This window comes from Gymnodraco acuticeps, unplaced genomic scaffold (genome assembly GCF_902827175.1).
Source record: "Gymnodraco acuticeps unplaced genomic scaffold, fGymAcu1.1, whole genome shotgun sequence".
In the NCBI taxonomy this organism is placed as follows: Eukaryota; Metazoa; Chordata; class Actinopteri; order Perciformes; family Bathydraconidae; genus Gymnodraco; species Gymnodraco acuticeps.
The window spans coordinates 4,990,892-5,062,980 of record NW_022990981.1 but is presented as its reverse complement, the minus strand read 5'-3'; the positions used below and the strand labels follow the sequence as shown (position 1 = coordinate 5,062,980).

Sequence of the window (72,089 nt, the reverse complement as noted above, 5' to 3'; positions counted from 1 at the left end):
AAGTAAAGTGTAGCAGCAGCTTGAGTTTCCCTTTTTCTTTGTTAACCGTTTCACATCATGACTTAACAGTTTCAGCCGATTATAGAACAATATCAGTCTTTACATCATAACAATTGAACAGTTTTAAAGTTTCTCTTTCTTTCCCTCTTATATTGCAGTCCCTCTCTCACTTTGTTTTAATTCAGTACGAGAATTGAGCTGGAGCTTGTCCCGCCAGGAGTTTAAAGGGGACCTATCATGCAAAATGCACTTTGTGATGTCTTTTATACATAAATATGTGTCCCCGGTGCGTCGGGGAACTCACGCAGCGTCAGAAAATAAAACCCTCACTCTTTTCCTCCGTACCCAAATCTTTAAAAAAACTGGGGTACAACAAGCGGATACAGATTTGCTGCCGATCTGACGTCAATTTGGCAGCGGACCCACAGAAAGTTGCTATCAGAAACGATGCCTGACGTGTTTTGGACGTCTTTGTTTACATTAGCAAGCCTCGCTAACACTCAGAGCTAACCTGTACTGTGTAGCGCACACAAAAGCAGGAAATAAAAAAAGAACTCACCTTGTGATAAACCTGCAAGTGAAAAAGCATTTGAGCTCCATACTATTTCAGAAATAATCCTTGATGTGGTTTAAACAGGATGGCGTTTTATCACAACCGAATTTAACTTTATCTCCGGTAGAATTCTGATCAGGCATTAGCTCTGCCTCCTCTTATTTATTTGTTTCAAGCTAAGGACCCAAAATCTGCGTTTCTCTAACAGGGCTTCAAAAGAGGGGTATGAGCAGTATGAGGCATGGCTACAATGGGTGATCTGTTTGGTATTTTGAAAAACAAACTTCACAAACATGTTTTATATAGGTATCGCCCTACAATATATATTTCAAATATAGCATGATAGGTCCGATTTAAATCTGGGCTGAAACGGTGTCAGGGCCATTCTCATACACACATGCAGGTGCTCATTGGTTAGCCTCGGTTAGCCTGCCCTGGAACGATATTTAGTTATAGTATATTTTTATCCTGGTCGAGTGATCATATTGGGCTCTGAGACTGCTTATTTGTTGTGACCTCAGTTCTGACTTGAGAGTATATGTATGTATATTATATGTATATTATATGTATATTATATATGTATATATACATATATATATATATATATATATATATATGTAGCCTGCGGTGTTTGAGCAATAAAGTGATTCCACTCAAACAGAGTTGGTACATCACCTTTCACAAGCCTCCTACGGCCATCAAGGGTTTTTGGCTCTATTAGTTGATCCGTAGCGAAGTGACGACTGCAGACCTTGGAGTGAGAGGAGATTGTAAAGTTATCGCGTCGTATTTTTACCAGCCACTGTCTTCGCAGCCATGGAAACTTAGGACGCCGTTGAATTTAGCTGACGCCGTACAAAGTGGGACACAGCAGTGCTCGGAGTAGTTCTTTACTTGTCTTTGCAAATGCTCCGTTTTGAAAATCTTCCGTCGACTCATATTTAAACCACAGATTTAAACAGTAAAACATTTGTGGACGCTCAGCTACGCAGACCGGAAGCAAACCGGAAGCTGCCGAGCCGTATTACGGCTAAGGCCGAAGTACGTCTCAGACCCTAGTGCATGTTAGTGATGGCAGTTTGACACTGAAGCTTCGAACGGAGCGAAGTGATTAGGCACTTCACTGCCAAACATGGAGCTGCTGTGAACCAGGGGAACACACATGGTATGTATTATATTATTATTAACTAGTAACACTAACACAATATGCTATGACTATATTCCATGACTCACAAGTCTGCTTCCTTTGAGTGCAATTTCACATAAATTCTTATTTGCTTTTTTTGGTTTAGTTTTTATTCTTTATGTCTTTATTTCTTTGTCTTAGTGGACCGGAAGCGAGAGCTGGATGGGGCTCTTGTGAATATGGTGGTGAAAGACTCGCAGCCTTTTTCCATCGTGGATGACTGTGGCTTCAAGGAGCTTGTGGCCTTGCTTGATCCTAGATGCACTCTTCCATCCAGACGGGTTCTAAAGGAGATGGTGGTCAAGCGCTATGAGGAGGAGAAGACGAAGGCCAAGGATGTCATGCAGAGGGTAGAGGCTGTGAGCCTGACTGCTGATATGTGGACCTCCATTAATATGGACGCATATCTAGCAGTGACCTGCCATTATGTGGATGACTCTGCGAAGCTGGCCACAGCGCTTTTGGGAGTGCTGCCTTTCCCTGAAGCTCATACAGCGGTTAACATCACTGCTGCAATGAAGTCTCTCATGGAGGAATGGGGCACTGAAGGCAAAGTGACCTCAATTGTGACGGATGCAGGAGCAAATATGGTTGCCTCTGTCAGAAGTTTAAATCTAAGGCATGCACTTTGCTTTGCTCATTCACTAAATGTAGTGGTGAACTAATCTCTGGATGCAACTCCTGGCCTACAAGACCTACGCACAAGGGCTAGAAAAGTAGTCACGTTCTTTCAAACCAGCACAACAGCAAAAGAGAAGCTCAGAGAAGTGCAGGAGCAGATGAATCGCCCTGTGCTGAAGCTTATTCAGGAGGTGGACACCCGCTGGAACAACACCTACCTAATGCTACAACGCCTTTTCAAAGAGAGGCAGTCAGTGGGGGCAGCTCTTGCGACGCTGAAAACTATGAAACAACAGATGCATGCCTGCAATTGCTCTCCCCCTTTTTCCAGGCAACAGTGGAACTCTCCGAGGAGAAGAGAGTCTCAGGATCCAAGATCATCCCAATGACGAAAATGTTAATGCTATACTTGTACGACACAATTGGAAAAACAAGCCACGACACAGCAAAACTACTGGGACAGAACATGGTGTCAAATATGCAAAACAAGTTTGACACCACCGAGAGCCAAACTGCATTGACCCTGTCAACACTGCTGCATCCTAGATTCAAAACTATTGGATTCTACAATCAAGTACAGGCAGCGGCATCAGTTAAACGACTGACAGCATTTTGCACACAACTGAGGAAAAACACACAACCTGACACACCTACAGAAGAACAGCCCTCCACATCAGCTCAACCGGCACCAGCAAGTGTTGACAATCCATCATCCACAGGTAATGTTATAAATAGTTAATTGATCAAATGCAGGACAAAATAAATATAAGTAAAAAAGAATACACATTGAAACCTTTCAGTACTGATGATTACAGTCATGTTTGTCTTTCAGGTCTTAACCTTTGGGAAACTCTGGACAGAGATGCTTCTGAAGCGAGGATGGCAAGGAATGCCACAGCAGATGCTACAGTGGAGGTGCAGCGGGACATGACTGATCCACCGCTGGAAAGATCGAAAGACCCACTGGCATACTGGGTGGACCATCAACATGTGTATCCCAATCTGTTCAAACTGGCGAAACAATTTGTATGCATGCCAGCATCATCGGTTCCATCTGAGCGAGTGTTTTCAAAATGTGGGGAAATTGTAAGCAAGTAAAGAAATCGGCTCAATCCAAAAACTGTTGAAAAAATAATATTCCTGAATAAAAATCTTTGAGTGTTCCCCATCCCACATGAACACCCCCTGCCACAAGCGCACCATAATCTATGCCATATTTTCCCAGAACCCTCTCCTCAATAACACAATACACGCATTCATCCATCTTTATTTGTAAATGATATTCATGATACATACAGTTTATATATATATATTTATATACATATTTATATTAATGCTGTCAAAATTATCGCGTTAACGGCGGTAATTCATTTTTTGAATTAATTGCATTAAAAATATTTAACGCATGTGCAGAATGGCCCGCCCCATACATCCCACCAGTGGCAGCGCCAGAGTATGGCTGGGGTAGGCTACACCCATTCCAAGAAATGGCTTAGCCCCACCATGAAAAATGATGTTAAAGTAAGCTAAATAAAGTCCGCCAACTCGCGCGGAGTAAATTGCACAGACAGCAGTTAGTAAGATTGATTTCAGTAGCCACGTGTCTGGAAATACCGAAGACCAGAAACGGTTTTGAAATCTTTTGTCACGTAGTGATCGTCTTCTCAATAGAACATCTTTGATAATGTCTTCTGGCCAATCAGAATCAAGATAACGGCGTGGTGTTGTTGCAGGAAGTCCCGACGGAGAATACTTTTGCTGTAGTAGGTGCACACAACTGGTACGCAGCCAGGGCCGGACTGGGACAATAAGTCAGGCCGGGAATTATACACCCAGCCAGGCCACTACCAGTTTTTTGTGCCATTTTGCTGGATTTATTTGTCAATATTTACAGCGTTGCTGCCCGTAGTGATAGCCCTCTAAATCTACTACCAAAAAATAAACATATGGACAAGGACATGGGTTACTATTTAAAACAATGTGCAAATCTATTTAGGAACCTATGTGAACATATTTGAAGTGGGGGTGGACCTCAAATCCTATAAGGGGGTCCGGGGGCATGCCCCCCCGGTAAGATTTGTTTTTAAATGTTGGACTTAAATGTATCAATCTGGTGCACTTTGAGGGGGAAATAAAGAGACTACACCCATATGAAACAGAACTGTATACATTTAAATAATCATAAAATCATAAAAACATGGCGATAACCAATAACATACCATATCCAATATGAAAAAACATTGAAACTTGTTTATTTATTTGTTTTTGGTTAATCTATAGTTGTGAGTGTGTCTGTGCTCCTGAACCAGCCTCACCTGTATCCCTCTCCCCCTGCTCCTCTTTGAGGCAGAAGCAAAGACTAGTTTTAGCTCTCAACAAGTTTTAATAGTTTATCTTATCTTTTTTCACCTAGTTAACATTTTTTTTTAAAATTATTATTCATGCATTTTACTAATCACTCCCCCCTCAAATGGAAATATGTGTTTACATAAATGGTGACCAAACCGTTTGAGACCCACAGAGATAACTTAGACTAAGTTAACTATCTAAATACTCAGAGAGTCCTTTACCTCACCTGAGCTGAGGTTATCAGTCTCTCAGTCTGACAGCATAGGACTCTCCCCCCACCTTGTTGTTGAAACAGCTCCTTATATCCGTTAGCGCAGCTAGCACCAGATGCTAACAATAACAATACACGTAACCGGTGCGCGCGCTTTATCTCACTCGCTCACGCCACACATAACACACACCCTCCCGAGCTTGAATGACACACAGACCAATCGAGGGCATTAGTATGATCTGTATGAAAGTGGCCATGTCGGCAGGCCACATCATGTAGACAGCCAGTCACCCTCTGTGAGGCAGAGTCAGACCCACATTTGCGCAGCGTTGCGTTCACAATACATACATAAAAAAAAAATCCTCAACAGGCCACTTAACAGGCCAGGCCATCGGGAAACCTCTCGGTCCTCCCGATGGCCAGTCCGGGCCTGTACGCAGGTTATGTGCGTAATCTGAAATGCGTACCGTCACTTGTGTCACAAAGCGCATTTGCGTACAGGCGGAGGCGGGACCTGCTGCCTCCGAACTGGAAGTAAACAGAGCTAGCTCAAGCTAAGAAGCTAAGCGAACATGAAATACATGCATACCAAGTTACTGCTAACAGTGTAGTTCCCCTATATAAACGTTACATTCATAATCAAATGAGACAATCTGCAAGAGAATTAGCTATATTTTGTTATTCTTAATGCTTGTCATTCACACGTTAAGAAAAGAAGTACTGATACATAGCAGAACAATTGTGGCGATGTTCAGCTTAATACAACCCAGTCTCATGGCATTTCGTGTTCACCAACACGATTTTTAATCTATTGATTCGTGTTCACCAACACGTTTTCCCCCTCTTTTTCTTGTTGTACAGCACGATTTTAAAAGCAATGTATTTCTACTGGTAATGTGTTTCGTGCCTGCAGCACGTCTTTTTATCCGGTCGGGTCGTGGAAGACTTGAAGCTGTGTGGTTCATAAAAACATGTTGCTTTTATTTTAAATCGTATAATTTCGGACTTTTGTTGCCGTCTGTGAGGAAAATAAATGGGGCTCAGAGCCTCAGGATACTGAAATCTGTATTTTTTAAATCTTTTTTTCCTTCTAATTTGTTATTCTTTTCTAAATAACACACTGTTATTTACTCACCAATAACACACAATTATCCTTGCTTTTATTTATTGGTTTAATTCCATAATCTCTGGCTTTTTTGGTGTCCGTCAGGAACTGAATTTCAAAATAAAAATAACCGGAAACAGACGTACTGTAGGCCTCTAGGAGTTTAGGATGGCCGAAGACACTACACTACCCATAATCCCCAGCTATCGTTTAGGACTACAGTCCCCGTGATTAGAACAGCTGTTTGAAATGGAACGAAACCACGCCAGACTATCCAAAACTGGAATCGAACGCCCCCCCCAGAACTACACATGCTGGCTATTGTGTTTCGCAAAATGTTCTATGGGACGTCTCTACTGAACGTTTTCGTCCCACAATTAGAAGTTGCCAGTATTAGACACATTGGTGTTATCAAATGTAAAATAATTAATTAATGGGTGAAAATCGCTTGTGTCCATAATGCGCAGCATTAATATATACCCACATGACAGCTCATTGTTACTTTGTAATTCTACTCCACTACAATTCAGAGGTTAACCTGGTATTTTTACTCCACTACACTTATTTGAGTTACTTTGCAGATTCTGATTAATGATGTGAAATATAAACAACCCTTAAATCAGACTTTAGTTACACCTGAGTAAAATTCAGGTAAGGTGATTGTCAAGTGCCAACAATCGGGAGTGATATTATAGTTGGTGCTTGAGAAGACTAAACATTTATCTGCAATTGACATGAATGGAAACGAGTAATAAAGTATATTCATTACTCGTTATTCTCTACTAATAGTTAATTAAAGACTGTATATTATGGCTATTTTGAACATCCCTTTCAAGATTTCAAGATTTTCAAAGGTTTATTGACATATCATATACACAACTACGGTGTATGCAATGAATGAAAATCTTGGGTCACAGGTTCCTCAACAGCGCATTACAAGACATCTATCAATATGTGTGTACCTCCACCATTAAACTGTCATATTCTGCACATTTCTTATACTATCTACATACATAAGAGTATAATTAATGTGTATAATATCAGTTAAAATAAGTGCTTCAACATAGTTAACATTGCAGGAAAGCAATATATTAGACGTTAAGTACTTTGTCAGGCCTAATATTTATCTGTAGATAGATACCCCCAAAGCTTTTTTCTTATTTAAAAGAAGACCTTAATCTAAAGTATTATTTAATGTTTAAATAAAGGTTAATTCGTTTTTCTGTTTTGCACCTCCTCCTATTAATATCTTTGTACATCCTGCACTAAACTGTTTTATTGTAGAGATCACTTATAGTATCTTCTTGATTTTTATATTATATATTTCTATCACAGACCTTCTACTTTCCCCCTATGAAAGTATGTACTCTTAATATTTTTTTAATCAAATATAACACATAAAAACAATAATTTAATAACGTGCTTTAACCACTAGGCGGTGCACACAAGGTACACACAGTCATAATAACGTTGTATTATTAGTGTAGGACACTTATGTATGTACACCATCTGAAGATGTGTAGTTTTATTCATGCTTTCACATAATTTTACAGCATATTGCTATACTATTTCAGACTCAGTATTTACATTCTTATATTCAAAGAAAATCAGTAATATCTTTAAAAACTGCAAGTCCTTTTATATCAGCTGTGCATCGTTATGGTGTAAATATAACCTATCTACGAATTAGATCAAATGTAAAAGTCATCCTAATTAGTGTTGATACTGCAAGGAGACGTATTGTGTGAAGAGAAATTGAAGATGTTGTTTAATTGTTGATATATTTATGATCCACATCAAGTATTCAGTTTCGGCGGCATTTCTTCCAGTTTTTCCAAAGGTCTTCTCATCAGGGCGTCAGTTAATTTAGCTGGAGAAGAAAGATCAGGGGGGGAGGGGGGGAGAGAGCTGTGTAAATACACAGCTGAGAGCTGCCGTTTAATTCAGACTGTTTAAAAAACTGTAACAACGGACTATTTTTCTTAGCGGATGCATGTCAATTTAAATCAATACAACTATTTTTGAAATCAATAAAAACATTTTCTAAATCCATAAAAGCATTTCAATTAATATTGGGAGTCATGTAGTAACTTTGTTGAAAATGTGGCCATGTAATAAGCGGGATAATTTGCAGCGACTTGTTCCTTATGGGGAAAATAACACCCTTCATGCTGATCAAGATCCCTCCGCTACGCGTCGGGATCCTGATCTGCCGACGAGGCTCCATTAAAATATAAATATATTTAGTGAATTACTGAGTTTAGGCACGTTAATAACGTTTTAATGAAGTTGAATACAGTATATTCATATGTGTCAGTGATTTCATGTCAATTCGGCGAACATAAACATAAATGATCGTGGTGAAGATGATGATTAAATTAGGATTGTTAAATAACAACATGGTGATGTTTTGTAAATTATTACATGTCTCTTATTTAGCACAGAGAATGATATCCGTGACATATGGATCTTAACAAAGTTCCGCTGTACATCCAGCGTACTGTATCTGACTTTATTTCACATGAGCTCCAGTGTGGAACCCCACTGCACCCCCTGATAGATCAATGATCCATTGCAGCTGGCTTCATAATAATTACATTGATTTATCACGGGGGAGGTCTCAAGTCAAGCTGGAGGTTTTCCTTTGAGCGAGGAGAGATCACGTACCAATCACGGCCCTCGCGTTTCAAACTGTCTGAAATGAAGCGCTACATCTGTAAGTTCAAACAAACTAAAACTTACAGCTGATTAATAACGGTATCTAACTTGAGTTTTTATTATATCAAAAACCTGTTGAAATGCTACTGTTATTTTTACTGTCCCCAAAAGCGCGTCGGCAGCCTTCAGGAATGCTTCTTTCACAACTTTGCCGTCTTTGAAAGACTTCATGTGTTTCGCAAGAACGTGACTGACACGATAATATGCTATGGTAGCAGCCTTGCTCTTGTTGTTGGGCTGCTGTGCATTTAGCTGTCCTTTCAGGCCCCTCCCCTTTTGGGAGCGTAGGGCAGAATTAGGAGGGAATTCCATCTCGTAGCGTTTGTGCACTGTTTTGAAATGCCGTTCCTAAATTACCCTTCTTCGATAAAGCCACGCTCGCATTGCAGATGAGACAGATGGACTTGAATTGGAATAGATACAAAAATAATCATTCTCCCACTCGGAGTGAAAATTATATATTTTGGCCTTTTTTGCTTCTGCCATAATTGCTGTCTTGTGTGTGTGCGGACTGTCACTCCTGTTGACACGGCAACGTCAGCGAACTAGTGCACTGCCCACCGGCCACGCCCCGACACATGGGGTCACGCCGGCCAATCACAAAGCTTTGATGCGTTCAAGTGCACTATTCTGGCACAGGAAGATTACGTTATAGGACATTAACGATAAAACTGAATATTGTTGTTCTATTTTTAGACACATCTCGATATCAACTGGGATTCCCAGTCGATCGCGAGATGTGTCTAAAAATCGACTGGTTGGGCACCCCTGGTCTAAGGAATAGATAACCCAGTGGATAGAGCTTTAATGACTGATAAAAGGCCCTCTCCGCCTAAAAACATGTCTAGCACTCTCTAGTCTCTTCTCAATACACACAATTATCAATCTTTAATTGCAAATAGAACATGATATTCAGTCTTAGTGTGTGTGTGCATCGAATATTTTTCAAGGCAAAGATACGTTAAACCCACTGCAGCCTTGCACTTCGCCAGGAGAGGTCGCTGTAACTGAAGCTTCAAGAAATGAACCTATTTCCGACACAATTGTCCAAGTGGTTCGATGCTTCATTCAAAGCTTCATTTTGCCATCACTAGTGCATGTATGTAGTACATATTACTAGCTAGCCGCGGCCGCCTCGTTGATATCAAAATATAACAATCCAGTAGGCTACCATGCTGTTACGTGTACAAATTCACGTGCTTAATGTGAACGAGCATTTTGGGGGGCGTGGTTAAAGTTGCGCATGCTCTTTGAGCGCACATACGGGTACTTCTCAGGCATGACGGGTAATCTGTGACGTTTCGCTCTCTCAAAAGTTGGGCCATTTTATCTTCATGCGCCAATGAGCAACTCTCATAGGAATGAATGAGGCCCCGCCTCCCACGCTGTATCCAGTTCTTATTATACATCCATGGTAGTGACACTCTCAACCCAATGCTTAAAATAACGTGAAGCCGGAAGTGACGTCATGTAACACCGGAATTGTCTTTCAATAAAGCTTTTTAAATATTCAGCAATAATAACATCTCGGCGTCAATAAATGTAGTGTTAAAGTCAGTGTGTTTTACTGTGCAACAACGTGTCATTTTCACCTTAAATTCACTTTCTCAAAAAACGTAACATTAGCCACATGCTAATGCTAACCGGAGATGAAGAATGACATTACGGTAAAGAACCGCTATCCTCTGCCACTCATGTCATCTGCTTTTGAACTGCTTCAGACTACCAAGATATTCAAGAAATGCATATCACTTGGTTAGAATAAGGAAGGGCAACACACTCTCACTCCCTAAGCGTCCAGGAGCGACGTTTGGTCAGTGTCCGTGGCGTCCAGTTGTGACGCTCCTAGGCTCCTTCAGCGTCATAAAGGGACGCAAATAGCTTTCAACTGATTGCAATGTATTCCCATCTGCGGCGGGATTTGACGCTCATGGAAGCACGGCATTCGTTTGTGTCGGCTGCCCTTAAAGGCAATGTGAGCGTCCATTCCCATTGGATAACGGAGAATTGTACACCCGGAAGTAAGTATTCCTCTTACTGTCGATTGATTTTACAGTGATATCTGCACTACTCATTGACTAAAAAACACCAGATTATCCTTGATAATTACACAACATTGATTGGTTTAAATTGTGTGCAATGCTTTTGTATTTTTCCCCTTCGATTCGGAGAAACAAATATTTTTTCGGAGTAAAGGATGGCAGAAGACACTACACTACCCAGAATCCCCAGCTATCGTTTGGACTACACCATGTGCTCTGTTTGACAAACCCCGTTTTTTTCACTATTCATTCCAATGGCTGGCGTCTATGTCACGTGATCTTCAAATTTCTCCCTGCAGAAAAAGAAAACATGGCCGAACTTCGTTTTATTCTCGGTGGAAAATGCCAATTTTAAAGTTAGTTTGGCCATTAAAATGCGCTTTGATGTCATTTGATGCGAGAAATATGAGTTGTTATTTCAGATTATGTGTGCAGTGGATGTCCATGATCTTTAGTTTGCTAGTTATTACGAAGATTACTTCAGGAAATCGCGACGTTTTCATTGTTACCAAGGTGGTTTCTAGGGACGCTGCTATCGATATTATTTCTGTTATGTTGTGTAACTGTTTAATAGTGTTATCTTTATTGCTACCCCCTTCCCCGTCAATGTATAGTGTTGGTCCACAGCGCAAACATATCAGTTTAACAAAATCCGCATCTAAAGATAGCCTACGTTATTTTCCCCTGTGCAATTTCAGTCTCACATCTCACAGCACATCGTCATTAACAAATACCGAAAACAGACCGAAAACTTTTTTAAAAATAAAATAATACTTTATTCCGAGTGTGCTTGCTTTTCTCTTTGAAAGTCATCACATAACGGCATTGTAATACACGGTTCGGCTGCATTAAATATTACATATCTGCCGTAGTTCTGTATTTATAGAGCCCTGATGAGAAGACTTCTAGACAAACATGAGGAACTGAAAACGTGACGTGGATCATAAATATATTTTGTTATTGAATTTCATTATTTTTATTATTAGATATTAATAGGATCCCTATAAAGTTTATTCATTACTCGTTATTCTCTACTAATAGTTAATTAAAGACTGTATATAATGACTATTTTGCACATCCCTTTTCAAGATTTCAACTATGGTGTAGTTATGCATTGAATGAAAAACTTGGGTCACAGGTTCCTCAATAGTGCATTACAAGACATCTATCAATATTTGTGCATACCTCCAGCAATGTTAACTATGTTGAAGCACTTATTTTAACTGATATTATACATATGTATTATACTCTTATAAGATGTAGGCCCTATGTAGATATTTCATCTCCGACCTTGTCAGGTATTGAACAATCAATCAATAAAGAACACAGAATTGTTAAATATAAAACACAGAATTTGTGTCATTATACTAAATGATTTACAAATAAACACCACTGCATATTTACAACTGTTACACATGCTGATGTAACGCAAATGTTCCAACATGGGATCAATAAAGTACATCTTATCTTAAGCTGATCGATGGCTACTGCCATATTTGCAAAATTTGCCTCTGAACCTTGACAAGTGCATGTTTCAGGCTTATCAATTAATGTAATGTAATGTAATGTTATCAATTAACAACAGGGGTCACAAACATAAGACCAGCTGTTAAATAAAGCTCTTCTGACCTTAGCTGGCATGTGTGTATATATATTAATGCTGCCCATTATGGGCACAAGCAATTTTCACCCATTTATTAATTATATGTTTTAAATTTGAGTGTTTCCTATCCCCTAAATGTACACAGTTTAATATCGGCAACTTCTTATTATGGGAAATACGAAAACGTCTTTTAAAACTACAACTCCCAGTAGAGACGTGCCATAGATAGAGAACATGTTGCGAAACAGAATAGCCAGCATGTGTAGTTCTGGGGACGGGGTGGGGAGGGGGGGACGCGGTGGACCCGTTCAAATCCAGTTTTGGACAGTCTGCCTTGGTTCCATCCCATTTCAAGTGCTGTTCGAGAATCGGCGTAACCCTCGGAGCACACTCTCCAATCACAGAGCTTGAGGACTATCACGAGGTTTGTCAAACAGAGCACATGGTGTAGTCCAAACGATAGCTGGGGATTCTGGGTAGTGTAGTGTCTTCTGCCATCCTTTACTCCGAAAAAATATTTGTTTCTCCGAATCGAAGGGGAAAAATACAATAGCATTGCACACAATTTAAACCAATCAATGTTGTGTAATTAACAAGGATAATCTGGTGTTTTTTAGTCGATGAGTAGTGCAGATATCACTGTAAAATCAATCGACAGTAAGAGGAATACTTACTTCCGGGTGTACAATTCTCCGTTATCCAATGGGAATGGACGCTCACATTGCCTTTAAGGGCAGCCGACACAAACAAATACCGTGCTTCCATGAGCGTCAAATCCCGCCGCAGATGGGAATACATTGCAATCAGTTGAAAGCTATTTGCGTCCCTTTATGACGCTGAAGGAGCCTAGGAGCGTCACAACTGGACGCCACGGACACTGACCAAACGTCGCTCCTGGACGCTTAGGGAGTGAGAGTGTGTTGGCTGCTAACGATCAAGCGAGATCAAGTCAAATAACACACATGTTTAAGACCAGATAACTAGCTTCTAAAGAAGAGAACAGCACAGGGCCGTAGTTACAGCAGTAACCATGGCCAGTGCTCACACGGCATATAACCGTAGTTACAGTAGTAACTATGGCCAGTACTTACATGGCTTAGAACCGTAGTAACACTGTACCTAAACAAAATATCAAAGGGAAATCAAGAGAAAAGTGATCATTTGAAGTGCATTTCAGAACACACACACACACACCACACACACCACACACACACACACACACACACACACCACACACACACACACACACACACACACACACACACACACACACACACACTTGTATATATATATATATATATATATATATATCATCAACAAGTATATGAATATGTTAATTATTTTGTATTGTGATGCTTTGGCAACATTGTTTAATTTAACTTTCATGCCAATAAAGCCCCTTTGAATTGAGAGAGAGAGAGAGAGAGAGAAATATCGCAAATCGAATCGCATTCGCAATATTTGTCAGAAAAATCGCAATTAGATTTTTTTTCCCCAAAATCGTGCAGCCCTAGACTACAGTGGCATGACACAACATCATAGGCCAATCTATTATGTCTGTGGGAAAGACACAGGACTCACTGTTGGTACAGATAGCCTAGGGTGTTCCGTCTTTGAAAGGTCCAAGTATGATGACAAGCCAGCACTATCCATGGATGACAAGGCCTTCCTGAGCATCATGGATGAACAGGTTTACCAAGATGACAGAAAGAGCTGGGTGGCACCATTGCCATTCCGCTCTCCCAGACAGCGTCTTCCTAGTTGGAGAACTCTTGAGAAAAAGCCAAAAATGCAAAGTCACTACGTTGAGTTCATGCAGAAGATTTTGGAAAATGAACAAGCTGAGCCTGCTCCACCTCTGCAGGAAGGTAAAGAACATTGGTACCTCCCGACATTCGGTGTGTATCACCCACAAAAACCTGATAAGATAAGAGTTGTGTTTGATTTAAGTGCTGAGTGTAACAGAGTGTCGCTGAACAGTGTGCTCCTCACCGGCCCAGACTTGAACAATACCTTGTTGGGAGTCCTTCTGCGGTTACGAAAATAACCTGTAGACTTGACAGTAGACGTGGAACAAATGTTCTACTGTTTCGTCGTACGAGAAGATCACAGAGATTATCTTCGATACCTCTGGTACGAGGATAATGACATCAACAAGAATGTAGTAGAGTACAGGATGAAGGTCCACGTTTTTTAAAACAGTCCTTCACCCGTGGTAGTGTTGTGCACCGTCAAAAGTGCTAGTCAATCATGTTTCATGTTTATTTTGTATTGTTTTTCACTTCCTGTTTTGTTTTTGTCACGTCTCATTTCAGGTCCCTTGACTCCCTTTCCTCATGTGTTCTCCCGCCCTCATCAGTATCAGCCCCGCCCCTGATTGTGTTCACCTGTGTCTTGTTGTTGAGTGTTTAAATTCCCCATTCTCCCAGCGTTCAGTGTCAGTTCGTCTTGTCCTGTCCTCATGACAGAGCTATGCTCTTCAGCTCATTTTGATTCAAAGCCTATGTTGGCTCCTGAAACTTATTATAAGTTTAGTTCCTCACGTTGTGAGTGATTTTCTGTTTTGCCTTGCTCAAACCTTTTTTGTCATCTCTTAAGAGTGATCTTCTTTTGTTACCTTTTTTGTGCAAATAAAGTATCTTAATTGTACTTTACCTTTGGCTCCCGGGTCGTGCATTTGAGTCCTTATCCTTGTGTAACCAAGTTCATAGCAGAACGAACTGACCACAATGGACTCAGCCGACCCAAAAGCTCTTCACGCCGCCCTGTCAGCCCAAGGCGCGAGGATTTTTTATCACGAGGAACAGCTGGGATTAATCAGCCAAGGAGTGCAGACACTGGTAGGAAACCAGGCCGAACTTCAAGTTTCCGTCTCTGCACATATACAACAGCTGACGAATCAGATGCAACAGTTCATCACTCCGCCGATGACGTCAGTGACAGCTGACCGCCTGCATGTCGCGGATCCTGTTGACGCTGTCAATCCAAGCCAGGCTGTGTCTTCCTCACTACGACTGGCTCTCCCGGAGAGGTTTTCCGGTGATTCCATCAATTGCAGAGCTTTCCTGGTGCAGTGCGACCTGCATTTCCAACACAACCCAGGCGCTTTTTCATCAGACCATGGTAAAGTGGCGTTCATTGTGTCCCATTTAACGGGAAGAGCTGCAGCCTGGGCTACTGCAGAATGGTCCAGAGACACGGAACTATGTTACTCATTACCCGACTTCACAGACACTATGAGTCGTATTTTTTACCATTCATCACCTGCAACAGAAGCCAGCCGAAGACTACTTCAGATGCGGCAGCATAAGCGCCAGGTGGTGGATTATGCTATCGAGTTTCGCACGGCAGCAGCGGGCAGCGGGTGGAATATTCCGGCTCTTTGCGACGCTTTTCTGACTGGATTATCAGATCCAATCAAGGACCAGCTCGCTCCCCTGGAGGTACCCCGGGACCTGGAATCTCTCATCGCCGTTTCCATCCGGATCGACAACCGTCTTCGGGAAAGAGAGAGAGAACGTCGACGCAGCCGTGACGGACATCCCAGTTTCCAGGGCTTTTCTCCACGAGCCTTTCCACCAGAGGAGGTTTTCCAGCCAGCGGATTCGGTCCGTTGGAGGACAGCACCTCCGCCTGATGCAGATAAACCCATGCAGTTGGGAAGGACCAGGCTTTCCATGGAGGAGAGACAGCGCCGGCTATGAGAAGGGTGTTGTTTCTACTGTGGCCAGCCGGGTCACCAACTCGCGTCATGTCCGGGAAAAGAGCAAGCTTACCAGCCAAGAGGAGGGCGCTGGTGAGCAAATTTCCCACAGACTTTCCTCCTCGTCCAGTTACCAAGGTAAACATTTTTATTAATGATCAGGTCATTACCCAAGGAGTGCTAATAGACTCAGGAGCGGACAAAAGTCTTATGGATTGGGGCATAGTCAAACAGCTTGGTATAAAGACTGTTCCTCTATCTTCCCCCATTAACGCCAGTGCTTTAGACGGACGTTTGTTGTTTACAGTCACCCACTGCACAGAACCTATCCAGATCACTGTAAATAATGACCACACTGAAGTTATGCAGTTTCACATTTTTGAATCGGCTCAGCATCCGATTATTTGGGTTTTCCGTGGTTAAAAATCCACAACCCACACATTGACTGGCGCTCAGGAAAGGTTAAGGAGTGGGGAGAGGATTGCATTAACAGGTGTAAACATTCACGCTCTGTTAAAGCACCAACAGACCCTAGTAGGATTGTCATAGATCACCCAGACTATCCTGACCTACAGAAAGTACCGTCATGTTATCATGATCTAAAGGAAGCCTTTAACAAATCAAAAGCCATGTCGTTACCTCCTCACCGACCTTTTGATTGCCCCATTAATCCCTTACCGGGGGCTCCCATTCCCAAGGGAAAACTGTATTCGATCTCAAGGCCAGAGAGAGCGGCAATGGACGACTACATTTCCTCTTCTCTTAAATCAGGGACTATCCGTCCTTCATCTTCCCCAGCTGGAGCGGGGTTTTTCTTCGTAGGAAAAAAGGACGGTTCTCTGAGACCTTGCATAGACTACAGCCCTCTTAATGACATTACGGTGAAAAACCGCTATCCTCTGCCACTCATGTCCTCTGCTTTCGAGCTACTTCAGACTGCCAAGATTTTTACCAAGCTGGACTTAAGAAATGCATATCACTTGGTTAGAATAAGGGAAGGGGATGAGTGGAAAACAGGGTTTAACACTCAGAGCGGTCACTATGAATACCTTGTGATGCCTTTTGGACTGTGTAATGCACCGGCTGTGTTTCAGGGTTTTGTGAATGAGGTTTTGCGGGAATTTTTGAATGTTTCTGTGTTTCTGTACCTTGATGACATTTTGATTTTCTCACCAGAGAAAGTCCCAAGTCCCATGTTCACCATGTCCGTCAGGTTCTGCAGAAACTACTCGAAAATCAATTATATGTCAAGGCAGAGATGTGTGAGTTTCACGTAGAAAAGGTGGCCTTTCTAGGATATAAAATCTCACCAAACCAGATGCAGATGGAACCTGCTAAAGTCAGTGCAGTTTCCAAGTGGCCAACACCAGACTCCAGGAAGAAGGTTCAGCAGTTCTTAGGGTTTGCAAACTTCTACAGAAAGTTTATAAGAAACTTCAGTTCTGTAGCTGCTCCTCTGCATGTTCTGACTTTTTCCAAAGTTCCCTTCAAGTGGACTCCCCAGGCTGACTGCGCTTTCCAGCTCCTCAGGGAGAGGTTCACCACAGCTCCGATTCTCACCATTCCGGATCCCCAGCGCCAGTTTGTGGTTGAGGTCGATGCTTCCAATGAGGGAATTGGAGGCATTTTGTCCCAAAAATCCTTGAAGGACAACAGGATACACCCATGTGCCTTCCTGTCGCGGAAGCTGACAACGGCAGAGAAGAACTACGATGTGGGAAATAAGGAACTGTTAGCTGTAAAAGCTGCTCTTGAGGAATGGAGACACTGGTTGGAGGGGGCAGAACAGCCGTTCTTAGTTTGGACAGACCATAAGAACCTGGAATATATCAGAAAAGCTAAACGCCTCAACTCTCGGCAGGCCAGGTGGACTCTATTTTTCAGTAGGTTCAACTTCACTCTCTCTTTCCGCTCCAGATCTCAGAATCAGAAGCCTGATGCCTTGTCTCGCCTTTTCGAACCAGAACCCTTTTCTGTAGAGCCCAAGACCATCCTTCCATTAAACCGTATGGTCGGAGCTTTTTCCTGGCAACTAGAGTTGGACGTTAAACAGGCTAACACATTAAACCCAGTACCTAGCAAGTGTCCAAACCACCTGCTCTTTGTTCCTGTGTCTCTCCACTCCAAGGTCATCCACTGGGCCCACAAGTCGGTGATCTCGTGCCACCCTGGAGTTAAAAGGACTATGTACAGGATTAAGCAGCGTTTCTGGTGGCCAGCCATGAAGAAGGATGTGCAGGAGTATGTAGCGGCTTGTCCGGTGTGTGCCTGCAATAAAACCTCGTCCCAGGTCAAGATGGGTTTGCTCCAACCAGTGCCGATTCCTCAACGTCCCTGGTCACATATATCTATGGACTTTGTGACAGGTCTCCCCTTGTTCAGAGGCAAAACTACGGTTCTGACAGTGGTGGACCGGTTCTCCAAGATGGTTCATTTCATTCCGCTAACCAAGATCCCCTCTGCCAAGAGTACCGCAGAGGTCATGATGAACCAGATATTCAGGATCCACGGATTTCCAAATGACATTGTTTCCGACAGGGGTCCACAATTCATTTCAGCCTTCTGGAAGGAGTTTTGCAGACTCATAGGCGCTACTGTCAGCTTGTCTTCAGGTTACCACCCTCAATCAAATGGACAGTCGGAGCGCCTGAATCAGGAACTGGAGACTACACTACGCTGTCTCGTTTTCCAGAACCAGACCAACTGGAGCGACCACCTCACTTGGGTGGAGTTTGCCCACAATACTCTTCCCACGGCGGCCACAGGTCTCTCGCCTTTCCATTGTGCCAATGGTTATCAACCGCCGCTGTTCTCAACCGACGAAGGGGAAGTTACGGTACCATCAGCTCACGCCTTGATTAGACGCTGTCGCCGAGTTTGGGCTGGAGCTCGCCAATCTCTGCTTCGAGGTTCGACTCGGATGAAGGCTGTAGCAGACGTCCACCGCAGGGCCGCTCCCATCTACAAACCGGGTCAAAAGGTGTGGCTTTCCACCAAGGACCTACCACTTCAGGTGGCTTCCAAGAAGTTGACTCCAAGGTTTGCGGGGCCTTTTCCGGTGTCAAGAGTCATCAATCCGGTGTCTGTGCGCCTAAGACTTCCCAAACCCATGGGGGTACATCCTACATTCCACGTCAGCAAGATAAAGCCAGTTCATGAGAGCACGCTTATTCCCGCCTCCAAGCCCCCTCCACCACCCCAGTTCTTCGAAGGTGGCCTAACGTACAAGGTCCGCAAGTTGCTGGAGGTCCGCAATAGGGGTCGAGGAAAACAATTCCTGGTGGATTGGGTGGGTTATGGTCTCGAGGCAAGATGCTGGGTCCCTGCGAGGTTTATTGTGGATAAAACCCTGATTCAGGATTTTTATGATCGGCCTGGGCCGTCAGGAGTCGGCCCTAGAGGGGGGGTACTGTTGTGCACCGTCAAAAGTGCTAGTCAATCATGTTTCATGTTTATTTTGTATTGTTTTTCACTTCCTGTTTTGTTTTTGTCACGTCTCATTTCAGGTCCCTTGACTCCCTTTCCTCATGTGTTCTCCCGCCCTCATCAGTATCAGCCCCGCCCCTGATTGTGTTCACCTGTGTCTTGTTGTTGAGTGTTTAAATTCCCCAGTCTCCCAGCGTTCAGTGTCAGTTCGTCTTGTCCTGTCCTCATGACAGAGCTATGCTCTTCAGCTCGTTTTGATTCAAAGCCTATGTTGGCTCCTGAAACTTATTATAAGTTTAGTTCCTCACGTTGTGAGTGATTTTCTGTTTTGCCTTGCTCAAACCTTTTTTGTCATCTCTTAAGAGTGATCTTCTTTTGTTACCTTTTTTGTGCAAATAAAGTATCTTAATTGTACTTTACCTTTGGCTCCCGGGTCGTGCATTTGAGTCCTTATCCTTGTGTAACCAAGTTCATAACAGGTAGCCATCTACTGCATGAGGCGAGTTGCGCATGAAGGTGAGCGAGAACACGGATCTGACGCAAAGCAGTTTGTGGAGACGCAGTTCTATGTTGACGACAGCCTCACCTCGTTCACCACATCTGAAGGAGCCATAGATGTTCTGACAATAACCAGAAAGATGTTGGCAGAGTCCAACTTGAGACTTCACAAGGTAGCATCAAATAGTGGACATGTGATAGAAGCCTTCCCTGCAGAAGATCGTGCAAAGGATCTGAAGGATTTGGACCTTGGAGTTGACCCTCTCCCTCTTCAACGGAGCCTGGGACTCTCCTGGAACCTGGAAACAGACAGCTTCACGTTCCTGGTGTCCAACGAAGAAAAACCATTCACACGGAGAGGTATCTTGTCCATAGTCAACAGTCTGTATGACCCTCTTGGGTTTGTAGCACCCATAACGATGCAAGGAAAAGCATTAGTCAGGGAGCTCTCATCTGAACAGAGTGAGTGGGATTCTCCACTCATCCCTGAAAAATAAACTGAAGGAACACATGGAAGGACTCTCTGAAGGCTCTCAAGACCTAAACATACAGAGGTGCTACATTCCAGTCTCGTTGTCTAGAAGAGAACTTTGCATCTTCTCAGATGCTTCCTCAGTAGCTATAGGAGCTGTTGCCTACTTGAGCTACTGACCAGTGTTAACTTCGTCAACAACCTATTTTACATGACTAAGACGAGACGATGACGAGCTAAAAATAGATTCTTGATAACGAAAACTTTGACGAAATGGATATTTAGTTTCCGTTGACGAGATGGGACTAAGGTGTTAATGGTGGACTATCGGACATTCAAAATGCAGGATATTTCCCCCCAATTGTCCGTCTTGTCTGTCAAAATGCATCTTACGTTTCTAACTTGCAATATCATTATTTCCGATCTCTTCACTCCAGAAGAGCGATCTCCCTGTGTTTCTCTGTGTGCGGGGGGAGGGGCCTAACAGACACGCTGCAGCGGCACACAGAGATCTGCCGGGGACGGAGCGTTCAGAAGTATAGAGACACTCTACAAGGCTCGATGTGGACAAAGCTCGTTTGCCATAGTGTTTTCGCGTTAGCGCGTTGACACGAGTAGAGTAGTCTGTCCAAACAGCCGGCCAAAAGGCGTCATGTTCAGTCGGAGAAATGCACAATTTTCGACTTCCTTAACTCGTAGCTCTGTTGCGCCAATTACGAGTAACGTTATCACATCAGGTGTGCAGAGGTGGGAGAAGTACTCAGATCTTATAGTTAAGTAAACAAATACCATAGTGTAGGAAGAGTTCCTGAAGTAAAAGTATGATCATCAAAATATAGTTAAAGTAGCGACAGTAAAAGTAGTCATTGTGCAGATTGGATTTCAGAATAATATATGATATGTTTTATAATGATTGATCATTAAAGTGTTCTCAAAGCTGGTAAAGGTGCAGCTAGTTTGAATGACTTTGTATACTGCAGGGTAGCTTGTGGATTTAGTCCAGGTGGAACTAAAGTCTGATTTAACACTTGATTATATTTCACATCATTCATCCACATCTGTGAACCCTCCGGTATCATTCGATTGGACTACGCAAATTAGTCATTCGAGACAAAAATGTCCACTGCAAAAGACTTTGATTAAACTTTGACTTTCATTATATTAAAAGGTTTTTTTCACAACTTTTTTGGGTTCAATCTTTAAAGCAACTTCCACCCTAATAGAAAATACCAAAAATGTAATCATTTTCAGGATTGTAACCCTTTAAATGCCATTTTGAATACATGAAACCGCTGTTTTTTTCCATGATGAAAACAGAGAAAATGAGTTACTTTGCAAAAAATACATACTGTATCTGGAGATTGGCTCTTTCTTTTTATATAACAGTCTTGGATATGTCAAAGATTAGCAACAAAATTGATTTTTTTGCATTATTAGTTTTTGCACAAAATCAGATTGAACAAAAAACTCACACATTAGCCACTCGCGGACAAAAATGTCCCATCCACTCCCATTATAACCACATATTTTGATCTCTCCGCCATACCGGTATAAAATCATGCATTTTGTAATGTCAGGGTTTTATATTGGAGGAAAATAGTTACATTTGTCCTTTTTACTGTAAAAACCAGATGTGACATTTTACCATTGAATTACATGCTTGTAATTTCTTGGTTTCTTTGCCTGTTGTATAATGGGGCCCTGCCAGCCATTGGAATACATGTATGCAACTAATATGATGTAGGTGTGTTGGTATGGATGTGGAAGAGTGGTATCAGCTGAGAAATGTGTGTGTGTGTCTGGATGTACAGTGTGTGTGTACAGAGACAACAATATACAGTAGATTTGGTTTACAGCAAGTCGCAGTTTTCACCTCATATCTTTCTTTCTCTCTCTCTCTTTCTCTCACTCCCTCATTCCCAAACTCATGCACACTCTTACATATTAAACCTCCTTATACCTTGTATGTGAGTGATTGTGTGTGAGAATGAGACAGGAGTAAGTGTGCTCTCATGAAATTTTGTTTTTCATTTGTGCTGTTTCATGTGTCTTTGAGGTAAACAGATGTATGATCTTGACCTCGATGTTTTGAATTGCTTGGAACTTCAAAGTCCTTTGATAATGTCTCTTTAGCAAAAAGACATACACAGCGATACATATACTCCTTGAAGTAAATAAAAACACCTGGCTGCAAAGCTTCAAATATGTGTAGTTTGGCTGGATGGTCATTTCATTCCTGTGATACGCAACAAGCAGTAAGATGAAGAGGAGCTTCTCTGTGGGACAAGAGGTCTCATGGAGCCCATAACTTCAGCTGCAGGACTCATCCTCTGAAACAGAAACACCCTGAGAAGGAGAATCTGGTGTGGATCTGCCTGACCTGTGCTTGAAAGGAGTCAGCACAAAGATAAAACACTTTTTTGCCAAACAGTTCATTTATCAGATGGGGGCAGAGAAGAAGGAACAATTCTGCCCCGAATCCCACGTTGATACAGAGGAATCAATGAGGTCCTTTGCTGAGGAGGTTGAGGAGCTGCAGAGGAGCTGCAGAGGAACAACAAGATGGTGATGAGGTTGAGATGTATGAAGGACTACAAAACCATTTAGATGGAAAAAGCCTGATGTTCACTAAAGTGCTTAGTGATCTCCTCCTCAATCACACCACAAAGGGGATGATAGCACCAGAGATTGCCACAGGAGTAACAAGAATATTCGTTGTGAAGCCATGCTTAGAGAAATGATCAGATGCTTGTGGTGGAGTCTGTTCGTTCTTCGTCTGACCCTTCCCCTGAAAGTGGAGAGGACACAGAGGACCCCATCCCGTAGCTGCGCTACATTCCTCTGCATTCCTCTAATTTGAAATTACATTTCACCACAATCTCTAGCAGCCAATCGTAATGATTGCGCTAAAGTCAAACTTTAAATCTGTTCTCCTCTGTCCTGCAGTCAGCTGTGATTTCAGGCGTTAATGATGCATTATGTCCATTGAAATTGCTCTCAAAATCTGCATATTTTATTCCACAACAAAGGAAACAGAACCAAATATTCATGCCTTTATTTTCTTGTCAATCACAGGCTCAACAGACGAACAGGTGATATCAAAAGAGGCAGAGCGACACAGTCAACACACGAAGCACTGTATGCACTGTAAAAATACACTTTATATGATCAAACTAAAGCATCAAATGTGGGGCCGAATGGCATGGGAATGAGCTTTTAACAGAGACAGAACAGTTCCCTTTGTGAACGAGTTAGATTAGCATATCATGAGGAGCAAACACAAAGCGCCTTGAGAGCAGCAGGGATCCGGTGCAGAGCGGTGTGAAAACGACACCACACTCTGGTATAAATAGTGGGGGGGGGGGTTTACAAACCTTATATAGAACATCCTGAAAATCCATGCTTCAATGTGACATACAAAAATCTAATACAAAATCATCCTTGTACAATTAAATAAACTCTTTGTGAAGAAACGTATCTCCAACAAAACTATTGTATAAATGCAGAATGGTCAGAAGCCAATGTTTCCTCGAGCCATGCAGTATCCCAGTTTGTTCTGGTTCCCCAGGAAAGACATGAGGCCCACGTAGGCCTCGATGTGGATGAGCTCGTTCAGGACCATGACGCCGTTGGCCTTCCCAGGAACCGGCTTCACGGCATGGACTTTCTGCGCTGCAGCCCTGAGCTGCTCTTGAAACTTCTGGATCTGTGGGACGTGAGAGGATCAGGAAGATATCAGACAACTCTTGACTTCCTGTTTAAGAACCATCTGCATTACATTTTAAACTTGTTCTAAAGTAACTCTTGATTATTTTTTATCAACAAGAAAACACAACTCATCTGACTGCAAGTCATGGCATTCAGTCATGTGGAGAGGCTCAATAGAAGCCTAAAAAGACAGACTGGATTTCAACACGCCTCGAGACTATCTACAGTATCAATGCATGTGGAGTAGAGTGAGTGATTGAACCATGGCAGAAGTTCAACCATTTGCTCCAAACCTTTTGCCTTGTAGTTCTTTAATACAATAAAAACATGGTGTTAATGATTTGAGCACTAAAGAGGATTGTTTAGCCACATTTGAGCCAGCAACACGGATCTCAGGCTCAGAATCATCAAAGCTGCTCACACTCGTGCCACTTTGCTTTGCACAAGGGAAAAGGCAGAGGTAAATAAGAAAGTGTCTATGAAGATTGAGTAAACTGTAATCACTGGGGGATTAACTCACGTCGCAGAGATCAGAGAAAGAGTCGCTGACGGTACTGACGGGGTGTTGGGTGAACGTGACAAATGGGAAGTCCGTGGCGAAGGGGTTCCACCTGGAGGTGAAGGAGGGCTCTCTCAGCCGGTCCCAGAACACTCGCACCCCCTCCCCATCTCTCCTGAACACATGGAGACAATGGAACACATGAAGACAAAGTGTCTTTCTGTCAGTGACAAGTCAAACATGATTCATATTCCACAGTTCATGTTGTCACCACTTCAATGACACTGCTCACTGCTTTCTACAAACAAGCTATTATTCAGTTTCCCACAGAGAATTATTCACCAAACACTGAATATAAATGCTTCCTTTGCCTCCGGCCACATCCACAATAGCTGCAACTTAAAGGCTGTCATTCATAAGTGACACTTATGTGGATTCAAATTTGTTCTCGCTTAGAGCTTTTATCCCAGGCATCATGAAGGAAAGCCATCAAGTAATTGTAAACAGAGCTACAAAAAGAAAGCAAAGTGCAGCTGTGTTGTAGGTACGCTGCTCAGACTGAGGTCTCTGCATCAGACCTCTCAAAGTAAGTTAGGTGCTTTTACAATTACATGTTTTTAAAATGTAAAAAACACATGAAGTTAAAGTAAGAATGTGCAATTAAAAGATAAAATAAAATTCAAATATTTATATAAACATAAGTTATAGTTAGAATTTTGAATAAGAGATATCAAAATGATTTATTTGCAATGAGCCTGTTATTGCACTGTGTTCCTTTGGTGAGCGGGTACAACCCACGAGGAGGCTATAGATGAAACTCACTGGGTGTTTTCAGTGCGGATATCATGGCAGTTGGATGGAAGAGAACATTGAAGGAGGAAAACAAAGAAGACTTATGCAAACTGTAAATACTGTCCTGCTGTCAGCTGTAGCGCTTTACCTCACGTCTAACGGCAAGGCCGATTCTAGGGTATGTGGGGGCCCTAGGCAAACATTCACTGGGGGCCCCTCGAACCAGCTTTCATCACCATGAAATAATATGACACCAACAAAAAAATGGCTAAATGTAAACCGTTTTTTATTTAACAACTTCGCATTTGTTATATTCAAAGTTAGTTATTAGTTAGTAATATGAATATAAAAGACATACAAAAACGAATAAATCACACATATAAATATAAAGAACAATCAAAACCAGAATAGTTTTCCTTTGTAAATCTACGTGAAGTTTTTTTAGTATTCTGCGGAAAGACTATATCTGTTTCTTGTATTGGTCCTCTTGTTACTAGTGCACACTTTTCACTATCATTTAGAACATTTGGCCATTGTGCAGGGTCGTCTGATGTGATCAAACCCTTTGTAGTCGTGGTAGTGCTGCTGGAGGTAGGGGGTGATGTGTCATCTTCATGATGAGAAGATGTTGCTGTCCCACTGGAGGCAGATGTTGACACCCCACTGGAGGCAGATGTTGACGCCCCACTGGAGGCAGATGTTGACGCCCCACTGGAGGCAGATGTTGACGCCCCACTGGAGGTAGATGTTGACTGAACTGCTATGACCAAAAAAGAAACAGGGAATATCATGTTACAAGGAATCTTTGGAGTGCAATGCACAGTATAATCAATTAAAAGTGGGATACTTAACTTACCATCATCAGCATTTGGAGGGGGCACCTTTTCCGTTGCTGCTGCTGCTGCTGCCAGAAACTTAAGAAAGGATCCTGAGGATAGATAATAAAGTGAAACTTATAACAGTAACATGTTAACAATTCAAAATGCTTTCACTTTATATAATTCAAATTCCTCATATTCAGCTTACACTTGTACAAATGTCTTGCATCTAAATTTCCTAATTTAACATAACTTGACAGTTAGCTCAGTCGGACACAGCTTCATCAGTTAACTAGCCTAGAGAAAAAGTTAGCTGATTTCCCCCTCCAAATTACTCCATTACTGGTGTCCCATTAAACAACGGATTAAACGTTAATGTAGAAATCAGTGGCGAACCGTGTCTATCTCAACTGGACCTTCTGTAGACACACACACCCCCCGCCGCGGCATTATAATGTCCGTCTTTTCACTGAATTGTCGTCTTGAAAAGGGTACTCACAACAATTGCGCAACAACTTCATCTTCACCTGTTGCACTTGTCATTTCAACGTTAAAAACAATAAAACGGCATGAATTGCTTCGTCGCATTCATCTAGATCCTCTGTCTCGAGCCAGTTAACTAGCGGGCCTTCTAGAGTACCCTGGAACCGAGGGAAACTCTGAAGAATACGCCCATTGGCTACAAATCAATATATGATTGGTTGATCAAACTGTCAGTCCAAACGCACGCTCTCATTCAGTGCAACGGCCAGGGCATTCGATCAAGGATGTAGAATACCTTGGTTGAAGGATATTCTACCCAGAGACCCAGAACAAGATCTGATTGGTTGCTTTCTTTTCTAACACAAAACCACTGAAATGCGTAGTGCATGGACCGAGAAGGACAAACAAATCAACGTAACACTGTAATATTACAGATCAACAACACAGATACGATTCTCATTTATTCATTGTATATACATTTTATTACATTGTATTTATATAATTAAATCGATTTTTTGTTTGTTTTATCTGAGTGTTCCTGGGTATTCTCTGAATACCTTGAAGGCCCTGACGGTTTGCCACTGGTAAAAATGGCAGAGACCATGTTTATTTCAGTAACAATGCCAAAAAGATTAATGAAGACGTGTTAATACTGTAATTACTAGCTTTTACGTTCTTTCAGCCGGCTAGCTAAGCTAAGCTAACACGTCAACGGCAACTGTAATTTCTAGCTTCTACGTTCTTTCAGCCAGCTAGCTAAGCTAAATTCTGCTAGGTTAACTCATGTCATGTTAAACGTCAAAGTAAACTAAATAAATCATTTGATTCTAGTGGAAGTTACATGATTCAAGTTTCTCTATCCCACAGTTAAAGTTAGACTAGCAACATTTAGTTATTTAGTATTTCATCGTTATCTACTCAACTTACTTACCACTGTCTTGTTTTTTTCTCTCATCTTCATCTTTTTTCTTCTTCCTTTTTTCGCTTCCAGAAAGATAATTTCTCTTCATTTTTCAGTGCCTTTCCTTGTCATCAGGATTATTTTGTAAACAATCATGCACGCGATTTGCGACACTGACCGGAGTGAGCCTGGATAAGGTGGGGCCCCATTAGGGAGGTCTCCTACTGTCTGTCATTGCAAACGTTGCGCAGTTTAATGGGGCCCCCACTATTGTAGATGAACTGAATTTGATGAAGGCTTATGGCAATGTATGATGTCTGTTTAATTGTATTTTTTGTAGAATTTGTTGTTCTGAAATTTGCATTAAAAAAAAGATGTGTCACCCCTCGGGGGCCCCCTACTGGTCTGGGGCCACTTCCTAAGCGTCCAGGAGCGTCGCTTGGTCAGGGTCCCGTGGCGTGCAGTTGTGACGCGCCGAGGCTCCTTCAGCTTCATAAACGGACGCAAAGAGCTTTCAACTGATTGCAATGTATTCACATCGGTGGCGGGATTTGACGCTCAGGGAAGCACCGCATCCATTTATGTCGGCAGCTCTTAAAGGCAATGTGAGCGTCCATTCCCATTGGATAACGGAGAATTGTACACCCGGAAGTAAGTATTCTCCTTACTGTCGATTGATTTGACAGTGATATCTGCACTACTCATCAACTCAAAAACACCAGATTACCTTTGTTAATTAAACAACATTGATAGGTTTAAATTGTGTACAATGCTTTTGTGTTTTTCCCCTTCAGAATTTTTCTTCCACACTTGCCCCTGCTAACATCTCAGTAAATGAGCTAGTAGATCATTTTAATTCAAAAATTAAAAATGTTATAGATGCCATTGCTCCAACTAAGGTAAAGGAAGTGTCTGGCAAGAAAATATCTCCATGGAGAAAGGCCATGACCGTGAGAACAGAAACAAGAGTGTCGAAAAGCTGAACGTAGGTGGCGAAAATCAAATCTCCAGGTTCACTTTGAAATCTATAAAGAGAGACTTGGCCTTTATAATTTGGAATTGAAAAACGCAAGACAATCGTTCTTCTCTGACATCATTACCAAAAACAAAAACAACGCACGTGCCTTGTTTGCTACCGTCGACAGACTAACTAACCCCCCAGTGTCAGTAGCCTCTGAATTTCTATCCACCACGGCGTGCAATGATTTTGCCTCCTTCTTCACTGACAACATTCAGAAAATCAGACAAGCAGTCAGTGCCTCTGCATCAGGTACAGCGAATGTGTTGTCTCTGTGTCCACTTAAAATCAATTCAAACACCATGACACAATTCCATCAGATTAATGATAAAAACCTAGAAGACATTATTCAACTTCTGAAATCCTCCTCCTGTTGCCTTGATATTATTCCAACAGGATTTTTCAAAGATGTTTTGCCTTGCATGGCCTCAGATCTACTTCATATAGTAAACACATCTCTTCACTCAGGTATTTTTCCACAGGCCCTGAAAACTGCAGTCATTAAACCGCTCTTAAAAAAGAATAATCTAGATGCTTCAGTAATGAACAATTACAGGCCCATATCAAACCTCCCATTTCTAGGTAAAATCATTGAAAAAGTTGTTTTTCAACAGTTGAGTAATTTCTTGCATTTAAATAACTGTTTCGATGTGTTCCAGTCAGGCTTTCATCCAAACCACAGCACTGAGTCTGCTCTTGTAAAGGTCTTCAATGACATCCACTTAAACACAGACAGTGGCAGAACTTCAGTGTTAGTATTATTAGATCTCAGTGCTGCGTTTGACACTGTTGACCACAACATATTACTAGACCGACTGGAAAACTGGGTGGGACTTTCGGAAACAGTTCTAAATTGGTTTGAATCCTACTTAAAGGACAGAAACAACTTTGTTTCTATAGGTAAATACACATCTGAGTTGACAAATATGACATGTGGGGTACCTCAAGGCTCCATCTTGGGGCCTCTTCTCTTTAACGTCTACATGCTACCACTGGCTCAGATAATGAAAAACAACAACATAAGTTACCATAGCTATGCAGATGACAGACACATTTACGTAACAATTTCACCAGGAGACTATGCTCCAATTCAAACACTGAGTAAGTGCATTGCACAAATCAATGACTGGATGTGTCAGAACTTTCTCCAATTATACAAAGATAAAACTGAGGTAATGGTTTTTGGAGCCAAGGCAGAACGTATACAAGTTAGCGCTGAGCTTCAGTCTGCAATGTTCAAAACAACAGATAAAGCCAGCAATCTAGGTGTAGTCATGGACTCTGACCTGAGTTTCAACAGTCACATTAAAACAGTTACTAAATCAGCCTACTATCACCTAAAGAATATATCTAGGATTAAAAGACTAATGTCACAGCAGGATTTGGAAAAACTTGTCCATGCTTTTATCTTCAGTAGACTCGACTACTGTAATGGTGTCTTCACAGGTCTCACTAAAAAATCTATTAGAAAGCTGCAGCTGATTCAGAACGCTGCTGCTCGAGTCCTCACTAACACTAAGAAAGTGGATCACATCACTCCTGTTCTGAAGTCTTTACACTGGCTTCCTGTGTGTCAAAGAATATATTTCAAAATACTGCTGCTGGTTTATAAAGCACTGAATGGTTTAGGCCCAAAATACATTTCTGACCTACTGCTAAATTATGAACCATCCAGATCTCTCAGGTCTTCAGGGACGGGTCAGCTTTCTGTCCCCAGAGTCAGAACTAAACATGGTAAAGCAGCGTTCAGTTATTATGCTCCAAATATCTGGAACAAACTCCCAGAAACCTGCAGGTCCGCTGAAACTCTGACTATTTTTAAATCCAGGCTGAAGACTTTTCTTTTTGTCGCTGCTTTTAATTTAACTATTCATATCTTAGACTGTAACCTTTATCTATGTATTTTTTCTTTTAATGTTTATTTTATTAGCTTTTCTTTTTAATGACTTATTTTAAATGCCATTTTCTTAATGTCTTTCATTTTTTGTAAAGCACTTTGAATTGCCTTGTGTTGAAAAGTGCTATATAAATAAACTTGCCTTGCCTTCAATTCTGAGAAACAACTTGTTTTCTCTGAAATGTGGAGCGCCAAAGAGACTACACTACCCACAATACCCAGCTATTGTTGTGACGACGCCTGTCCGCTTTGACAAACCTCGTGATAAGTCATCAAGCTCTGTGATTGGATGAAACATAAATTCATACAAAAAAAGTGACGTAGATTTTACTCTCATCTATTATTCAAAACCATTCTATTTATTCTAACGTAAATTACATGCCAGTGTTTTATCTTTTTATTACTTATATTTTTATATTTGATTTGCTATGAGTTATATCTGAAGCAAATTATGTTTCTGAAGATGTGTAGTCAATTCCACCCTTCAATGTAACATAAATGTGAACTCTCATTACAGGAACAATACCGGAAACAGACGTAGGAAAGATCCTCAGCTCGCTGATTGGATGTTTTAGCCGCAATGCACGTTTTTAAAGATATTACTGATTTTCTTTGAATATAAGAATGTAAATACTGAGTTGAGAGAATAGTCAGGGGATTTGGGTGATGGGAGACACATCTATGGAATCAAAATTTCAATAGCTTACCTTTAAATGACGGATATACCTTTCTGTCTGTGATGTTTAACAAATCAGATATTAATGTGTAGAAGTAAAGCATGAGAAATAGTATAGCAATGTCCTGTAAAATTATGTAAAAACATGAATAAAACTAAATATCTTCAGATGTTAGACATACATAAGTGTCCTACACTAATAATACAAAGTTATTATTAGTATGCTGTGTGTACCTTGTGTGCACCGCCTAGTGGTTAAAGCACGTTATTGAATTATTTTTGTTGAATAATGTTATTTGATGAAAAAAATATTAAGAGTACATAGTACAATGATAATTTACCTTGGTGCTTTGTACCAGTTTCAGGAGAAGTCTCCTATATCCCCTGACTGGATATGGACATTATTTTAGTTTAGTGGCTCTACTGATTGTGCCTTTGTGATCCACTGGATCCATCAGAATAGGGACATATAGATACATTTAATAATTGCCTGACATCCACACCGACCTCAATGTCATACTGAAAAGCAAATCCAGTCATATTTATAACTGGCCCTCATATTCATGTAGCAAATATACAAGTAGAGCTAAACCATCACGTCCACTCACTGCACTGCACAACATAAAAATAATCAGCCACTATTTTGAAAATCTATGAATTAATAATCATCGGAGATAAGGAACTGGCACAGGGGTCTAACTCCACAGCGCCAGATTATTTCTGTATTATTACATGTGATCATCAACACCAACAGACACTTACTCAAATCACATCACTTAAGGACATTTACCAGAAGTCCTAAAGCTCACACAAATTGGCAACTTAATACAATTGCCTTGTATGACAAATGTTCAAAATGACACACTATCGTTGAAGACCGTTAATAGGGTTTTAAAACTATTATGTTTTTAAACAAAGTAAACATACTTTATAATAAAGGGACATTGTGCTGATTTTACAGATAAAGTTCAGTTTACTTTATCAAGAAGTACTATACTCAGCTTTTCTAAAAATATGTGTGATGTCTCTGAAAGATATTATTGAGTTGCATTATGGGATATTTAGGATCTAAAGTTTGTCCAAACCATATATAAGAAGAGTATGGGGTGTGTCTCCTTCAGCAGATTACTGAGCAGGGGTTGAGATGTGACACGCTGTGTAACCCCGTAAAGTGAATCTCACAGTAAGACAAACTTCTCTAAGAAACCTTTGCAACTATTTAATGAATGTGAATACCCAGCAGAGCTGCCATCCCACTGACCTGGGAGCTCACCCAAATACTGGAGAACCGCCTACTTCCATTTACGCAACATTGCAAAAATCAGGCATATCTTGCCTCAAAACGATGCAGAGAAACTAGTCCATGCATTTGTTACTTCAAGGCTGGATTATTGTAACTCTTTATTATCAGGGTGTACCAAGAAGTCAGTTAAGTCGCTTCAGCTGATTCAAAATGCTGCAGCTCGTGTACTAACTAGGGTTGCCAGAAACTGACCATGATCAAAATCGATTATTCGGCAGCCCTGGCGAATAATAATCGATTAATCGACAATGTATTTATTGCAATGCTGCCATTATTAAATACAGGCTACAGCTTGTATTAATAATAGCAGCATTGCAATAAATATTATTATAGCAATTTATTTATTGCAATGCTATTATTAATACAGGCTGTAGCCTGTATTATTAATAATAGCAGCATTGCAATAAATAAATTGTGCGCGCATCGCGCATCTTCAAATAAAGGCAATGGCAGGCACTTTAGACAATAACAACAAATAAACCACCATCATGTAGCCTGTATTAATAATAGCAGCATTGAAATACATTCAATAATTAGCCTATTGCTCCACGAGGAGGAACTCTTTTTACCTGCCGCTTTGTTCATCTTTAGTCGCACGTGTGAGGGAGGGTGGGGGTGGGGGCGGTGTGTAGCGTGCTGCAGCAGCAGTCTGCTCTGCACGCAGGCTTCCTCCAAGTTTACAGTAAAACAAACTGGTGGTGTGACCAATGGCCATTTACAATTGTTAATACTATTACTATTATTAGCATTAGTCTATATTTTGGTTGAAACTAAGCCAGAAAAAAAAACAAAAAACATAAATAATAAAAAAAAAAAATATAAATAAAATCGATTTTTAAAAATAATATTCGATTATGGAGACTGTAACGATTAATCGAATAATCGAATAATCGCTGGCATCCCTAGTACTAACTAGAGTTAGGAAAAGGGACCACATTACTCCAGTTCTGGCTGCCTTACACTGGCTCCCAATAGAACACAGGATATAATTTAAAATGCTTCTTCTCGCCTATAAAGCCCTTATTGGGCAGGCGCCATCTTACCTTAAAGAACTCTACTGTCCTATTAGGGCATTGCGTTCCAAGAATGCAGGGTTGTTGGTTGTTCCTAGAGTCTCTAAAAGTACAATGGGAGCCAGAGCCTTTTCTTATCAAGCTCCACATTTGTGGAATCAGCTTCCAGTTTGTGTTCGGGCGGCAGACACCCTATCCGTTTTTAAGAGTGCGCTTAAGACCTTCCTTTTTGATAAAGCTTATAGTTAGGGCTGATTAGATTCAGCCCCTAGTTTTGCTGATATAGGCTTAGTTTGTTGGGGGACACTTTACTTCTTCCTTCTGTCTGTCTGTACCCGTGTACTCTCATGTTCCGATTAACCCAGCTTCCCCACATTTCTTTTTGGTGTCTATCTACGCCGGGATCCTGAGTTGTGGCTGATCCTGTTGCTGCGGTCCTTGATCATGAGTCCTGGATGGATATCCTCGTGGATTCATCTTCTTATTATAGACACATGCATTTCCAAACATTTGGAATACCTATGTTGTAAATGTATTATCTTTTCAATTTACACACAGTATCTATTGCACATCTGTCCGTCCTGGGAGAGGGATCCCTCCTCTGTTGCTCTCCCCGAGGTTTCTCCCATTTTCCCCTTTAAACTTTGGGTTTTCTCCGGAAGTTTTTCCTTGTACGATGTGAGGGTCTAAGGACAGAGGGTGTCGTATTGTCATACTGATATTCTGTACAAACTGTGAAGCCCACTGAGACAAATGTAACATTTGTGATATTGGGCTATATAAATAAACATTGATTGACATAGATTGATTGGACTCTATGGGTACTACCTTATCATGCAAGCATTCACCTACTGAGATTTCTATAGACGTAGCCGGCCCCGGGTGGGCCTACCTGAATGCGCGCGCATTTCACCTCCGTATAAAAGGAGGCCTCGCTTCCTGACCGCCATCCCTTTCTCTTTAGCGAGCGGAAGTGACACTTAGCTGTAAGACGTATGAGAGAAAGTAAAGAAGTTATTGAAAGAATGGAACCACTCCTGGAGCACCGAACCTGCCCATCGTGCCCTGGCCTGATTGCGGGGGCTGACCCGCACCGCCAGTGCTTCCAGTGCCTGGGGCCGAACCATGCCGAGCAGGGCCTGGGCCAGACACCGGCCTGCATTGTCTGTCGCTCGATTCCACAGCTAGACTGCCGGCATCGTGTCGAGCACTTCCGGAGGAAGCTCGGCCCGCAGGTACAGGTGGAGGATCCGGACCTCGAGGTGGTAAACATGGACGATCTGGACGACGTGCCGTTTGAGTTCACCCTCCCGAGGGACAGGGTGGTCGACTTCGCGGAGGGGGAGGATGACGAGGATGCCTCGTTATCCGACACCTTCTGTTCCGGTGGCCAGGAGGGCCCAGCACTCAGGTCTGCGCGGCTGGACTTCTTCCTTACAGGGCTGGAGGGCTCACCTCACCTGCCTGGGGGCAGGAGGGGGAGAGCCCTCCACACTATAGTCTGTACACACTCTGCACGGGGTCAGTGTCTGAGTGTGGGGGACATGGGGGCACTTGCGCTCTCCCCGTGCTCCTTAGAGACTCGGGAGAGGTGGTGCATAGTGAACCCATACATGGCTGCGGACTTTCTCTGTCTGCCTATAAGTGGACGGGGGGAGCCCTCAGCACTGTTTTCGAGCACACTTTTCGCGATGTAAGCGCGTCAAGGTGTGCTCTTTCAGCCGCAGCCCGGACTTCTCCACGGTTACAACCGAGGGAGAGGTGAGTGAGGCGCAGCGGCTGCTAAAGCCAGTCAGGGACAGTGAGGTGGAACGGTGTGCTGGACGACAGTGCGTGTATACATCGGGGCTCCGCCCACTGTACCCATAGAGTCCAGTAGAGGGCGGAGCCTGTGAGAGATATAACGGGGGGTTATATAACAAGGTTACCCTTGTTATATAAGCACAGACGGAGCCCTCTACTCAGGGGCACTGTCTGTCCTATACCGCTCGCTGAAGAGAGGTGTAGGATGGCGGTCAGGAGGCGAGGCCTCCTTTTATATGGAGGTGAGATGCGCGCGCATTCAGGTAGGCCCGCCCCGGGGCCAGCTACGTCTATAGAGATCTCAGTAGGTGAATGCTTGCATGATAAGGTAGTACCCATAGTCCAGTAGAGGGCTCCGCCTGTGCTTATATAACAAGGGTTACAATACATAAACCCCCGTATCATCACACAGGCCATAAGACTGTTAAACAGCATCCATAACATTCATCCGGCTGCTACTTACAAATTATTTATCTAGTATATCATATTCCAATCACTTGTATATAGACTCTTATTGCACTATTTCACAATTTTGACATTTATTTTTTCTGTGACCTAAAATGTTCATCGTCATAACTACACTGTAGCTACACTGTAGCACAGGGGCCCCGCCGCCCCTGTGTACGCATGATCAATAAAAGCCTTGAACCTTGAAGACACAGCTCCAGAGGGGGCAGCAGGTGGACACAACCAGACAATCAGACAGGAGGGAAACTAAAGACAGGAAGTAAAACTAGACAAGACAGGAAGTAACAGACATAACATTTGGGGTGAACACTTTTCAAAATAAGACAGATCATGACAGGACAAAATAAAACAGGGAAAATTAATACGGATCACAACAAGGCGAAACAGAAAGCAGCAGGTGGAAAGAATCCAACAATCACAAAGGCGGGAAAACACAAAGACAGGAAGTGAAAAAGAACGATTTTCTAAATAAAACAGGAAACCTTGACAGATTATGACAGATAGCAGCTGAATAAAGTTCACATTCTGACTTCTCCTACTTTTCTCTCACACTGCCTTTTTGAAGTGATATGCACTGTTACAGCGGCGAGGGGGATGCGTTATATAACCATGAACTCTCCTGCATATCACTTTCTGTACAAAATTAGACAGAATGACCGAGACGCACAAAAGGAGACACTTCCTGAGGGAGAGACAGAGAGGAGGAGGAGATGAAGACAGGGAGAGGAAATGTTTGACTCTTTCTCATTTGAATCCGTCTCTTCACTGTTGGGACTCCCGGGTGGCTTTCACAAGCGTTTTATGTATAATTCAGCGTAATGTGCAGAGATAAAGCCTCCAATAAAGGCCGAGCTCTCTAAGCTCTTCACAGCGCATTACGTTTTATTCATCAAATTAGTTTTAGTTGGTTTGGTATCCCTTGAGCCGTCTTTAAAAGGTTTGGATGAAAGGACTACATTCATTTTGCCACTAATCAGTTAAGCGACAGCTCCAAGTGACAGCTATGCACTACTTACCCCCAAAATACGTGTTCCGCTGCCGTGCCTTTTTCAGGCTGTTCCATGTATCCCCAGTTAACTCCCCCCCCCAGCGCCGCATGTGTCCCTGCACAGCGCTGCCCTCAGCATCGTGTCACTGTTAGCCCTGACAACACCAATCACTGTCAATACTGTGAAGTAAACCATGCATACTTTATGCATCATTTTAACCAAGTCATTAAAAAGACTGCATGTTACAGTCCTCATTACACATTTACCTCTTCCAAAAACCCTGCGTATGCGTTGATACCTTTCTTTAGAATAGTTATGAAGCAATAACATACTAACAGGCGATTAAACAGCTTTTGTGTTAGAGCTGAATGGGATTTTTAAAAGGGATTTCTCCTTTTATGAAGCAAATGTGGGCACAGCGCAGAAAATTGGGATAACATTTGTAATTATGAGAGATTTTTCTAATAAAACTTAACAGTTCCATGAAAATAACTTGCCAGCAGTTACTCAAAATCAGACGGGACACCAGAGATCTAAAGGTTTCACTAGAACACAATATCAATGTCAATGAACATGTCTCTAAGTGTTTAAGTGTTTCCTGGTAAACACCACACATTACAGGACAATACTAACCTGTGAGGGTAAAGCTAATGGGGGGGGGACTTACTGCAGCAGGGAGTGCTTTGGGAAGCTGAATTTGCCGCAGGAGATGCGGTCCACAAAGTTGAGCGCGATCCTCTGGATTTGCTCACAGTTGAACATGACAAAGTCGTACTTGAAGACAAGGAGAGAGTTGTCTGTGATGAGGACAAGACGCTCTTTTTCATTGTTCCAGTGATCCACCCTGAAACACCAAAAGAGACAGAGTTTGTTAGATCTAGGGGGGGAAATCATGTAATCATATATTGTAATGTTAATCCAAACATGTTATTTGGCTCTCACATTTCTTAAGCATGCTTTACGTGTAGAGGTTTTAACACTGTTTATTGTTTAACCCTCTGAGACCCTTTAAACTGTTGTCACTCTGAAACGGTTTGAGACAGGCAGGTAGTTCCTCTTAAACTACAGAGCCATAAATGAACACACATTCTTGTAAAATATGAGTATACTCTCTTTCTAAAGCTATCCATATGCATATTGATACATTTTCATCCAACATCGTTGTTGTTGATGTTCTCAATCAAACATTTCTGTTGGCTGTTAATATACACAGCTGACAACAACAGAGAGGAAACGGGCGAGAATGAAAGACGTGAAAGCTGAGGCTTTGGACATTACTTTCCAAGGCGGAGAGACAGTGATGGGATGGGCTTATATCACCTATTTATATATACTAGGCTTGTTTGAGACAAGCGAGACTTGCGCAGTTGCGATCAACGTCTTGCTAGTGCGTTGCATGATGGTTAGTCATTTACTTACCGTTTTCATACTTTATAGATCTTAGCATATTCATACACACTGTTCATACTGCTCACAGGCTGCTGTGTATATCTAGTGTATTCATACCCCTCACTGTTTATTCATCATTCAATTCATTCTATATTTTATTCTGTCTATTGTGTACATTACTTTTCACTTTACTGCTTGTTGCACCTGGCTAGAAGCTAAACTGCATTTCGTTGTCTCAGTACCTGTAATATGTGCAATAACAATAAAGTTGATATACTTTATTCATCCCCGTGGGGAAATTGTTTCTCTGCATTTGACCCATCCTAGTGTTAGGAGCAGTGTGCTGCCATTTTGAACGGCGCCCGGGGAGCAGTGTAGGGAACGGTGCCTTGCTCAGGGACACCTCGGTAACACTTGGTCTTGCTGGGACTTGAACTGGTGTCTTTCCAGTTGCCAAGCCAAGTCGCTATCGACTTCGCCACTACCGCCCCAAATTTAATCTAATCTTGAGCAGGAACAAATGTATTTACTTAGTACATATCTGACAATAACGATTAAACACATTTGTGCATTCTTTATAAATGCAAACCGAGTCAAGCCGACTCCGGAGATGGCGGTATGCACCTTAAAGTTGTTTGCAATCCGCCAAAAAACCGAGAGAAGAAGAAGAAGAAGACGAAGCCGACTCCGAGCTGTCCGACTTCAGGCGAGCTTTTTGAGACCTCCCCCGGCTGCGATTGGCTATTCTCGTCTACTTTCGAGGCGAGCCGCAACGCGTCTCAAACAAGCCTAATGTATTGAGGGAGCTATACACTACCTCAAGAGTAGTTTGATTTTACTGCAAGAAATCAGAATTGTATAAAAGTGAAAATGTCTTGATGTGGATCTCAGAGGGTTAATTGAGGACATTTATTTACTAGAAGGATGTGAGTGGAGCTGAGGATGGCTCAACAAAACAAAAGGAATAGGAAATGCTGACCTATTGACCTCAGATTATACATGTGACTCGTTGTGTCTTCTAGTGTGGTGCTAGCATTCTGCAGGAGGTGATTTGATGTTAAAGCAAAAAAAACATGTTTAACAAGCAGCACTACGCTGTGCACAGTACACATATCTAGGGTCAGTCTGTGGGTGATCTGAAGAGCTGCTGGCAATTGGCTTGACACAACAACACAATGGGCTGTGCCGGGCTGAGCTCACTGGCTCTTCTGAAGATTCATATTAAGCATACAATATTTTCCTAGGCCAATACCTTTGTCCCAGTTTATCACCTTGTACTCCCCACGCTGAGCACAGGCCTGTGACTTTAGGCTGCTGCGCTCTCTCTGAGACAGCAGCTTTGTCACCTTGTTATTCCTAGTTAAGGGTCGAGCCCAAGTTGACACAAGATAGTTTGCTGTCTAGGGACATCGGTTAGTCGATTTTATCTGGTGCTGTCTCCCCTTTGGCATATATTCTTAGCTAGGGACAGAATGTGATTTCTCTCTCAGAGCTAAGTACATGGGACTGAGGGACATACAGTTGCAAGAAAAAGTATGTGAACCCTTTGAAATTACCTGGATTTCTGCATAAGTTGGTCATAAAATGTGTTCTGATCTTCATCTAATACACAACAATAGACAAACACAGTCTGCTTAAACTAATACCACACAAACAATTATATGTTGTCATGTTTTTATTGAACACACCATGTAAACATTCACAGTGCAGGGTGGAAAAAGTATGTGAACCCCTAGGCTAAAGACTTCTTCAAGAGCTAATTGGAGTCAGGAGTCAGCCAACCTGGAGTCCAATCAATGAGACGAGATTGGAGGTGTTGGTTAAAGCTGCCCTGCCCTATACAAAATACACACCAGTTTTGAATTTGCTATTCTTAAGAAGCATTGCCAGATGTGAACCATGCCTCGCACAAAAGAGCTCTCAGAAGACCTACCATTAAGAATTGTTGACTTGCATAAAGCTGGAAAGGGATACAAAAGTATCTCTGAAAGCCTTGATGTTCATCAGTCCACGGTAAGACAAGTTGTCTATAAATGGAGAAAGTTCAGCACTGTTGCTACTCTCCCTAGGAGTGGCCGTCCTGTAAAGATGACTGCAAGAGCACAGCGCAGAATGCTCAATGAGGTGAAGAAGAATCCTAGAGTGTCAGCTAGAGACTTAAAGAAATCTCTGGCACATGCTAACATCTCTGTTGACGAATCTACGATACGTAAAACACTGAACAAGAATGGAGTTCATGGGAGGACACCACGGAGGAAGCCACTGCTGTCCAGAAAAAACATTGCTGCACGTTTGAAGTTTGCAAAAGAGCACCTGGATGTTCCACAGCACTACTGGCAAAATATTCTGTGGACAGATGAAACCAAAGTTGAGTTGTTTGGAAGGAACACACAACGCTATGTGTGGAGAATCCAAAGGGTTCACATACTTTTTCTTGCAACTGTATCTTCAGAATTGAGGCAGGAGCTGTGTCACCTCACGGCTGCAGCAAATGTCTTTGTCAATTCTCCGGCCGTAACTGTCAATAAATTATTCAGTGTCTGCCATCAAGTTCCAGTTATTCTGTGTCTCATTGTGTTTCAAGTCCGTGCTCCAGAAGTTTCCATTACAGTGTAAATATGAAATAACTGTCAGCAAGAAAGTGATTTATCGTTTTCCCTGATTATTCCGTCCAATGACCTAGACCAGTGTTTCTCAAACTTTTTCATACCAAGGACCACTTAACCAATAAAAAAAGATTTGCGGACCACCTAACTCCCCAAATATCCAAAAACAATAGGCCTGCTTACCACTCCAACAGTATAACAAAGTACAGCCTAATAATAACTACAGCTGAACTTCTCTATATCGCCTCGTTCACACATTAAATCAACAATACAACTACAGATTATATAAGCATTTAGTTCAAATGCGATTTGAAATGCTCACAGGTTTTACACCTCATATGAAATGTAAACAACATTTATTACGGAGTTTATGTCCAAGCCAACAGACTCACAGATCGTTGGCTACAGAGAGAAATGCAAAATGCATGTAGTACGACACAAACCTCCACTGTGGATTTTCAAAACTAAATACAGTAAAACTATGGTCGCAGGCCCAAGTTTAACTCTCTGAGGTCTAAGCCCTTTTTTCACATGTCGGGACGTTGTGAATCGCGCTGAGCTCCGTGGAGGTGTGGTTTCCTTGTTTAGCGATACACAGCGAAACTCATCCTGAGCACACACAAACTCACAGCCGAAGTAAAAACAATAAGTGTGGCTTGATATTGAGTAAGAAAAAGGTTGATAAACGCTGTGAGAATGGGTCTGCAGAGAGAATTTCGCCGCGATCCCAACTGTCTGTTATCAGCCTGCACAGGGAGGAGAAATCAGAAGAGCTGCCTGCACTGAGTGTGTGTGTGAGGAAGTCTGTGGATTGTTCAATTTGGACCAATCAGCGGGAGCTTAATGTAACGGCTCCGCGGATGAAACGTAACGGCTCCACGGATTGGTCCATTTGGTTCTGGGTACCGCATGACATTAAGCCGTACCCGGAAGAAACATTGGACAATGACGTGTCAGTGACGAATCTTCAACGAGGCGTTTTGTGGAGGTATTTTCTGTGTTACCCCTAGATTCCACCGGGTCCGCCTGCGTCGCGTTACGGCCGCGGCGTTCGCAAAGATCGCGGCCACTCTAGTCAATGGGTGCTATTCCACCACACGCGGCGCGTTACGGCTCGGGGCAACTCTAAAATTAGGATGAATCCTATTTTTGATGCGACGCAGCCGTAAGGTAATGTCGGGCAGGCAGGAAGTGGAACGTTCAGAGCATATATAGCATATATATACACACACACAAACAAATTTTGCAGGCCCTATCCCTCCGTAGTCTTTCAAGTAGGAGCAGAAATGCCAGCGTTCTCCTCCGGTTTACAGGCACTGTGTAAATTATATATATAAAATAATTATGATGATGACTACATTTTTTTACCACTAAAATACAGCAACACATCTTTGATTCATGTCGTTTATAACTGGAAAATTATTATTATTATTAACTTTGTCTGCCCAAATCAACAAAAACTGCGAGCCGGCAGGCAAGACGCTCCGCTGCTGAAATGCGCCCGGTGGTTTATGACGCTAGAGGAAGTGGGACCAAAACCGCGGCGCTGCCGTACCGCGGCGCAGACGGACCCGGTGGAAACTAGGGGTTAGAGTTTTACTCGCTACAGGGTGTACTTTGAGGGTTTTTGACTCTGCAGACCGTTTACATGCATAAAAACCTTCATAACACACAAGGGGACGGGTAATAACTGGAAAAGCATGACCTGGGCCCTTTAAAACATGAACCTTGGTGACCATTGGGCTGGCCTGCATGGTCTGCCTACACAACAAAAATAAAAAAACGTTTTTGCAGCCCCAACAACAGCTTCTGATCATCAACAGACTTCATGTAATGCTTCATTGGATGCATACATTAGATAATAATCTCTATCTCACTCCTAAAACATCAAAATCTACTTTCAGCATGGAGACATGTTCATAAAAGACATCCATTGTTTATTTTATACGCTTCTTGAAATCTAAAAAAAACCACATCGTTTTTCTAGAACAGATTACAAATCGCCTGAGAATGGTACAAACAAGTGGCAACATGTGTGACGAAGGTTTTGCGCAGGGCTATATCATGCAATCAAAACTTAAGCTCGCTCCATTGCGGAGATATTCCTGAGAGAGTGCGGAAAACTTTAATGAATTCATTAATTTCAAATGTGAAATGTTATCAATATACTCACGGACCATTAGGGGGCGCTCACGGACCAGCAGTGGTCCGCGGACCACACTTTGAGAAGCACTGATCTAGACCAGGGTTATTCAATTAGTTTGGAATGTGGGCCGGTTGATGAAAATGATCCAAAACAAGGGGCCGGGAAAAAGATGGCTTGAAATATGAGCAATCATATTAAGAGCTTCAGATACAGTAAATACTACAACAGCATAGTGGAGTGCATATATTAGGCGCTTTCACACCGGGGTACTTTCCCCCGTACTTCTCCCGTTTAGTTCAGATAGTTCCTGGGATTTTGCGTTCACACCAAAAAGAGAACTTAGTTCATGAGAACATTTACCCCTTTTTTTAGTGCCTGCTAGAGAGGTGGCACTTTCCTGGGGAGAAAAAGGTTCCAATTTCTGATTGGCTGGGCGAATTGCAAACCACGCCCCGTAAAACTCTGAAATGTTTGTGAAGCCGCCATTATATTTCCTCGCAATATTAGCCCACTGCACCAACGGAGAGAGTAGTTTGTTGTGAAAGCAGTTATGTCAACACTCCTCCGAGCGGTGGAGTGATGAGGAGGTGTCGGCGCTTCTGGCGATTTAGTCTGAGGACGCGACCCAGCGGCTTCTACTGAAGGCAGTTCCCAACTCCAAAATGTTCGAGCGTTGTTCGGGAAAGTTACATGACCTGGGAATCTTCCACAACGCAAACGCATGCCGGGTCAAAATAAAGAAACTACAAAAAAGGACTACAAAAAAATAAAAGACCACAATAACAAGAGCGGTAACGACTGGAAGACCAGCAAATGGTACGAGCACTTGGATGCTCTGCTCGGCCACAGACCTTCATTTTCCGGCACAGCATCAACCATTGATTCGGGCATGCTGGTGTGGGAGGCCGCTGAACGGCGGATTCAGTGGCCTGTGAACAGTTCAACGACGAAGACGAAGGTCAAATAAACTACATGCACTGGGGTTTTAAACTGCACTATACTGATCTCAGATGTACTTTTATTTGCTCAGTAGATCGAGCTAGCCATGCTAGGCTGAACTGGCTAACACTGTTAGCAGGCCAGCCCTGAGCTGGCTAATAACATCTAGCTAGCTAGCTAGCTATTCTCGGCCGCTATGAAAACGTTTTGACTTTGACTCATGGCACTAATCGTGTGTTTCAGGTGAGGCGGGACAACTCTCTGGATAAGAAACGAGTGAGCTTTCCCCTCCAGATCGCAACAGCAGCCCTTGCTCGTCTCCCTTTCCACCAAACAAACGCACACACACTAACTTGGTCTTGAGAGAACGTTACGCATCGAATAGCACAATCACGTTTATTTCCTTCTTGGTACAATTATTAAACACTGTGAAAACGTGTTCGCCTAGGCCGGCGTTTACACTTTTAGCGCCCTTTTTACTCTCTCACAAACATTGTAAACATCCGGGCTAGAGGTCACATGACTTCCGGTAAGAAAACTTGTAATTTTTTAACAATGTTCAAGCATACACATTCAAAAATACAAAACAATAAATAAGGGCACTTTGAGTGCGACAGGCGACACACACACACACACACACACACACACACACACACACACACACACACACACACACACACACACACACACACACACACACACACACACACACACACACACACACACACACACACAGTGTATATATATATTTTTTATGCTATTTGATCCGATATTATCTTCTACTATACACCTGAATTTTGTTGTACACTGTCTCTGCCTGCACCCTGTCCAATGTTGTCTCCGTTGACAACCTACTAGTAAACACATTTCTAGTATGTTGTAAAACTATATGGCGATTAAACAGATATTGTATCTTGCTTATTTTTCCTCTTAGGAAAGTGGGCACGGGATGAGAACTTCCTTGACACCGTTGCGGCGATGGAGGACCGGCGTGCCATGGTGAGCAGGCGATGCACGAGGATCAGATGGTGCTTTTACATAAGGCCCAGGAAACGGAGGACAAGGTGCTCATGATGATGGAGCACCGGGATGAAGTGTTGACGCGGCAGATGGAGCACCGGGATGAAGTGTTGACGCGGCCGATGGAGCACCGGGATGAAGTGTTGACGCGGCAGATGGAGCACCGGGATGAAGTGTTGGAGCGGCAGATGGAGCGCCAGGATGAAGTGTTGGTGCAGCAGATGGAGCAACAAAACACTTTTCAGAATGGGTTTCTGGGAGTGCTTTCCGAGCAAGTGAAAGCCAACAGGCCTTCCTCCCTGTAGTATATTGCCACTGTTTTTAATACTGACACTTAACTTTGCACTAAGGTGTGTCTGCTGCTGAGCCTATCCCTACACCTGGGACAGTTTATTTTGTACTGTTATTATATTGTTTTGATACTACTGACCCTTTATTTTATATTTAAAACTTTAACTTCTATTATATTTACAATGCCTACGACACACCTGGGACAGCGTGATGCCGTTATTGTTATATCTTGACTGTGCAATAAAAGAGAACCTACATGGCGAGTGCCAGCCTTTGCGGTTGAAATACTCATTGTGGTATTCCTCTGGTCTCAGAATGGGGATGTGTGATCCATCTACAGCACCTACACCCATCTGCGCTAAAAAAATAACGCCATCTCCTCTAACTTCTCAGAGTTTGGCCATGGCATAAACTCAGGAAGGAGTAGGCTCACAACAGGAGTGGAGTGCACCAACTGGGCGTAAGCTGGGCGTAACTCTACGTCCGACGTAGAACCGAAGGTTAAGACCAAACTAAAGTTATGACTAGTTAACCACTTAGACTTAAGCCCTGAATGCGTTGCGCCCGGGTGTAACTTTTACGCCTAGTATGGAGCAGGCGTAAATCGGAAAGAGAGACTAGTATCCATAGTAACGTAAAACAGGCAAGAAGGAAAATAACTATGGCAGTGCGTCTTGTTTACATGTTGTAACAACAAAAGGGCATTAAGAAGAGAAATAGTCGTCCGTGATCGAACAAAACCACTGGACATCTATTCAGTGAGCTGACAGAGAGGTTTCGTTTCGGCAGACAAGCCTTTTTTTGATTTAATCGAGGAGATCTCCCCTCAACAGCAGAACGGATCGGACAGAAACACTGCGCTCTCCCCAACCTTGCAGGTGCTGATTGCGCTCAGATTTTACTTTAATACTGTGGGAGACATGATTAATGTTCATCGCACAACTGCATGTCGGGCTATTAGACAAGTTTCCTTGGCTCTCTAGCACCGCCTTAGGAATTATATTCACTTACCAACACAAGAAGAAGCAGCAAAATCCTCCTGGCATCCGTGAAGATATCGGTGGACGACTTAACCGCAATCACATAATAAACAACATAGCCCTGTATATTTGTAATATGAACACTGTTTTTTTGCAATTGCATTTCAATAAGCTCCCATTGTGACCACATATTTTCATTAGGCCGTTTTATAGCCTATTTTATTCAAAAAACACACACAAGAACATTAGATAACAACATTTGGAGAACTATTAACATGAAATTGAGAAAAAAACAAGTACAACAAATATGATTAGAGAATGGTGAATGACAAATTGTCTTCTTCAGTGATTCTTTGCTGATTCTTAAGAATTATAATTTTGAGTCTTAATTTCTCCTTCTCCCACTCAATTTTGTCATGTTCCGCTCTCAGTTTTGCGGTCTCCACCTCCACATGAACAATCTCTTTCTCCACCAGTTCATGCTGTAACTCTGTAAAATCCCACTTTCTTTTTCAGGGTGTGGGCGTCATTTTTCTCTTCTTTTGGTTTCCGTTATCCATGACTTTGTTATCCAAGTCTTAGCTTGCTCTGAATGGAGGAGTTTGAGTGTTAAATTATGTAGAAGTGTGTTGCTTGGCAACAATTACTGTTTTGCGTGTATTCACGTGGACGCGCATCTTAAGACCAGGCGCAGCTACGACCAAGACTAGTCAGTCTTGGTGCACTCGGTGTAAATTCAAATCACTAAATCGGACGTAGCTAAGCCGGACGTTAGACTTAAGACCTACTTTATTACGCCCAGCTGGTGCACTCCACTCCAGAGGAGCAGAATTCGTGCACACAGCAACACACCGTAGCGATGCCGACACCAAACAAATGAGAGATGGTCCTGTACTCAGAGTTGGTCGCAAGTTTCCAAAGTGCTATGGCGATTTTTTTTACGCTCAGGTACACACTCCCGGTAGTTTGTGTCGCGTCTCCCCAACGTTGCTTCCAGGCGACAACAGAGGTATTGAAAAGCTTGGACATTCGGAAATCTTTAATCCACTGCAAATCGGTGTACTTTGGCACCACCGTCTCCCACGAGGCCGATGTTCTATTGTTCACCCAGAGAGAGCGCGGGATAGGACACGTTCCGTAGCATTCGCATATCTGGAACACACACAAAGGCACAAATTAGCTCTACATAACTCCACAAATCCTACATTAGATAGTATTCATGTGATTTACTGAACTTACCATTGCTGTTCTTAGGGCGTGAAAACGCTCATCGTCCTCAGCCATCCTACGGCGAAACATGGCCATAGTGCGTGCTTTTCGTCGTCCAATCCTTTTCTTAAGGCTTTTTAACCGCCTTCGATTCTGAACAAGCATTGCAATTGCATTCGACGGGTGGCTCCGCATTTGTGTGAAATCCCTAGTTGGCTGTATAACATGAGCACAAAAACCATAACTTCAGTCAACTCCATCTCCATCATGTCTGAGGTCGGAGGGTAAACAGACGCCTCATGTACAGCGGGGTGGGTGGGCGTGGCAGTATACGCCGTGAAGTTCTTCTCTCGGTTTTTTGGCGGATTGCAAACAACTTTAAGGTGCATACCGCTACTGTACTCGCCGTGAAGTGGTTTGTGGCCTGCCAGTAAACCCAAAGCAGAAGAAGAAGTGACGTCAGTGGCTTCATTTGCGTAATCTTCCCTCAGGGAACTTATTCTGGTGTGGACGCGATCGGCTTTTAGTTCCAACTCAACTAAACAAGCCGGTGTCTTGTAATAAAGTAAAAAAGTATCCTTTATGATAAACACAATCACGGAAAAATATTTAAAGTGATAACCCAGCTAGAAATCTTTGATTCTAAAAACATTCTCTCAGAATGTTTTCAGCGGGAAGTTTTCTTTTGGTTCCCAGAATGTTCTTCTGAAAGATAAGGTTCTCTAAAAACATTCTTAAAATGTTTTTGATAACATCGTTAGAACATTATGCCCTACTATTCTTAAAACCTTTTCAGCGAGAAGTTTTAGTTTGGTTCACAGAATGTTCTTCTGAAAGGTAGGATAACGTTCTCTAAAAACCTTCTTAAAATGTTTTTGATAACATTGTTAGAACATTATGCCCTACTGTTCTTAAAACGTTTTCAGCTGCAAGTTAGATTTGTTGATGTTGCCAGGATAACGTGCTTTACGTTATGCAAATGTTCTGTGGTAACAATTTACAAAAATATTTTGTAATAATTAACATTATTAGAACATAAAGACATAATATTCCTGTAATTTTTCAACCCAAAATTCCTGGGTAAGTGGACTGGTCACTAGGATGATTTTGATAGTTTGATAGCAGCCAGATGAATGTATGGATGTTGTCACAGGAACATTTATAAAAAAGAATAGCCTCCTGAAAACATTTTCCGAATGTTGCTTGGAGAATGCTCTTCTTTTGTTATCATGTAACATTGAGGTAAAGTTTTATAAATAACATCTTTAACCTGTTCAAACTGTGTTTTTTGTCACGAAACTGTGTCTCAGGGCTTCTTAACATTTAAAAACCTATTAAATGTGTCATACCCACTTAACGGGAAGAAACTCAGCTAACTGACGATGCGAACCATTTTTACCGAAACAAAACACAAGTCTCACAATAAGCATCTAAATGAGCCCAGAGCGAACAAATGCTAACACACTTAGCACAGAATTCTAGGTATAAATACCCTTATTACATATCGGATCTGCACAAACAAGATATTGATTATCAAGCTGAGATTCCACAGATTCTAGGGGTATAAGTATCATCTCTGAGCGACAACACAACACGGAGCAAAAACGGGACATTGTCTTACCTATGCTGTTGTTCTGATCAAAAGTTGTGTTCAATGGCATTAAAACGATAAAAACGCTGCTGAAGGTTAATCCATACGTTAATCCAATGTGTCTGAAATGATGACTGATAATCCATCTTCATATTTATGTCAAAAACAGAGTTTTCATATATAGTTGCTATGAGAGCTACCAGAGTGTATGACAGCTTCCGGTTTTGGGCATTCTGGCTATGCATCACTCATTCACCAATGGGTAATGTTTAGATGGATTTTAGGAACTTTCCCTCGGTTCTATTGGCTCTAACGGTTAAAAAGAGATGTCAATCATCAACATCGACCGAGGCGGGCCAGAGATATGGAAAATGAAACCAAATGACCCCAGAGGTGTTTTTTTTTTGCTAAACCTCTCTAAAAAGGTTAAATGTCACTTGTTTTGCATCAATCTTGATACAGGGCAGGGGCGGACTGGCCATCTGTAGAATCTGGAGAACCACAGAACGGCCGGTCCTCAAGGGCCGTTGACGGCCGGCGCTTTCAAAACAATTGTTTAACGTCATCATTTAAGTTGCGCTGACGGCCGACAGAGGGCGACAGCAGCCGCTAATGCAGTTGTGTGGTTCTTATTTGTCAAATAATCACACACGAAGAAGAAAAAAGACCGGCCACACGAAGAGAAGGGATTAGACGCCACGGCAGACAGGGAGAATGAAAACACATGGATACAAATCAAAGAAAACGAAAAGAAAAAGGTGGGGCCGAGAAGGCAAGAGAAAAAAAGGTGAAGTCACTGGCAGGTGAAGCATATACATGTCGCAAATTGACAGACCTTTTTGGCAGCAGCGCTGCTACAAGCACTATCAGCAGCATCTTAAAACAAGTGCAAGATGATGAAGAGAATGATGAAGGCGCGAGTTCAGATATACAGCCAGCCTCCTGCGTTCATGATGAGGGACAGAGTTGAGCTGGTGGAAGAACCATCTCAACTGGCACATACAAGTGCAGGGCAAGATTAAGAGGTGGGTGAGAAGAACCACTAACTGTTATTCTACGCACGAAAAGTTTATTATTATTATTCCGCCGGTATTTTGCCGGTCTTCTCCTCCCACATTGAACATCGCAGAAACTCCGTTCAAACATCAAAACGTTCTGCTCGGTCGGGAATCGATGGATAATACTTTTCTCATTTATAATTTTCATAACTCCAGAGATACATCCCATAATACATCACATTTTTAACATTGAAGTCAATGGAGGAAATCTTCAGACTTCAACAAATCTTCATGCGACTTCAACTGCTAACTGTTCATTCATACTTTCACTCAGAAACCTCATTCCAACTTTAAAATGTTACACATCTTTCTGACATTATTTGTGTAAAACAACTATTAAATCTGATTCTTACTTTTAGAGATATTAAACATTGTTCAGACCTTGTTTTAGAGGTTTTCTTCACATTAACTAGGGTGCGTGATGTCACAGCTAGAGGGTAGAAAATCTTGAAATGTACCTTCATATATTTTTTTAAAACTGCCATAATTCCCAAACCCTACATTCCTGAGACATAATTTATCATGACAAACGTAGGAAAACATCTCGTAGCTTGAAAAATGACAAATAATTAAGCAAAAATAATTCAACAAAATGCCTCTTGAGGGCATGAAGTGACAAAAACGTTCAACATTCATCCATTAAAGCCCATTGTAATTTCAGGCTGATATTTCCTCACGGCAGCAGCCGCACGCCTTTAGTTAAACTGCCAAAAAGGCCACATTATTAACCCGAAACTACACCAAAAATTACACTTCAGATACTCAACTTCCTTGACATGCTTCACGCTTTGAAATGTCACCGATATCTGTTACGGTTCTTCCACAAAACGTTCACATGTAAGAGGTTCATCTCTCATTCAGAACAATGGAAACCTGTGATCTCTACAGAGCTCGTTAGCTCACATATAAACACCTGTGTAATGGAACACGATGATGTCATCGCTCCAACTGACATGCTCAGAGCAGCAGACTTCAGATAAAGGTTAAAGGTGGGGTAGGTAAGTTTGAGAAACCGGCTCGAGATACACTTTTTGTTATATTCCATGGAATGCTCTTAACATCCCGATAGCAATGAATATCTTAAGTGCTTTGACAAAAAATCCATAAAAAAGTGTCATTTGTGGAAGCCGTGGTACTGTAAAAAGCACGACCAATCATTTTAGCCGGCCCGGCTAAAATAACTGGATGGCCTACCTGCCTGTCAGCCTTCCATTTGTGCACAAACTTATCTCGTGCCCTCATGGGTCATGTGCGCGTTCGTGTGTGTTGGAGGAGGGGCTCTGTAAGGAAGTGGCAGATTTTTTCCAGCTGTGTATTTTCAAATTCTAGCGCACTCGAGCTGGTTTCTCCAAAATGAAACCTTTAAAATGACCTTTAATGGTCCTGCCCTCAACAGCTCTACGTCAATTATGGGGTGTCATCATCATATGCCGAAGAGAGAGAGAAGAGGGAGAGGGCGATCAAGAGAAGAGAGAGAGTAATGTAATAAAACACGGTTCTCATAACTTCAGTGAAAATACTCCAAACAGCCCAAAACTTCACAGGTTTGGTGACGATGCAGCCATCAACGCATCTAAGCGTATTATGGGGTGTCATCAAATGCCGTTGCCATGGCGACATACAACTCACCATGAAACAGGATGTCGCTGTAAGTCCAATCGACACGGTCCAATCGTCCCCCAATCTTCACTTGTATATCAGCGGTCCATGCCTCAACAGCTCTACGCCAAATCTGAGATCTCACCATATGCCGTTTCCATGGAAACGCATCCCTCGCCATAAAACATGATGTCGCTTTAACTCCTATGAAATGTTTTCAAAAGTGCTCAAACTTCACTTTTGTGCTAACAGTCCAGCCGTGAAGACATCTACGGGACAGTTTTGAGATTTATTCAAATGCTGTTGCCATGGCAACACAATGCTCGCCATGAAACACGGTTTTCTCATAACTTAAGTGAAACTGCTCCAAACGCCGCAAAACTTCCCAGGTTTGGTAACGATGCAGACATCAACGCATCTAAACGTATTATGGGGTGTCATCAAAAATGCCGTTGCCATGGCGACAGATCATTCACCATCAAGTTAGTTCAGAAGTTTGCAGTTCAAATATTCTGCTGCTTTTCCAAGCCTTTTTACTTTCTTTTCTTCTCTCATCACACATTCAAGCCCCCAGTGTTCATGTATCATTTCAATCTAAATTCTTCTTACACATTTAATTTCAATCTAAATTATTCACTTTCTTCTTACACATTTCATTTTAATCTAAATGATTCACTTTTTTCTTACACATTACATTTCAGCATAGCAGTTTAGCGTCAGCTTTTCAGCATAAAGCATTGCCACTAGCAATTTCTTCAGGAATTGCATTCTCTAGTTATCCCTTGAACTCAGTGGCGTTTTCTCCTGGAGGCCAAGGGAAGCCAGTTTTCCCCTGTTTTTTTGGATTGTAGTTATAATTTTAATAAATAAATAAAAACACTTTGTTTAGTTTCGGTAATTATTCTGCCGGCCCATCTCTCCCCCATTCTCATTGAGTATTTTACAAAGAGTCAAACAGCGCCACTCTAGATGTTATGGTGAAACAGTAGATTGCACTCTTTTTTGCGAGAGGAGGCTAGCCGAAATTGGCTTCCCTTGGTGAAAAAAATGGAGGGTTCTATTTCGTCCCTACTGACCGCCAGAGGCGGTGCTTTAGCACTGGATATGTCCATCGGACGCATGCGCAGTTCGAGTACCTAATAACAACAAAGTCACCTGTGACCCACGTGACTACGGCTACATAGGCCGGCGTCATTAGCAGATCGGCTCCTTTTCATCTTCTCGCTTCGCGAGAGTACCGCGGCTACATTCTTGTAGCCTACAGCGTTCAGGTTTGAACGTTTGATCTGAGGGATTTCTCTGCAAGCAGCTGGCCGCGTGCAGCTTCGCGACTGACAGTCGGAGCTACGGGTTGTTAACGCGTCCTCCAGGAGCTGTGGCGGGCTGTGCGCTGTGCAGAGCCTTGACGGACAGGTTTGTGTCAACTTGTTGCTGGTGATGGCTGTGTCCCTGCACCCTCTCCCAGCCAAGTTGTCCTGATTGCTGTCTTATTTATTGTTTGGCTTAGACTTTCTGGTGACGACAGTGTTCCCGCTTCCTCTCCCTTAAAGTTGCCCTTATTATGCTCTTTTGAAAGTTCTGCTTGTGGCGTTGTGCCCGAGCAATCATTAGCATTTGAGTCCCAGCTTTAGCTGCGTCTCTCATTCAATTTAGTATGGAAAGCCCAGTGTGCCATATTTTGCCCGTTTTTTGTTTAGATGCAGAGAGTAAGGGAAGTACTGGCCATAGTTACTACTGTAACTACGGTCCTAGGCCATGTAAGCACTGGCCATGGTTACTACTGTGACCATGGCCTACGGTTTTATGCGGGCTGTTCTATTCCATAGAAGCTAATTATCGGATCTTAACATTGTGTTTTGACTTGGTTGCTTGATTGTTAGCAGCAGCCGCTTGGCTAACACCTTGCATGTACTGTTAAGCTTCATTATTTAACTCAGTCGGTGAGGGCAGTGCTCTCGCTCCCGGTAACGTATGGTTTTGATTGCAGTAGTAGTAGTATCGTGGTATTTACTGCTCCTAGTACTAGACTGTAGCACTAGGATGATATGCAGAGAACAATCTTCACTGTGTGTGCTGTGTGCTCTGCATGTGTGGCCATTAAAGAGGATTTCATCCTCCCAATATTATATTATCTAGTGTGCAGCCGTTTGGCTGACTTTTTTAGCCACCGGCCACAGTTACTACTGTAACTACGGTTCTAAGCCGTGTAAGTACTGGCCATAGTTACTACTGTAACTACGGTTCTAAGTTGTGTAAGTACTGGCCATAGTTACTACTGTAACTACGGTTCCAAGCCGTGTAAGTACTGGCCATAGTTACTACTGTAACTACGGTTCTATGCCGTGTAAGTACTGGCCATAGTTACTACTGTAACTACGGTTCTATGCCGTGTAAGTACTGGCCATGGTTACTGCTGTAACTACGGCTCTGTGCTGTTCTCTTCTTTAGAAGCTAGTTAGCTGGTCTTAAACATTTGTGTTTGACTTGATCTCGCTTGATTGTTAGCAGCAGCCGCTTGGCTAACGTCTTGCATGTACTGTTAAGCTTCATTATTTAACTCCGCTGGTGAAGGCAGTGCTCTCGCTCCCGCTCCCGGTAAACGTATTGTTTTGATTGTTAGCAGCAGCCGCTTGGCTGACGTCTTTCGTGTACTGTTAAGCTTCATTATTTAACTCAGCTGGTGAGGGCAGTGCTCCCGCTCCCAGTAACGTATTGTTTTGATTTTTAGCAGCAGCCGCTTGGCTAACATCTTGCATTTTTTGTTAAAGCTTCATTATTTAATTCAGCTGGTGAAGGCAGCCCAGCTAGCGGGGAACGTTCTCACAACTTTGGCTAACGTTACCTATTGGTTCTAATAAGGTTTTAAAGAAACATTTTAATCTGATGTTCAAAGAACCTTTTTAGGATGTTTATTTTTTCAAATAATGTTCCTATATGGTTTAAGGTTAACTAAGACATAACGTTTTAACTGCAACATTCAGAGGATGTTTTGAGGATGTTATTGAGGCCTAAGATGATATAAAGTTTATTTATAAAATGTTCCTTTAATGTGATATGTTAACAAATGTGGAAGGTTTTCCTTGCAACATTCTAAGGATGTGTTTTGGACATTGTTGGGTAACACATTAAAGATGTTCTTTATAAAACGTTCCCTCAATGTTACATGATAACAAATGAAGGACATTTTCAATGTAACATTCTGAAAATGTTTTCAGGATGTTATTGAGGCCTGAGATTACATAAAGTTTATTTATAAAACGTTCCTTTAATGTGATATGTTAACAAAAGTGGAACGTTTTGCATGCAACATTCTAAGGATGTGTTTTGGACGTTGTTGGGTAACACATTAAACATGTTCTTTATAAAACGGTCCCTCAATGTTACATGATAACCAAAGAAGAACATTTTGAAAGCAACATTTGGATAATGTTTTCAGGAGGTTATTATCTTTTTATAAAATGTTCCTGTGTTGCGAAATATTAACAGGGTCATGGTCAACGTCAGATTTATTTGTAGTGCGCTTTAAAGAACAAACTTGCTGCATTTGTTTGAAAAGGATGTTTAAAAGAAATCTGATGTCACCACATTTTCGTTTTTAGAAAAAAACAAGCACGTAATTCATGATATTGCACGTTTGCGTAGGCATGTCTGAGTTCCCAGCTAGACATTGTTGGTTCTAAAAACATTCTGAGAATGTTACCATTCATTGTTCTAGGAATGGTTTCATCGAGAAGTTTTATTTTGGTTCCTAGAATGTACTTCTGAAAGGTAGGATAACGTTCTCTAAAAACATTCTTAAAATGTTTGGTGATAACATTGTTCGAACATTATACCCCAAGTGTTTTTGTTGTTTATGCACATATCTCTATGGTCATATGGATCGAATAACACTTAGAAAACCAAAGACAGACATATAGAAGAATGGACCGACTATCACTGCCCGTCCCTGAATTCCCTGTTAGTGGGTTAGTGCCCCCCCACCTGCCTGCTGGTCTGCTCTACACGGCTGGGAGCAATCTCCAATCAACCACACCTGCAACCTGCTCATCAGCCACACTATGAAAGCCTGCAGCCTGCACTCATTCCCTGCCGGATTGTTGCCGTGTACGGTTTGTTGCGTGCCGCTCTACCTTTTTACCAGCATATTCTTTGACAACTTTGCCTGCTTTTGCCTCACACTCATTTGTATGTCCCTCCCAGGAGAAATCCAAGGCCTTCCACACTCCCAAGACCAGCCAGGCCTCTCCACCCACCCTGGAACAACTGTTTCCCACTGCTGCCATAACCAACCTCCACTCCCAGCTCCCCTTTTCTGATAAACAAATGTTACTTTCACCAGCTGATTCCGAGTCATCCTTTTACATGTGTTAATAGTCAAATTCCAATAGTTAAGTACACTATCATAATCATCCTAATGACCACAGTGGTCAGTCCACTTACCCAGGAATTTTGAGTTGAACAATTACAGGAATATTAAGTCTTTATTTTCTAATAATGTAAACATATTTTAGTAAATTGTTACCACAGAACATTTGCATACTTTTTAACATAAACCATGTTATCCTTCTCTAAAATAATAACATTCTGGCAACATAAACAAATCTAACTTGCAGCTGAAAATGTTTTAAGAACATTAGGGCATAATGTTATCAAAAACATTTTAGGAAGGTTTTTAGAGAACGTTATCCTACCTTTCAGAAGAACGTTCTGGGAACCAAACAAAAACTTCCCGCTGAAAACCTTCTTAGAACAATGACTGTAACATTCTCAGAATGTTTTTAGAACCAAACATTTCTAGCTGGGAGTGCTCTCGCTCCCGCTCCATGTAACGTATTGCTCTGACTGTTAGCAGCGGCCGCTTGGCTGACGTCTTGCATGTTGTGTTGAGCTTCATTGGTTAACTCATCCAGTGAAGGCAGTGTTTTTCGCCCCCGCTCCTGGTAGACGTGCTGCTTGATTCTTGGCAGCAGTCGCCTGGCTAAGCTGCCCCGTTAAGCTTCTTTATTAAATCCAGCTAGGTGAAGGCAGTGCTCTCGCTCCCGCTCCCTCTGCTAGTAACGTGGGTGTAGGTCATTCACATCCCTCTCTGTGTTCGGCGAGTAGGAGCATTGCTCTACTCTTTCCGTTCAGCAGGTAGCCGGTTAGCTGTCGTCATGGAGCAGACGAAGTCGCTCCTGTTGGCCCTTCAGCCAGGGGCCGGTGTGGGGGCTACTAGCTTGTCGCCCTGCTCTCCTTCGGTTGCCACACCTCTGCTTGAGGATGCCATGTCGCTAGCGGCTCTGGATAAACCTCTTCTATGAAGGGGGGGGGGGCCCCGCTCACCTCCAAGGAGGCTTCCCACTCCTCTGCTCAGAGGACACGGAGGACGCCTCCATGACGGCCATTATTCGTGCGGCCCTGGTACGCTTAGAGCTTCAGGTTCCGCAGGCCGACTCGGCTCAGGCTAGCGCCTTCTTCAGGCATAACCCTGCCCTCTTTTCACTCCCACTGTTCCTCCTTCAGAGGAGTACCTGAGGGAGCTCCATGCATGCTGGAGAGACACCAGGGCCCTCTCCCACTCTGCTGCCATGCAGGATCCGGCGAGGGTGGGGCGGGGTTGCTTGCCATCCATTGAGCCTGCCATCGCCTCCCCGATTCTGGCTCTTGATGCCAGGTGCCCTCGGCCTCAGTGCAGGGTCAAAAACGAGCTGCTCTGTAGGGCCTACAACACAGTGACACGGGAACTCCCTCTCCCATCTGATACTGGCTGTCTCTACCTCTCTGCAGCAGGCTCCGGCTGAGCCTTATTTGCTGGGCCTCAGTGATGCATCACTGTAAGCCTTTGCCCTAATGCCTAGGGCAGGGGTGCCCAACCAGTTGATCGTGATCGACCGGTCGATCGCGGGGAGGTTCCCAGTCGATCGCGAGATGTGTCTAAAAATACAACAACAATATTCTGTTTTATCGTTAATGTCCTATAACATAATTTTCCTGTGCCAGAATAATGCGCTTGAACGCATCAAAGCTTTGTGATTGGCCGGCGTGACCCCATGTGTCGGGGCGTGGCTGGTGGGCAGTGGGCACTATTTCGCTGACATTGTCCGTGTCAACACTCAACAGGAGTGACAGTCCGCACACACACAAGACCGCAATTATGGCAGAAGCAAAAAAGCCCAAAATATATAATTTTCACTCCGAGTGGGAGGATGATTATTTCTGTATCTATTCCAATTCAAAGTCCATCCGTCTCATCTGCAATGCGAGCGTGGCTTTATCGAAGAAGGGTCATTTAGGAGCGGCATTTCAAGACGGTGCACAAACGCTACGAGACGGAATTCCCTCCTAATTCTGCCCTACGCTCCCAAAAGGGGAGGGGCCTGAAAGGACCGCTAAATGCACAGCAGTGCATTTTCACCAGGCCCAACAACAAGAGCAAGGCTGCTACTATAGCATCTTATCGTGTCAGTCACGTTCTTGCGAAACACATGAAGTCTTTCAAAGACGGCGAAGTTGTGAAAGAAGCTTTCCTGGAGGCTGCCGACGTGCTTTTTGGGGACAGTAAACAATAGCATTTCAACAGGTTTTTGATATAATAAAAACTCAAGTTAGATACCGTTATTAATCAGCTGTAAGTTTTAGTTTGTTTGAACTTATTCATTATAATTATTGTACAAGAATGCAAACTTAAATTGATTATAGTCTATTATCAATTCAGGTTAAGAAACTAGTGTTGCTTGCATCCTATTTTAAAAGGCATTTATTTTTATACTCTACTAAAATGCAACAAAAAAAAGGTTTGATTCTATTAATTTTGACTTTTTTATTGCACTTTGGCAGCAGATTCCTGTGTAGCTTCAGATCTGAGTTGTCTTATTAGTAAGCCTCATTTATACTTTTGTAGCAACACTATTTGTATATAATGGCAAAGAAAGGGTCTTTTCTTTCTGTGTCATATGTGGCAGCACTGTTCAATGTTTCTTGAAAACATTACCCACTGTAGTGACGTGTGAATAAACTCCAACTCTGTGTCAACAACACTGTTGTGTAACTTCAGTTAAATACTTGTATGTGTGTAGATTAGAAAGAGGTAAAATAAAGGATCTGCAGTATTTTATGAAGTATTAATCGTACAAAGGTCAGTTTTATACAAGTAGAAGTGTGTATTTACCAGGTAGTAGGCTGTCAGTAACTACGCCTCTCTATTTGGACTGGTAGATCTTGAAAGACTGGCATCTTTAAAAGTAGCTCTCGGTTCAAAAAAGGTTGGGCACCCCTGGCCTAGGGAATAGGGACGAGTTATGTCCTTATTGGTTCAGACTCGTCGCCAGGTTTGGTCTGCTCAGTCACCACTGTCGGAGACATGTCCTCCGTAGTGTGCCAGTCGAGCCAGGGGAGCTGTTTGGGGCAGCTGCCCTGTAGGCACTGGAGGGTTCTGCCCAAGCTAGGCAGACCAGGCAGCAGCTCTCGGGTCTTCATAGGCCTGTGCCCGCTCCCAGCAGGCCCAGGGGCCCCTCTATCAGCCGCTCTCAGCCACCAGCTTACAGTGGTGGTCTGCGCAGGTCCCAGCGGCCCACTCATCCACCTCCCGGGGGCTTTCGTGCCGCCGGCCTTCTAGGCGGCCTCGTGCCAGGGGGCGCCGGGGGGTTAGGCCCCGAGACTTTCATTCCCAGCAGCAGCTCAGTTACTGGGCTGTCTGTACTTCCGGCCCTTGGGTGGTTTTCACCTTAACCCAGGGGTACGAACCGCAGTTCCGGCCCCTAGCCTTCGGCCGGGCCAAAATGACAGTCGTCAGCGATCCGGCAGAGGCCCTAGCTCTGGCCCAAGAGTTGTCCGTCCTTCTGTCCAAGGACGCAATCGAGCCAGTAGACCCTCTGCTTAGCCCAGGGGGTTCTACTCGGCGTACTTTCTCGTGAGCAAGAAAGTCGGCGGATTTCGCCTGATCTTGGACCTCAGAGGAATCAACAGATTCCTGAAGGTGCTGCCATTCTATATGCTGACCACAGCACATGCACAGGCGGAGTGGTTCTCAACCGTGGACCTGAGGGATGCCTACTTCCACGTGGGCCGGGCAACATGGTGCCTTATATTCAGTTCCTCCGGCCCTTGGGCAGACTGATGGCTGCTTCGGCCGTTGGGCCCTTAGGCCCGCTGTCGTTGCGCCCCATTCAGATGTGGCTGAACAGCCTTCACTTGGACGCCAAGTGGCACAGGCACAGGAAAGTCAGGGCGTCGCAGCGTTGCCTCCACTCTCTGTCACACTGGAGGGGCAGGGCGTGCCCATGATGGGCGTGCCCATCCCGCCAGGAGACCGTCACCATAGGTGCAGGTCTCTCGGGGTGGGGTGCACTACGGCAGGTCAGGGTTGTTCAGGGTCAGTGGTCTGCCCAGGAGGGTGCATGCCATGTCAACGTGCTAGAGCTTTGGACTGTGCAGCTTGCACTCACGCACTTTCTACCCCAACTGGGGGGCATGTACGCAGACAGTAGTCCCTTCTAGATAGTGGGCGTTCTCACTCCATTCTGAATTTATGTGGCTGCTAATTCTGCTCGACATATTCGGGTCGACGGCGCCACGACGGAGTGCCACAGGTCGGTGTCTCTCTTCCTGAGAGGGGCTTTACGGCAGCATCCCCCTAGCACCCCTTGGGCTCCGGCTTGGGACCTGCCCCTGCTGCCGGATGCCCTATCATCTCCTCCCTTCGAGCCCCTGGCCCAGGTAGAGCTTAAGTGGCTGTCCTTAAAGGCAGCATTTCTGCTTGCCATGACCTCAGGGAAACGAGTTGGAGAGCTACATGCCCTCTCCGTGAGCGATACATGCCTGAGGTGGAACTCCGATGGCTCGGGTGTTGCCCTCTGGCCGAACGTGGCGTTCCTGCCCAAGGTGCTTCCACTAGCCCACTCCAATCGGCCTATCCAGCTGGCGCGCTTTAACGTCCCACAGGAGAACGGCACGCCTGAGTTGCTGTGCCCTGTGCGTGCCCTAGAGGCGTATATTGGTGCTACGGCCCATATACGACAGTCAGAGCAGCTCTTCATTTGCCATGGCGGCACGAGAAGGGGCTGTGCTCTCTCCAAGCAGCGGCTGTCCCACTGGGTTGTGGATACAATCTCACCTGCCTATGGGGCCAGTGGCCGGCCCCCGCCGTCAGGGGTGAGACGTCACTCTACAAGGAGCATCTCAACGTCTTGGGCTGCCCTGAGAGGGGTGTCCCTGGAGACCATCTGCGCCGCGGCGTCGTGGGCATCGTTTGGCACATTCTCCACGTTCTACCGGGTCAATGTCGCCACTCCCCATCATTTGGGCGTGGTCCTGTTACCGAGCTCCGCTGCTTCCAGTAGTGAGAAAGGGCTTGGATTCTTCATGACAGGGTTGGTATAGGTCAGGGATCACCAACTACATTTGTCCAAGGGCCAAAATGTATCCAATAGACAATATCGCGGGCCAGCGATTTTTATATAGCCCAGAATTTTGAAGTTGTTGACCGGGGGGGGGGGGGGGGACACCCCGCATAAAGCTTAGCAGACTCTTCACGCTAACGAAGGATCACTTCTCGGCAGGGTTACTTTGTAAATGTAATCAGTTACTGAATACAGAATACATGCTCTGAAAGTAATCAGAATACAGTTACGTGTCTTAAAAAAACGTATTCAGATTACTTTTAGAATACTTTCTTTTTCCATAACAGATGGGTATGTTTTGGTGAACAGGAGACACTTGTTTTATTGTTTTAATGGCTTATCGAGAACTCAAACACAACATCTTGGTGTCATTGTGGACAGCTCCCTCTCATCTGCACCACACATAAAAAACATCACCCGGACTGCATTCTTTGTACTGTCTTAAAACCTTTCCTTGGAATATGTTATGAATTGTAAGGTGTCCTTGGGTGCTTTGAAAGGCGCCCCTAAATAGAATGAATTATCAATATTATTTATTATCTGAAATGATGTAATAACTTGTTCCAGTCACTTGCCATTCATTCAGCAGCAGCAGGCCATTCACTTTGATTTGATCCCGTTATGAAATGTCATCATTTCGACAATAAATAAATGCTACATAAACGTAAAAGAGATCTCTCTCTCTCTCATCTGCGTGCGGGGGCGGGGCCTCACAGACACGCTGCATCTCTCTGGCTCACAGACATGCTGCAGCGCTGTGCGCACACCAGTGGCGGCGCTAGGGGGTGACTACTTGGGCTCAAGCCCCGGATGTTTTCTGAACAGCCCCGGATGTTTCACTTAAAAAAATTAAAAAAAATGTAAAAGATTTTTTTTTTTTCTGAAAATGTCTCGGGAGTAATGTGCAGTACCGGAGTCCACCAGCGAGGCAGCCGCTGCGGGACATTAGCCTGCATACTGCGTAGCCTTCCCTGCCCTGAAGAAGAAGTGATCCTTCCTAGCGCCTGACGAGTTTTAAGCTAATAGCCTATAAAGTTATGGATATTAGAAAGTTATTTTCATCGAAGCAGGCGCCACAAGCTGCAGCAGCAGCAGCAGCTGACAACAATGCAGCAGTGTCCCGCAGCTCCTGCCTCTCTGTTGGACTCTGTCGCAGCGGGGCTACTGCTGTGGTGCGGAGCGCACAAAACACAACTCTTCACAACGAAGGATCACTTCTTCTTCAAGGCAGGGAAGGTTTCGCAGTACGCAGTCTACTGTCCCGGAGCTGCTGCCTCTCTGTTGGACTCCGATACTGCACACAGTGGTTACTGCTCCGCCAACCCCGTCGTGCGGGCCGGATGAGAATGTCTGGCGGGCCGGATGTGGCCCGCGGGCCGCCAGTTGGTGGTCACTGGTATAGGTCATCCAGTGCTAAAGCACTGCCTCTGGCGGTCAGTAGGGACGAAATACAACGATAGTTACGGCTGTAACTACGGTTCTATGAGTCCCGGATGACCGCCAGAGTTTCCGGTCACTCAGAATTCTTGTGTGCTCGCGAGAAGATTCTGGGAACCGATCCAATAGTGACACCGGCCTATGTAGCCGTAGTCACGTGGGTCACAGGTGACTTTGTTGTTATTAGGTACTCGAACTGCGCATGCGGGCGATGGACATATCCAGTGCTAAAGCACCGCCTCTGGCGGTCTTCCGGGACTCATAGAACCGTAGTTACAGTCGTAACTATCGATTTACAATCAGATGAGACTCACGTCATGCCTCACAATCCAATCAAATCGCATCAAATTCAGTTCGTACTGTAACTGTCATCACTGCCCTTAAAAAGTAGCAAGCAAGTGCAATTATGGAGGGTGGAGATTTGGAGTATTTCATCGAAAATAATTGTACTAAACTTCCGCTACAGCAGCAACTAAAAATGAAATCTGATGACAGGCCAATGCCCAAACTGGAGCTGTGTACAGAGAGGAAAAAAGGAGCAAATCGGACGTAAAACTTTAAATAATAAACAGCGGATTTCTAGCATTTGACATTTCATGTGGCCGGACTGGGACAGTTTCCAGGGCTGAATTTTAGTCCCAGTCCGCCCCTGATACAGGGTACTTATTATATGTTATAGTTTGGATTCCTAAATCTTTTAGTCTACTTTCCCATCATTCAAGGGTGGTTTTCACTATAAGCAATGTCTTTTTTTTTGACGGATACTATAATTTACATGTTATAACAGATCAATTCACATCATCTTGCTCTTTCTAAAGTCAGCAGCAGTCACCAGCAAAACCACGAAGATTTCCTTGTGCTTTCCTGACATCAGCCATCCTGCGGCTGCCTCTGTGGCAACAGTGACTGCTACCAAATGTAGGACAAACTTTAAGGTGAGTTGGACGGAGCTGCATAAACGGGATGTATTATTCATCCTCACATGGCCAGCCTTTTAAATGTTTCCTGAAAGCTTGTGCAGGAGTGATACAATCCGACATCTGTAAGTGCACTTGGTAAATGTCCTGTAGTCACTTCAACTTGCTCTGCATTCGAGGCAGAGGGTTCACTTCCTCTGCTTTGACTTATATAATATTCTTAGGATTTTAGAGTTTATAAAAACATTGATATTAAGCTTAATTAATGAGAAAGCCTCATCATCATGCTGGACAAAATGGCCTGTAAAATCACATATGTGAAGATTTTAAGAAGAAGGGACCACTCTCCTTATGTGCAGGAGGGTTTCCACAGTTATATAGTAGATATATTAATGATGGATTATGGATGAGCAACATATGATACAAACTGTGAAATTATGGTCATCACTCATGTGAAAACCTTGTAACTCCGGTTAGGTAATCGCATTTTATTTTTTTAAGCTGAATGATCCCAGATTTGTAAGGTTTTTTGAACAGTTCAATACAAATAAATGTATGTTACCACTGCCCCCATTTGTATAGGCAGTTGATGAAGATCAATAAAGGATTATTACCATTTTTGACAATTAATGTCACAGAATCAATTATGATTTGAATATTTTTTGTACAATTATACGTTATCTAAAACTCAAACGATTAGTTGATCGGAAAAAATGAAATTTCAATTAATTTGATAATGGTGTAATACGAATTTCTACAAGGATAAAATGCTAAAAACTCACTCTGCCATCAGCCAGACGCCACGAACACTACCATCCACCGTGCCATCCACCAGAGCTTCCACGTCTCTCACGGCCTGACTCAGAGTTCCAGGCTGAGGAGACAAATGCACGGTGTCACTGTCTAAATTTCCATTGTGACAATAACAATCATTGCACAGAACGCTTAAGGGGCAATCTTTGAGGCAGAAACACAGATGGAACTCGTACTCCAACAAAATGTCAGCACGTCAAAAAACAAAGCCTCTGCTGCATATGAAAATGATTGCAAATGAAGAAAGCTGAGTGTGCAGCTCCTGTGTATAAATCTGAGAAACTCCTGAAGAAGAGAAAGCTTCTGTACATAATACATTACACATCCAATTGTCAGCTTTGAGCATTTCTGTTTTCTAATGCAATCCACACTCAAACTGTCATTTAAGATTCTATCTTTGCACGTTTTATTATTTCAATGGCAAGTTAAAGATATTAGGAGTCCATAAGGGCCGCTGACAGTTCAACAGCAATGTGAGCATGGAGCTGAGTCGGAACACGGGACCCCAAAACCACCGGCCGTCAACTAACATACTGTGAGCTGCTGATATTATTCCATTTGTTAATGATGTGTCATATTTTTGTTTATTAATCACTATGGATATGTTGGTCTATATCTAACTATATTATGTAATATAGAGGTTTATCTCTTTAGACATTACAGTCTGCATAAATCCAGGTGTAGTGCTAGGTAACTTGATTTGAAGGAAAGGGAAGTTGTAAAACATTTGCATAGACATTTGCATTGTAGTCTACAGTATTTTGCCAATGTTTTATCAAGGTTTTCGAAATAAACAATGGGCAATTCCTGCGGGAAAAGTTAAATCTTTCTGTCTTTGAATATATAAAATGCAATGTAGGTTTATTTTAAAGAGCAATCACTTAGGATTTGACACAGTGGTGAAGGAAGTATTTTTCAGACAAATGAGCGTGTGTGTGTGTGTGCGTGCGTGCGTGCACTTCAGATAAAACATTAGCTTTAAGCTAGCTCCGGTACAGTATATCGTGACGTTGCTTAGCTTTAGTAATATTCTTCTAGACTTTTCACACATGTCAGCTGCACGTGATGGGACATTTCTAAAACTTGTTTAATTTCACCAACAAGACCATACAGCAGAAGTGTTTACCCTCAACACGAAGAACTTTCTGATCCGGAACTGGTCCAGAGGGGGCTCCGCAGAGGTGTGCTGGGGGCGGGCCGTTGCCTGCTCCTCTGCCCGCTCCTCCGCGCCCTCTGTGGGGGCAGCGGGCAGACTGGGCTCCGGGCCCACGGGAGAACAGCTCAGCGGGGGCTGCTCCTCCTCACCGGGTGCTCCTTCCTCCGCGACTGCTGGCATGGTGGGTTTAAAGACCCCAACAGCACTGTAACAGACGGCTCACTTCTTTCAGAACACTTGACTGAATAGCAGGCAGGATTTAAAGACCTGTCAAGTTCCTCCTGTGACGTCCCTAGTATCGAAACGTCAGTCGTTCCACATGTATTGAATCTCTCAATCCCTTTGAGTAAAAATAGTTCAAACGTATTGTAATACAAAGTATTTACTTACAACAAATGATCGATGTGGCAGAAGGTGTTGAAAGCTAGATTTAAAGGAAGCAGTGACAAGTAGCATTAACTTCCTGTTCCGACTCCAACGTTTGTTTAATGGGCGTGTTCATCTCAATGAAGCACACAGCTGCTATTACCCTGACATACAGTCTGTGTTGTTACTACCTTTTATATATTATTACCCTTATAGTCTATGTCAGGGGTTCCCAACCTTTGCCATCCCAAGGTCCCCATATTATAGCATTATCCTCTGGCGGGGACCCCCCTGTTGCCATTTTTGTTATTACATTATGATGGAAAATATGACATTCATCATACAGCTTAATACATTTTCTTAATATATATTTGTATTAATAATTAATAATCAGTTATTCTTCTAAACATTTTTCGTATTTATCTTTTGTTTGTCATTCATTACATTAATTGTGTCTTCTGTTATAAACATTCTTAACACAATATTATCAAATCAAGTTTTATTATGGTACGTTTATAACGATTTTTGGTCGAGCCAAAGTGCTGTACATATAATCAAAATAGCCTACAGTAGAGACACTTTACAGCAAATACAACAGCACAGATGGTTCAGAATATCAGTATGAGAAAAAACGACACCCTCTATCCTTATATTAAATAGTAATGTAAACATATTTTTAAAGCATTTTTAAAGTGATTTCTGTCTTTATAATATTAAATAATTTTGAACAGTAATATGGTGGGAGGGGTGGGCTTGGTGGCTCCTATACAGTTTATCAATCCTAGGTTTTAGGTTTGTCATTGTCCACTTGCAAACGTCCTCTGCGCTTTGTTTTCAATACCTTCAATGTAGAAAAGCCAGACTCGCTGAGGTATGTGGTGGCAAATGGAAGAAAGGATTTGAGAGCCGAGCCCTCTCGGGATAGTCTTTTTTGAAATACAGCCAGTAGTGATGGGAATTATGGCTCTTTGAAGGGAGCCGGATCTTATGGCTCCGTTCCTTTCAAAAGAGCCGTTTTTTTTTAAAAGGGGGCGGGGTCTATAGGTTTATCTGCGAAATAATCACCAGGATAATGATTGACTGTATTGCCAGACCTAATGTCAATAATCTGCATTGTAAACATGACACAAGGTGGCGCCATATCCATCTCATCATGTCAGTGAATGTACTACTTTGAATGTACCCTCTGTGTGTGTTAAGTAAATAAAGTTGCCTTGCCTTGAATGAAATTCATGCAACTCTTAATATTAGATAGGCTACTGTGTTTTTAAGTGGCGATGGAGATTATTTGTTGACCCTGCTTTAAAGGGTATTTTGCCTTTACAAATGGTGCGCTTTATCACTGCCTGGGTTTTGGTTGAAGTGCATCCAAGTTCTGCTGCGTTTTCGCGTTTGGCTCATTTTCCATCCAAAAAACACGTCGTCTACCTGTCCTGTAGCCTACCACTTGTTATGACTTATCTCTCTCGCGTATTCCATTAAAACCAGTGGTGTAGTCTACGTGATATGCTGGTATACCCACTAGAAAATTCCAGTGATTTCCGTATACCCTCTTAAAAATGAGCGATGATACGTAACATCATTTTGTGACTGCGCTTTCACACTTTCGCCTCTTCTGTGTTAATACTTTTGGACGTCTGGGGCTTCCGTCGCCTGTGGCCTGTTGCGAAGCAACAGCAACACACTTTGTTCGGCTCTGACAAACCCCACGTTTCTCTAACGTTATCAGAATTTGATCCGTCCACCGTTCGCGGAGCGCTAAACAGGAAGCAAACATGAAACGAAAACAGACGACAATATTTCAATGTTTTCCGAAGTTTTCCCCTATTACCACTACAGAAGAAGAGCCAGGTCCTAAAGGCAGGGCCGCCCCTCCCTACAGGCCAATCACGCAGGCTGCATGGGGCCCCGCCTTGCGCAGGGGGCCCCGCCCAGAGGGCCTCAGCTGCTGTGCGCAGTTCTCCGCTCACCCCCCGCGAGAGTGAGAGGTGAGAAGGGGAGCACGTCTGTAACCCGACACCGTTGCAATGAATCGACATCTGACCAATCACGGCTTTGATACGGCCACTAGTGCAGGTGAAGAGATGTCGGTGAAATTATTGTATGAGTCAAATGTACAACTTGCGAATGTTGTATAAGTCAAATTGCCAATTGCCATATTAAAACATCAGCTGCATTTCATGACATGAAGAAGGCAGTCTCTGCATAGCATATAGGCTAATGGAGATGCAGTTATTTCCAGCATTCTTTATTTAACATTCAAGTATGTTATGCCTTTTATCTGCTAATGTACAGGAGGAAGAGTGATACACTGTCTGTCTAGTTGGCTTACATAACAGTTAAAGTTTACAGCTTAAAAAACATGGAGCATTTTTCCCCCTTTTATTCATTTTTATGTCAATTTGCACATTTCTGGTGATGCTCAGCCTCTCCCCTTAACTCCTAACAGTCATCATGTCAACCACAACACAGAGAAATACTGAGAGAAATGTGTGTGTAGTTGTTGATACATTGCTGACACAGAGGGAACTACATTTGAATACAGATTTAAGAAATATCAGTTTTTGAGCATGTTTTGTCTTGACTATATGACAACTATATTATAATAAAATAATATAGTATTTATATTATTGAATTGATTATGATTATGATTATTATTATTAGTAGAAGTAGTTTATTTGCATTCATTATATTTTAATCTTTTTAAGGCTAGTATTTGGCAGGAAATACAGACGTACATGCACATTTAGCATTTACCTCACTGTATACAAAAGTAACTGTGTTGATACTAATAATAAACAGGAATTATATTTGCAAAGTAGCCTACTTTGTTTCCAAAAAAATGTCTTTCACTCCTGTCGGTAGCAGGGGGGGGCCTCATCTCACAATGTCGCTTGGGGCCCCAAGTTGGCCAGGGGCGGCCCTGCCTAAAGGTGACAGAGAACGAGCCCGGCGCTACCGCAAATGTACCCGGTAACTGAAATTAGCATGGTTATCATTAACGTAACGGTAGCTAACTTGATCAACGTTAGTGTGGTGGATCAATGGAAGAGAAAGGGAGCGAGAGTGTGTGTGTGTGTGTGTGTGTGTGTGTGTGTGTGTGTGTGTGTGTGTGTGTGTGTGTGTGTGTGTGTGTGTGTGTGTGTGTGTGTGTGTGTGTGTGTGTGTGTGTGTGTGTGTGTGTGTGTGTGTGTGTGTGTGTGTGTGTGTGTGGTGGACTGAAAGTCAGGTGATGGAATTTAAGAACAGGCATCCTTGGTTAGAGTGGAGGGACAGAAAGTTAGGTAAATGTCAGCACACATGCAAAGGAAAGCTGATCTAAACAACAGAAATTCATAAAGTCAATGACTATGCAAATGAGTTAATTCATGGTCATGTTAAAAGTGCATTTAAAACATTTGCACCATTACATTACTATATGTTAGTTATCAGTAGTTGTCAAATAATTAGCTATTGAAAAGTGGAACATCCTTTTATCTGATTTTCATGCATTTGTTAGCCATGATCTAAATATTGTAAGCAGTTTATTAAATACTTTTGAGTAAATCTTGGCTCTTTTCTGCAGATGTTATTGGTAAAAACGTGTATATGCTAATTAGTCATGGTTTTGTTTATTTCCAGGTTGTGCTCTTTGCAGCGCTACAAAATCAACCGGTGTCCTCACAGAACAACGAGTGTCTGTCTGAGGAGTGGGTGCACTTTGAGATCCAGTCCTCAGATTCAAGCAGATCAACATCTCTGGCCTCTTTGAGAAACAAGATTAGACAACCCAGGAGCTCACGGAGAAGGGTGGACAGGATTTAGTTGGAAATCTGGTGAGAGCTGTGTCAGAGACTGTGTTTGCAGAGACAGATTCTGTATTCAGAACAGCATAATATCTTGCGAAGATGAACCAACCTTTTACTGACCATGATAGTCTCATTGAGCTTCAGGAAAAAAAGGGTGCCAACATGGGCACTAGTCTGCACTCAAGGTTCAGTTCCACAAAAATTGTAGAACACATAGCAAAAGAGATGCAGAAAAAAATAGTTCACAGTATTGTGACGTCTTCAAGCAAGTTGTCTGTTCTCATTGACGAGGCTACATCTGCAGGGCTTGTGGACTAACACAGTGAACCCAGTATGGACATGTTGAGTGCTTTTTCAACCCTCATTTATTGAGGTGAAGCTTATTTGTTCATTTGTTTCTTGTTTGAAGCTAATTTGTCTTGTAGCACTTCAAGGATGTTTGCTTGTTCATTTAAGCTGATACAGTACATAGTTTGACATTGATTTATGGAAGATAATAGGGCTGAACAAGTTTGAATAAATATCTAATGCATTGAAAAATATGTTTAAAATGATTATTGTGTGATATTTTGTGTGATATTTGTGCGAAACAAAGATGTTTTTTTAAGTGTAGAATATGATGTGTGGGCCAGAACATCTGTATACAGATGTCCTGGCCCACACATCATGGTCATGCTATAGCATGACCATATTTATTGTATATTACTTGAAAATTGCAGTAGGCCATTTTGATAAAAATGTTGATTAATTGTTCAACCCTAGAAGATAAGTGGGCTTTTTCCATCATTGTTCATTCTTTTATTGTTAATGTCACTGGCAGTTAAAAGTCACATACAAATGCTTATAATACATTGACATGTTGATAACACATAACCAGTCTCAAGACTAGTTATGCATTAGTGAGTGTGATGGTGTTCATGAGGTGTTGCTTCGAGACAGGTGTCGCTCCGTCGCTCTATGATGGATGAATACAATTATTACAGTATACCCACTACAAAAAAGTAGACTACACCACTGGTTAAGACCCACCCCATCTCGTGCTGAAACATACCAATCAGAGTAGGGGCGGGTCTTCACAGAATACGTTTGGGGAACAAAATCAAGCTTTTCAAAAGGCCAGTGGATTTTGGCAGGCAGTTGAACGATAACAAGAACGGCTCTCACCAAGTACGACTCGGTTCCCCTCATTCGTACTAAAGAGCCGTTCAAAATAATCGGCTCATTCGCGACCGACACATCACTAACAGCCAGTACTGAGGGAGTGAAACAGTATGCAAGTTTCCGGAGCCACGAGGCATCTGAAAAACGGCCAGCCAGTTGATGATTTTCAGAAGAGAGGAATTCACTGATCTCCCTTTGCAGTTCAAAAACACGATTCAGCACCGCTCCACGGGAAAGCCAGCACACTTTGGAGTGGAGCAGTAACCCCTCAAACTTTGCACCCATCTCGTTGCACAAAATACGTTTAGCAACAAGTGCCTTGCGATGGAGCATGCAGTGCGTTGCCAGATCAAAGCTGTCACGGTGATCTCTGGGCCCATAGATTAAAAAAAATCCCCCTTTCCCTCAAACTTTGCGTGACCCCCCAGGGGCGTTTCCTGGGCCTGGAAACATTCGGGGCTTAGCCCACAGTTCATTAAGGTACATTAAGGCAGGGGTTCCCAAAATGGGGGTCGCGACCAGATTATTACAAAATACAAATTTAAAATCTTCTTTTTCTTTTAGAATTTTTTTTTAATTATTATTTTTAATAATAACATGTGCATATACTTTTTTTAGGGGCGGACTGGCCATCTGTAGAATTTCCCCGCAGCAAGGCTCCCCCGTTGACAATCCACTAGCGCAGTGTTTCCAGACCCAGCGCAGTGGGAAACCCTACATGTTTCAGCAGCCTCTATGAAACGTCAAGCTACCCCACAGCACCCCCAAAAGAAAATCTCTGGCGCCATACTGGCCGCGGCACGGTTTTATGTGCCCTCCCATGAAAATCATATGCCCTTCTCTGTAGATTTGTTCTGGCGCCGGGTCTGAGTGTTTCTCAAACTTTGTCATACCAAGGACTAGTGCTGCAAGATTAATCGAAAAAAGATCGTGATCTCGATTCAGACACCTATGCGATCTCATTTCTAAATTACGGCGATCCTATGACGTCATGCTGATTTTTTTCAATTTTGTATTTTTTTTTTCAATTTTTTATTATTTTGCTTCTGAATAATACCAACTTGCAATGTCAATCATACTTAAACGATCTAAAGCAAATATACTCTATACATTTACCATGATCGCATGCAAATGGTAGTGTTGTTCTGTCTGTCTCTCCTCCTCATGCAGTGTTAACGCTGCAGCCACTAGTGTTGCCAGTTTTTGCGGAAGGAATAAGCAACCAGGTCTATGAAAACAAGCGCAAAAGAACCTGAGCACTTTAAACCTATAGCTATATGTCCGGTCGGCTATTTGAAAATAACCTATCTACAAGCTCACAACCGCAACAACCATTATTACTTACTACCAAGCAACTTTACAGAAAGATAAGCCCAATGTGGCTTATAATA

At 42.8% G+C, this 72,089-nt stretch overlaps 1 protein-coding gene across 2 annotated transcripts; it reads right to left on the bottom strand.

Annotated features, from left to right (window-relative positions):
• Nucleotides 1-23,525: 23,525 nt before the first annotated feature.
• On the bottom strand, nucleotides 23,526-65,868 carry tprg1 (tumor protein p63 regulated 1). Of its 2 annotated transcripts, XM_034235720.1 has the most exons (6): nucleotides 65,774-65,868; nucleotides 65,354-65,588; nucleotides 64,197-64,288; nucleotides 37,523-37,699; nucleotides 24,716-24,869; nucleotides 23,526-24,193 (listed from the first exon to the last, which is right to left on the bottom strand). In XM_034235720.1, the coding sequence occupies exons 2-6, from the start codon at nucleotides 65,561-65,563 to the stop codon at nucleotides 23,999-24,001; spliced, it is 828 nt and encodes a 275-aa protein (XP_034091611.1). In that variant the 5' UTR covers nucleotides 65,564-65,588; nucleotides 65,774-65,868; the 3' UTR covers nucleotides 23,526-23,998. The 2 variants fall into 2 exon arrangements, with proteins under 2 accessions (XP_034091611.1, XP_034091612.1); XM_034235721.1 differs by having other exon boundaries at nucleotides 65,354-65,850.
• Between the last annotated feature and the right edge of the window lie 6,221 nt (nucleotides 65,869-72,089).

Bases quoted from the DNA above. Each gene is read 5' to 3' on its own strand.
- tprg1 (XM_034235720.1), bottom strand. From the start codon at position 65,563: ATGCCAGCAGTCGCGGAGGAAGGAGCACCCGGTGAGGAGGAGCAGCCC. The intron at 37,700-64,196 runs GTGAGTTTTTAG...TTGGTGTTTCAG, and splicing joins GGCGTCTGGCTGATGGCAGA to GGTGGATCACTGGAACAATG. The intron at 24,194-24,715 runs GTGAGTTAATCC...CACGTCCCACAG, and splicing joins CTTTCTCTGATCTCTGCGAC to ATCCAGAAGTTTCAAGAGCA.